Genomic DNA, 72,089 nt, shown 5'->3' on the forward strand with positions numbered 1-72,089 from the left:
ATCATATCCAATCATCGTGTAGGTGGTATATTGGCGGTGCTGGAGCTACATGGCACCGAGTATCATTTTTACTTGCCATTACCGGGTGAAGTAGCGCCAAGTTCATCTGAAACGGCAACCCATTGTACTGCAGGCTGAAGTTGTCTACCTCCCGCAGTCCACCATTATTTCTTCAGGGGTTAGGGAGGGATCTGAGGAACGTTTGTATAATCGGGCAGTGGCGTGGCACGGTTATATCGGTGCCACTACATGAAGGCGTCCCTCTCCAGCACCAGGTGATTGAAAAAAGTTTATACAAGTAAGCATATCGAAGGCCTTCAAGAACGTAAACGCAATGTATCACATAAATCAGGCTAGCAGTGAAATCAGGCTAAACCAAAAGTGAAACGAAAGGAAGGTCAGTCTAACAGGACGTGTGCTTCAGAGGGAGGTAATAAGACAGGAGGAGAACAAGAAGAAGGTTACTTGCAGGGCTTGTGTTTCAGTGTGGTAATGGAGGAGGGGAAAGGGCAAGACCTATTAACCTTAATTTACTGACAGTGAGAGACATACTCACTGTCCAAAAATGTGAGGGCTGATGTTTATGCAAGACCTCATATCTTTACGTCGGTTTTGGGACATATGGGGAGGGATGAAAAGAGTTTTTCGTCCACGTTTTGCTTTTGACTGCTTAATGTAAGGTGGAATACAAGGTGTATGAAATGGAAAAAAGGGCAACTTGATGGCAAAGGACAGGGTGACATGGAGGCGATTCGTTTCTGGCGTCTGTTTAGATAAGAATAAAGATTAGCGACTTAACCTCATCGCGTTCGAGGTCACACATGCTCTCCTTCGTGATTAGCACCCCGTCACCCCCACACAGCTGTTTGGTTAGATGGGTAACTGGGTGGCTTATGGACTGGTTGACTGCCCTTCTGACTGGCTTGCAGCTTGCATGGAGGGGCGGCCACCACACTCACACCCACAGCCACACACGCAAACCCAATCTGTCTGACGCACTGTGACGCAGGCTCTGTCGCTGCGTCACACTTTCTTGTTTCACGATCCCTCCTCAATTGCACGGGGAGTTTCACAGATATGGAAATTCGGTGCTGGAGATTCGTGTGTCCCCTGTATCTCATTTTTCTTTTCTCCTTGGCACTCTCTCTCTCTCTCTCTCTCTCTCTCTCTTTCATTTACGTCATTACGACACACCTCTTATTTACCTCATCTCTGTGATTAATAATAATAATAATATAAACAGTGTATTTATATGCGTAAATTTTTCCATACATCTGATTGTGTTTCTTACTGTCCTGTATGTAACGATAAAATACAGGTTACAGTGCATTGCCCTTGTCATGCTCTCACACCAAAAATAAAGTTGGATGAACATATAGTCCTTAAGTGGCCTGGTAATACTTTGTCTGATAGATAGGTAGATTGCTAGACAGACAGAGACAGACACAGACAGACAGAGGGATAAAAATAAGGACAGCGGAAAAATGTCACTAAATAACTTGGGCAATTCTTCTGTAATTCTTTTCTTCTTTCTTCCTCAGTGACTCCGACCTTTTCCCCAACTCCCACCAAGGTCCCTCTCCCGTTTTCTCTTGAGTGTATGTCTGTCACGTCACGGTAATTGCTACAGAATTTACGACAAGGGTAACTAATGGTAAACGAGATAACCAAAGTAATAGCGATTTATAAGTAATTATCCGTAAATGTGAGTTTGAAAAATTATATGTATAGATTCTGTGTGTGTGTGTGTGTGTGTGTGTGTGTGTGTGTGTGTGTGTGTGTGTGTGTGTGTGTGTGTGTGTGTGTGTGTGTGTGTGTCTGTGTGTGTGTGTGTTGCCAGAGTTAAGGATCAAGAAAACATTTATTGGTAATTCATGAAGCACAGCTCGTCAAAGAACCTTGCAATTTAATCTTATAGTTCAATATGTCCCATTATTTTTTAGAAAAATTATACTTATGTAAGAAAAGTATGCCTGGAGGAAGAGTAAAATCGTTCGACCCCCCCCCAAAAAAAATATATATATATATATACATTCCGCTTCATTTCGTCCATTTACGGCTTATTAGAATCAAGAAAAAACAAAGATTTAATATGTCCCTCTCATACCAGAAGAGTGACATCACCAGCGACACAAATAACACCCACAAATCACCCACTAACCTTCATCCTGGGCGCGGTAACAATTGTGAAGAGTATAGTGGCCGAGTGTTACGTGATTGGAGGAGGAGGAGGCAGGCAGAGTAACGCGTAATTGGAGTAGGAGACAGGCATAGTAACGCGTAATTGGAGGAGGAGGCAGGCAAAGTAATTGTTATAGGTGTCCAACAGTGACTGCCAATTAGAGCAACGAGACAGCAAAATGGTACGTGAAATGAGGTGCCTATATGTTTTCTATTTTCTTATGTAAAATTAGAGTTCTTCAGTTTTAGGATTCTGTTAGTTTAAAATGAGATGCCTTTTATTTCAGGATTCTGTTACGTATGAGATTCTTTCAGCTTCAAGGCTCTTACGTTAAATGAGCGTCCGCTTCTTTCAGTGTACTCATGTAGCGTACTGTGCAGGCTCACTGTACTCATATAGCACAACCCACACACCCCAGCATGATGACTGGAATGTTTCATACTTTACTTAGCCTTAGTGTATTCATGTAGTGTAATGTACTCATGCAAACGTAGTGTACTGTCTCACTGTTCTCATGTATCATACTGTACTCATGTAGCGCAATGTACTAACTTTGTGTACTTCGGTAACACCCCAACTCGTCCGCGTGACAGTGCTGGGTGAGGCGTGACACATTATGCTAACCCAGGGTGTGTCATGGCCTGTCACACCCTGCCCATTGTTCCTTTGTTGCCTGTTGGGTCCTACACACACACACACACACACACACACACACACACACACACACACACACACACACACACACAGACTCAGTGTGTGTGTGTGTGTGTGTGTGTGTGTGTGTGTGTGTGTGTGTGTGTGTGTGTGACGTTATCTTGAGCATGAGTGAGCGTATATTTGGGTGTGCGGGATTGTTTGTTTGGATGTACATGACTGTTTGTTTGTGTGCAATCAATACTTGGTGGCGAGTGTGTCACCAGAATGACCATTACACTGTCAGCACCACACCGACACTCCATCACACACACACACACACACACACACACACACACACACACACACACACACACACACACACACACACACACATACACACACGCACGCACGCACGCACGCACGCACGCACGCACGGAAAATAGAGTTACAAAGAATTCCCACATAAAATTCTATACATTGGAGCGATAGAGCGGCCATTTTACCGCCTAGGAGCTGGGAGGATGGGTGGGGGTGGGGGCCGTGGGAAAGAGTGGTGGGCTGGTGGGAAGAGTGTCATGTGGCACAGAATGGCGGTGGTAGTGGTGGCAGGGAATGGTGGAAGCAGTGTGGAGGGATGGTGGTTGTGGTGGTAGTGGTGTGGCAGGATGGTGGTGGTAGGGGTGTGGCAGAATGGTGGTGGTGTTTATGGTTGAGATGGGATGGTGGTAAAGTATGCTGGTGGTGGTAGAGAATCGTTATAGTGGTGGTGCTAGAGGGTGGTAGTGGCGGTAGAGAATGATAACAGTAATGAAAAAGCATGGTGATGGTGGGGGCAGAAGTAGTGGTGTGGAAGATGGCACAGAATGGTAGTAGTGTGGAAGGATGGTGGTGACACAAGGCAGAGGCACTGGTGAAGGTGGCACATGATGTTTGTAGAGCTTGTCATGGTGGAGGTGGGGACGACAGAGAATGATGGTAATGATGAATGGTGGTGATGGTAGTGGCAGAAGATGATGGTACTGGCTGTGAAACAGAATAGTGATGGTGGCGTTGGGTGATACGGTGATAGTAGCGCTGGTTGTTGTGGTTGGTGGTGGTCAAGAGGCGTTGGTTTATCAATATCCTTTTTTTTTCTTTTTTTTCTTTGATGTATTGGTAACTTACTATAAACGAATCTGTCTGTCTGTCTGTCTGTCTGTCTGTCTGTCTCTCTCTCTCTCTCTCTCTCTCTCTCTCTCTCTCTCTCTGTCTAAGTAATTTCCCCCCTAACTGCCACCCACCTGACAATGAATAATAACCTAAGCTGTTCATTACCCTCATCGCTGCATACACTGAAGCGGTCATTAGGAAGGGTGTTGAGTGTGGTGGTCTGGCGTGCGGTCGGTGCGGTCTGGGTGGGGTGACCGCAGCGGCAGGTGGTGTGCGGCCACGAACGCAGACCGCAGGGGGCGCGCTGAACACTGGGTACATGGGTTCGAGGTCTGGGTCCCCGCTTATTCCCCTTTTTCATTTCCGAGACCCTTTTTCCCCGTTTTCCTTCATTACTCCTTCATTTATCAGCTCCTCTTCCTCATTTCCCTTCCCCCCCTTTAACCTTTCCCCTTCTCCCCCATCCCTCCTTTCTCCCTTCATTTTCCAGACCCTCTTTCCCCTTCCCCTTCATTGCCCCTTCATTCCCTGGACCCTTTCTCCTTTCCCTGTCATGATGTAAAAAAAAAAAAAATGGAAGAAGGCACAAAACGAAGTCATTCATTGAACACTGCCATATCATGCTGAAGAGGTAAATATGCAAAAATAATAATAATAAAAATAAAGATAATAATAATAATCACTAGTTTTAAGAAGTTGCTAAAGAAGACGTGCTAGGAAAGGTGCTATGCCATCTAAAATTAGGGTTCATTGTGCCATCGTCCAGCACAGCACACCACAACACAGCATAACACAGTAGGCTCATTAGTCCTGTGTTGTGCAGCGACGACCATTACAAGTCTCAGGCTATTTTTACGTGCCTCATTCATTTACTTGCTTTTCTTAGCGGACATTGTAGAGTGAGGCTTTTTTTTTTACACGCTCCGTTCACTTTACTTGGCTTTTCTTTCATCGGTTTTCTTGGTTCTTTAGGAGCGGCACATGACTTAGAGTTTAATAGATCACTACCCTACGAAGCCTCCCGTACCACCTAACTTATCATACTTTTTCACCTCGAATTACCTACAATTGGAAAATGTGAGTACGTTTAAGTATTTGGGTAGTGTGATGAGTAAGGATGGAGGTTTGGAGGGTGAAGTGCTTGAAAGGGTACAGCAGGGAAGAAAGGTTGCTGGTTCCTTGAAAGCAGTGATAAGAAACAGGGAAGTGAGCATGGAAGTAAAAAAGTTACTACATGACAGTATTGTGATACCAACTCTAACGTACGGAAGTGAAGCTTGGACATTGTTGGAAGGACACAAGTCAAGAGTGAGAGCAGTGGAAATGAGTTATTTAAGAGGAGCCTGTGGAGTCACGTGGAGAGACAGGCTGACGAATGAGGATATAAAGGAGCGTTGTGGTGTGGATGTGGATATGATAGGGAGCGTTGTGAGGAACACACTGAGGTGGTTTGGCCATGTGGAGAGGATGGAGGGTGAAAGACTGACGAAGAGAGTGTATGTGAGTGAGGTGGAGGGTGGAAGAGGGAGGGGGAGACCGAGGATGAGATGGAGGGATGGGGTGGAGAGGTATATGAGAGAGGGGGGTGTGAGTTGGGAGCAGGGCAGTGAGATGGCGGGGGACAGGGCGACTTGGAGGCGATTTGTTTGTGGCCACCCCAAACGGGATTGAGGCGTCTGGCAATAGATAGAGAGATAGAGACCATCTTTTGACTGGGAGCATCGTCAGACTGTCGCGCTTCCTCCTGGCTTCAGAATTTTTTATATAAGTACTCCTGGCTCTTTGACTGACAGAAGTTTCCCTTTTTGGGTAATATCGTCTTTCGTTGGACGGAATATATTACGTAAGTGTAACAGAATATATTACCTGAGCGTGACAAACTCGGTGGAAGGATTAGCAGTCTTATATATTTTTCTGATTTTTTTCTGTGTGTTATTGCATCAAAATATACTGCTTTTTCGCTAGCCCTTTGACTTCTGCTGTAGGCACATTTCACAATCATAAATATCGGTTTTGATTTTAGTACAGCATTACACTCTCACTTTCCACATAATATTCCTTTTAGCACTTTTCACCTAGTATTCTTTTTAGCTCACACTTAAATACACAGTCGCTCACCATAATATTTTAAAATTTTCCGTTACTCGGCATATCTTTCTGAGTATTGCCAACATATACATATTGTCACATTTATTATCATTATTGTCAGCCCACGTTTGACTTTACGAAGCTACCGCGACCCGTCCTCCTTGCCAGGCAGTTTCGGTGGCTAAGTTGGAAGAGCTTTTGTTTCGTTTTTAAAGTTTAATATTCCAGTCTGTGCAGGTGTCAAGTCGTGGGGGTCTTCCAGTCTTTTCCAGCTTGCCCTAATGAACAGAGGACACCTGTAATCTGGTGTATGGATTTTCTTTTTATTTCATTTTCTTTTCCTTCCTCTGTTCATCTTCTGTAAAAAAATAATAACCTGGTGACTATGGTGTTGCTGTAGGTCGTTTGTGATAGAGATGTATTTAATTCACTCATTACTCTAAATGTGCTCTGAGGCTCCACAGTCCTCGTAAGCACCACAGTTGATCCCCTCACACGTTACCACTTGGACACTGATGTCTGACCAGCGATATTATAAAGCTGTCTTGGTTAACAGTTCACGGCTTAATTATTTCTTAGTTATTACCAGATGACTTTGTTCTGATTTATGACGTTTAGTCTGTATTTATGTCGTTTAGGTATAGATCGTATTGAAAAGCTGTGAAAACTCTGAAAACTCTTAGAACGAAATGCAGCTCCTTACCATAGTCTCTCTGTTGTATCTTGTATAATTATTGTTACCCAGCTTACCTTCCACGTTCTGGCTTCTCCATACCTGTACTTATAATCTGATAAAATGAGTCACGTCTTCCATTTCCTTTCATATCTCGCCTTTCCTCCTTTCTTATTTCCTCTTTCCTTGTTCTCTCCTCCTTCTCCTCTAGTGTTGTTTGATCTTGCACCTTTTCATTTTGCTCTTCTTCCTTCCTTTTCTATCTTCCAGTTTATCCGTTCCCTATCGATTTCTTCTTTTCTTTTCCTCAGCCCACCTCTTCATTCTTCATGTCGCTCAATCTTCCACTTTTCATCTTCCTCCTGCAATGGTCAATACAGACATCAGGGAGCCTCCTAGGGGGCGCACCAGGCCCCTCCCTCACACCCGGGGGGGCACGGCCTTCCCCTGGTGACGGTAATGGTGCGTTCAGAGTTACTGCAGGAGACAGTACATTTTGACACCCCCTCCCATGCAGCCCCCCATTTACTTCGTCCCCCAACTCACTTCCCCCGCCCCCCACTCACTCTGCCCCACTCACTTTGCCCCCGCTCGCTTTGCCCCCGCTCGCTTTGCCCCCATTCACTTTGTCCTCACTCCTTTTGCCCCCATTCACTTTGTCCCCACTCCTTTTGCCCCCACTCATTTTGCTTCCCCACTCAGTCCACTCTGCCCACTCACCCCTCCCTCTCCACTCACACCGCCTCCCCATTCACTTCGACCTCCCGCTTCCTTATCCCCAGTCGTACTCGCGCACATGCGTACGTACATACATGCATACATTCGTACATAATCTCGTGTACACACACGTCTGTGTATGTGTATGTGCATATTTATTTAATTATATGTCTTTTTTTTTTCTTCTTTTTTTTATGTGTCCGACTCTGGGCATAGGCTTCACAGCCTGCACTCAAGGCCCAGTAGTCCTCCTACATACCATACACCTCTCTACATGTCTATGTCTATCTTTCTGTCTGTTTGTCTGAGTCTGTGTTTCTCTGTCAGTACTTCTGTCTGTCTCTCAGTCTAGCTAGTTACCTATCTCTATAACTGTATGTATCTGTCTACCACTGCATTTCTCTGCGTCAGAACTCACGGCAAACCCCCATTAGCCCTATTTATGGTACACGTCCATAGAACAGTCATCATCATCCTTCAGTCTCATTCCTTCCTTACGATAATCTGCCTTAGGGCGCCACCAGCCACCACTCACTGGGTAATAAAGGTGGTGCAACAACGCCAGGAATTCCGTGCAAAGACTTAACCAGACACGATGGTTTTCACAGCTAATGGCGCAATGATCCGAACGTGATGTGATGGCATGCGATTGACTCTCTGTTATGCCACACTTAGGTTTTCTGATGTGTGTGTGTGTGTGAGAGAGAGAGAGAGAGAGAGAGAGAGAGAGAGAGAGAGAGAGAGAGAGAGAGAGAGCAAATTTAAACCTGAACTCCTGCTACTATAAATTTGAATACGCTCATATTTCGGTAACCACAGCAACTACAGGAGTTACTAGATTTCCAAAACCATTTTAAGTATCTATAAGGTACAAATGTAAAGAAAATTATGAAAACATGTCTAGAAATCCTAAATTATTGATAAAAACTAGAATTATAAAAAAAAAAAAAAATGCAGTGGAGTTCAGAATTAATGGTAAATGCACAAAATCAGGAATAGTAGCCAAGGGAGTGTGATTGTTAAATTCGGCACACCCGCTATAAGACACCGCACTAGATCGATTAGGTCCGTAGGTGGCTATGGTGAGAGGGAGGGGGTCGAATAGGTTGGTGGCAGGGGGTGTGGTATGGGGGGAGAATTGTGGTGGACGATGTGGTGGTGGTAGAGGGTGGTAGTGGTGAGGGGAATGATGACTGTGATGAAGAGATGTGTTTGGTGGTATAGGCTGTGGTGTTGAAGTGTGGTACATTGTGGTGGTGGTTGTGAGGAGAATGTGGTGGGGGTTGTGGTGAGGAAGAATGTTAAAATTGGTTGTGGTGGAGGGGGTGGTGAGGGCGATTTGAGTATTGTGGTGCAATGTGGTGGTGATAGTAGTGGTGGAAGGGTGTTGAATGTGGTGGGGGTTGTGGTTGTGGTGGGAGTTCTGCTGGGGAAGAGGCTACGGAGAGTGGTGGAAGGGCCGTAGTAGTAGTGGTGGTGGGGTCGTAGTGGTAGTGATGGGGCCATAATGGTAGTGGGGTGTCGTGGTGGTATTGGTAGAGGTCGTAATGGTAGTGATGAGTGGTCGTAATGGTAGTGGTAGGGTTGTGATGGTAGTGGTGGGAATCGTAGTGGTAGTAATGAGCGTTTGTCGTGAGGTCGTATTGATAGTAGTGTAGGTCGTAGTGGTATTGATAGTGTTAGAAGTGGTAGTGTTGGTAGTTGTGGTAGTATTGTTGGTCGGTCTGGTAGATATGGTGGTCGTAGTGGTGTCGGGGGAGGGGGGTAGGAGAGGTTTGGTAATTGTTGTGATGTTGAAAATGATGGCAACAGTAGGGGGGACTGCGTGATTGTGGCGTAGCGGTGATCGTGTACTTTTTAAAAACCACCATTATTGATGGTGTCTGCCTGTGATTGCAAGCTCTTTAGGAAACGATCATATAGTATTTAGGTTCAAGAGACGGTGTCAAAATGGATGGTGTTGGTAGATGGTAATTTGAATAGCATAAATAATAATCGTGCACTTGAAAGACAGACAGAGACAGAAAAAAATGACAAAGAAAGAAAAAGAAAGGGATACTGTTTACATTTACCTGTGATTTGAAGCTCAATAGGGAAATATTTTATATATCTTGAGGAGAATATGATATAGAGTTTGATGGGGTTATGGGGTTTGAGGGGATTAAGATGTATGAATTAACTTATATCCACATTTTGAAATTACAGTCCCAAGATCCAATGTACGTATACCTTTGCCCCCGAGATAATGGAAATTATTTGTTTTGAGGAGCGAGAAGGGAAAGGGACTACTGTGGGTGATTGTGGTGTTGTTATGATGGGTACTCTAAAGAATCCATTTCCAGTGATGGATTGCTAACGGTGTGTGTTTTTACCTACACCTGCAAGCTGTTTAAGGTATATTTTTGGTGCGTTTTGAGGAGGGAAGGAGGCTACTGTGGGTGATTGTAGAGTACGAGTAGATATACTGGCGTACTCTAAGAAATCCGTTTGCACTGATTGATTGCTGACGGCGTGCGTGTTTACTGATGCCTGCAGGCTGTTAAGGTAACGTTTTTGGTTTAAGAAAGGTTAAGGAGGGAGAGGGGCTTGTGTATTGTAGATGGTTGTGGTGAAGAGGTGATTGATCGTGAACCAAAACCACTGCCGGTGATTGATTGCTGTCGGTGTGTGTATTTACCTTTGCCTGCAACCCGTTTTGGGTTATTTCAAAAAGAATTATGGAGGGATAGAGGCTAAGTTGTTGTGGTGTCGTGATAGCAATGTACATGTCAAAATTAATTCACACTGATTGATTTCTGATGGAGTGTTATGTTTACTTCTTCGTCCGGGCTGTGTAGGGAACATAAGTCCACTCTAACCTGACAAAAAACTGCTAAATCTCCATGTCGAATGTTGGGCTGTAATAGATGGGTAACGAAATAGTTGCTAGTTATGAAGCAATGTTGAGCAAATGATGTGTGGATGCGGTAGTATCTTATCCTGCCAAAATAACATGCAATCAGCGAAAAGGGGACACAAATCTCAGTCAGGTACGATCGACTAGACTATAATTTTTAACCATTAGAGGATAATAAACAACTGGTTACCTGAATGAAATCGTCAGAGAATTAAAGAACAATTTTTTGGTCAGTTGCTCTCGGCTGTTAAGGTCTTCCGTGATTGTAAACTCTTCTGGCAAAGTGTTTATATATCGCGAGGTTGGATGATGTGCCAAATAAAATGGTGAGTTTCAAAACCATTTTCTAGTGAATTTCTCGTATATTTAAGTATTCCTGAGCGTTCATGCTCTTTTGCAGAAGTTTTTTTTTTTTTTTTTTTTTTTAATGTACGTTTAGACTATTGTTGTTTCATGTATGGTGGTAAACGCTCTCAGGCTCCCATGAAACTCTGTCAGCTGAATAATATCGTTTGGTGTTAGTTGGAATGAATTATCATTGTGATCTTGATTTTGAGCGAGTTAGGGGTAATAAGATTCGTTCACTTTGACTTGGCCCAGATTTTCGTCCTTTTGCAGCTTATTTAATGTAGCTTAGTGGCAGAAAAAGACAATACAGCGGTTCTACATCCTTTCCGCGCCACTTATTCGTGACTAGCATTATATCCTAGTGTTAATCTTTTGTTACAGCTCAGCACTCAAGATAGAGGGATGGCAGTTTTAGGCCAAGTTAAAGTGAATCGAGTATAGTACAGGTATTCAAAGGGTTATGTGAACTCGTAGCTAAAAAAGAAAAAGCGTTTAATGATTGGTGGAATTCAGTAATAGTTTTTATTATTGTTATTAGTTTTATTATTATTATTATTGTTATTATTATTATTATTATAATATCATTATTATTATTATTATTATTATTATTATTATTATCGAGTACTATACTGTATATATTTTTTTATCGTACCAGTAGTAACACTCTCGGGCTTCAGTAGTAACTCTTAGCTGTGAATAAAACTAGCCTAAGGTGGAATTTAATACTAGGGTTGGTCTGACCGTGAGAGGGGTAAGGGGAAGTCTGAGGGATTGCGGTGGGGTGTTGATTGTAAACTGCTTAAAACCATTTGCAGTGATTTATTGCTTCGTGCGTTTAAGTTTCTCCCAGTTTCATAAATCACCTTCTTTTTCTTCTTCCTTTCTTCTTTTCTCCTCCTCCTCCTCCTCCTCCTCCACTTCTGTATGTCTGGAAGTTATATATATTGTCAGGTGGTTAGGGGGTCGTGGGGAGGATTGTGGTGTGGTGGTGAACGCGAACTCTTCTAAAACCATTTCCTCTGATTGATAGCTTTAATTGGTCTGTTTTCACCTGACATAATTGGGCCACTCCCGTAAAATATGTCGTGGTTGAATGAAAATCGATGAGTATTTCTTATGAGTTAGAAGTGAATCTCCTTGGTTACTAGTCAAAAATCACCCCTCCAGTTCGACTACATATGGATTGAGCTTTTGTTATTAGGTAGGAATGAGTCTCCTTAGTTACTAGTCAAATCAACCCTCCAGTCTGACTACACTTGGAATGAGGCTGTATCACGAGGTAGTACTGAATCTCCTTGGTTGCAAGTCAAATAAACCCCCCTTTCTGACTACACTTGGCCAATAATTGAGCTGAAAGGGGTCAGCGATATTTGTCAGGGTAGGAAAACGTGATACACTAAATTTTTGTGGTTTCCTAGAGGTCTGTAGGGAAAGACTGATTTATTTAGGGATGTGAACGGTATGGGAGATGATTATAGTGTAGTGGTGACTGTGTACGTCTCAAATTAATTTCCACTACTCGGCCTTCTATGTCTCATTCTGTTTGATAATCTAGAGCTGGCTAGTATAAAAAACTAGAATTAAGGGTTATAATCAGACTACTCTGTTCAGCTATTTAAATCGTCTGGCGTTTGATGGAATAAATACCAAGAGTTTTCCCGACCATGAGAGCGTTAAGATTTTTTTATGTATATACCATGATGAAGGGTGTTATTTTGGAGTATAGAGGGTGGTTTGGGGGAGGGGGAAACGAGGTGGTGGTGGTGATGGTGGTGGTGGTGGTGTCGCCTTTTCAAAACTCTTGCCACTGATGGATTGCTGGCAGCGTTTAACCCCTGCTGTGTGTGGAATGGGTGAAAAGAAAGAGAGAGAGAGAGAGAGAGAGAGAGAGAGAGAGAGAGAGAGAGAAACTATCAAATTAAACGCCCTAGAAATACCTCCCACCAACTTTATCAATAATGTAAGGTCATATTTCTTCCATTAAAGCCACCAAACAGTCGATTATATTCAACAGTGGGAAGTCATCTCATAATTAAAGGGCTGCACACCTGTATATTAACCCTTTCACTACAATGGGGTCGTGTATCTATTATTTCCTCCACAGAACAAGGGATTATAGGTCGTGCAAAAGTGTCGTAGAGCAAAAAAGGAAGAGACGCTGGGAAAGTTCATTAGCTGGCGACAATACGAACCCTAAACAGAGAAATATAAGCCTGTAGGGGATTCTGGTGGTATGGTGGCAGAATGTACTATTTCAAAAGCCAAAAAAGAAAAAAAATGAAAAAAACAAAATCAAAACAAACCCAAAACAATCAAACTAGCCAAAATTAAAACAAACCAAAAAAAATAAAAAAAACAAAAATAAAGAAAATCAAAACAAACCAAAGTTTAAACAAAGCAAACCAAAAACAAAAACAAAAGACAAGACAACCTACAGTTTGGCTGACGACGTGGGAGTCCAAATTCATATGCATTTTTTTTTTTTTATCGACGTGGTTTGCATAAATAGCATTATAGAAAATATTACCTTGTGCATAAAAGAAGGAAAAAGGGTAAGAAGGAGATGTTAGGAATACTCACAGTCTCTTAAGTATGATTGCTACGTGTGGATTTTTTTGTTGTTGTTGCCACACCAGATTATTTTATTTAGCTAATCAGAGACCCCTCGTAGTGAAGGGGTAGAGTCATAGGCTTTCCTGCAAAATAAATCTTTAGTTACGACAGAAAATCATTCTAATCCTCCCTAGAAAACATATCTTAAGTTGCGACAGCCAATCGATCGCAAATATCTTCAGGAACTCCATCCCCTCCAGCTGATTGTGGTGTAATAGTGATATCATGTACTCTTTCCAAACGCCTTCCTTCACTGATAGATTGGCTGAAGGCGCTGGGGTTCCTTCGTGACTCCAGGCCGCCTAGGGATTTCTTTTTTATTTGTCTTTTTCTGTTTGCTTGCTTGGTGTTTCAGTGGCCAGTGTGCTTGGGAAATCGTGACAGAATTTCGTGTTTGTTTCCGTGGGCGTGTTAACAGGACTGACGAGTTTAGCTGGTGATATTTTCTTTTACGTGTGTGTGTTGGACTTGGGAATTGTCGGACATTATGTGTATATTGTTACATTGAACCTTATAAATGAAACTGTTGTTGGACTGATTTTGTGTGTGTGTGTGTGTGTGTGTGTGTGTGTGTGTGTGTGTGTGTGTGTGTGTGTGTGTGTGTGTGTGTGTGTGTGTGTGTGTGTGTGTGTGTGTGTGTGTGTGTGTTGACATGTAAGTAAAAATATTTGTGTAAACTTGTACTTGCGTAGCTAGTACAGTTTTGTCCCAGTGTAGCCTTTTGATATTCTAAAGCACATCTTATCCATTTACCCCGACAGTCTCATCAAATATGTGTGTACAGAATCATTCCATTATTCTTTATGCTTTTTTCATTATGTTCTCTCACAATATTCTGAACTGCCTCTTGGTTAATCAGTAAAACAGTAGCTTCCGACAAGTACATACAGTGTCCACTAGGTTATTTACAAACTCGTACATATTAGTTCATAAATTTTCCTCAGTGTACAATCCGATCATATTGTCCTGTACATTTCTAGGGTCCGGCACCAATAAAGCAAAAGTACTACTGTGTTCTTGTTAATTAGCTCGGAAGTATCAATCGTTTACCCGAGGATGTAATTTTAGGGGGATTCTTGCCGCCACCAGACGATTTTATTCACCGATGGGGAGACTTTTCGAATTGGAGGGATTAGATGTAGCCTTGCTTAACCCCTTCATTATTCAAGAATACAGTTGTTGAATGAAATAATGCTTTTGTAACTTGATTTAAAAAATAACAGTTATCGAAGTGAAATGATCAAAGGAAATGTTATTTTCATTTATACGTGTTGACAAAGAACCATGAGCTTTAAGTATAAGTGTTTACAAAGACCCATTAATGTCAACCATACATATTTACAACCATTAACAGCAATGCGCATTTACAAAGAAACATTCGCCCCAAGCATAAGTGTTTACAAAAATTTTGCCCCCGTACTCTCTCGTTTTCTCTTCGGCGTTTATTCAGGTATTACTTCGCTGTTTTGACGAGGTTTGATTACCCAAGTGAACGCACGAGTGACTCACCATGCGCACATTAGTTCCTTGTTCCCCGACTTTTTAAATATATACTCGTGCCATTTTTTGCGCTGGCCATTGGTTGAAATAATGCGACGCCAACATTTTCGCGTACTGGATATTTTGTGGAGGGTTTGAGGCTGCTCTGTCACCACACACACGCTGACAGCTCCATGTCCTCACCACACACACAGAAAGCTTCATCACTGTAGCGATGTTTGGGGCTACACATCTTCACTGCACCTTTTGACATGCATGTTTTGATTACACTTTTGAAACTAGACTGACTGCAACTCACCACACCTCACCACACTTCACCACACCTCACTTCACCACACCACACATACACAGTCTGATTCACACTTACACTAGATAGATGTATTTGTTATATCACACACACACACACACACACACACACACACACACACACACACACACACACACACACACACACACACACACACACACACACACACACACACAGTATTAACAGTAGTAGTAATATAATAATAATAATAATAATAATAATAATAATAATAATCTATTTTATAATGATCCTATTTCTGTATGTATATTGGTTTGTTTGTTATCGTAACACAGCAAAAACGTCGCAACATGGCGCAATTTTTGTTAGGGCCAGGTACCGTTAAAATGCTCTAACTTGAAGAACAAAATCATTTCCAGTCCAATCGGGGCAACGATTCCCGAGTTATGACTTATTTCTGGTCTTTTGGCATCGAGCGGAGGCCGCCGAATGCTGCCTTTAAGCAAGTGATATTACTTCTACTAATACTACTAGTAAATCGTCAGTAACAAGTATTATTAAAATTAAGAAGACTGGTAGTACCAAATGATCAATACCCTATTCTATATTACGACCACGAACGTTGATAAATATATATATATATATATATTGACACACGAGAATATTAAGGTATCATATACAATATAAATGGCTAAAGAAGCGGTGGTAGGAAGCCTCTTTTTGTTCATGAGAATACGGCATTATGAGTTTTGCAGCTCCCGTGTCAGGCAGTAAAAATGTCTAATGTTTTGTTTTGCTGTTGTTGTGCTTGTGTTGCTGAGAGGGAAAAAATTTATGGCTTCATTTAGGATCAAAAGCAGGTTTCTGTCACGTATATTTCTTCATTTGTAATTACTCTTGTAGAGTATATTAATAATGAAAGTATCTAATTTTTTTTATATGTAGCCAGACGCCTTAATGCGGGGAGGGGTGGCCCAAACGAATCACTTCTATTTGACCCTGTCCATCGCCATCAGGCTGCCCTTGCTCCAACTTACACACCAAAATTCACCACCCTGTCCCTCCATCTGTTAATCTTTCAGTACCAGAGGCATCTCCTACAATGAGCAAAAGCCACTGGAGGCAGCGTGAATGAAATCTGGGTTTAAAAAAAAAAATTGTCCTCGTCTGGAAAAGGTTAATGCCTGAATATATGCACGTTCCGTTTGCTTTACTTTGTCTCTGTCCTTTTTTTTTTTTTTAATAACGTGAAAAAAGACACTGTGAAATTAAAAAAAAAAGTCTTGGGCATATTTATAGTGAATATATGTGGGAAAATATGTTGGTTGGACCATACATGTATAAGAAAGATAGGTGGACACATATAAAGGGAAACACACCTTGATTATATTAATAGGATGCAGGTGGAAGTATGTCTTACTTGCCGGATACACGAAAAAGACAGGTGGACACATAAGAGAAATACATCTTGAATATATTGATGGCAGAATAAGTGTGGAAAAATATTGATAGTTTTATAACTGTGGAGGAATATTGATTGGGTGGATACACGAGGAAGATTGTATTTACTTCAGGATTCACGTAGAGGAAGGTGGACCCGGAATTATGTGTTATTTGGTGGACACATGAAGGAAAAACACATCATGGAGACCAATATTAATAGCAGGACACATGTGGAGAAATGTGTGTGGCCAGATCATGTCTTGGAAAGCGTTTAAAGCAGTTGTTTTTGTGATCTTTGTCTCAGAGGCGTGTCGTTTGTGGCATAGAGCTGTGTGCAGGATATGTTTGTTGCAGAGTTCTGGCGGGGTGTTGTAGAGGGTTTTTGCGCCGTTGAACGTGCAATTGCGTGCGCACCTGTCCGTATCTTAAACGACTCTGTGCGTGTGCCTCCGTGTGCGTGTGTGTTTTGACAACGCAGAAAGATCGGTACTTGAGTGTATAATTATGCATTTTTGTTATTTTGTGTAATTATTTGTAAGATTTGTTCATAATTAGCTAGTGATCTTATCCATCAGTGTGTGTGTGTGTGTGTGTGTGTGTGTGTGTGTGTGTGTGTGTGTGTGTGTGTGTGTGTGTGTGTGTGTGTGTGTGTGTGTGTGTGTGTGTGTGTGTGTGTGTGTGTGTGCGCGCGCGCGTGTTTGTTTTAGCAGAACGCACGAGATCGGCTCTTGAATATCTGTTATGCATTTTTATAAAGTTGTATCGTAATATTTAATAATTTGATAATATTTACTTGTGCTAGAATTCTGTGTGTGTGTGTGTGTGTGTGTGTGTGTGTGTGTGTGTGTGTGTGTCCATTTGCCAGGGTTTTCATATCGATTTCTTAAAAAAAAAAAAGTTGGTGGTCGGAACATTTTTTGAAAAGTAAAGCGAAATTGTTGACATTTTTCTTTGTATTGCACGGTCCTTCATGAAATTTATATGTATTCGGGGACGAGGGAGTCGGACATTTCAGTGGACATTATATAATTTTTTTGCAGGATTAACCGTTTCAGTCAGAGAACTTCATTTTACTCGTATTTCATTCTTGCTGTCTTCTTCAGTTATGGATCTGGAGGAATTCTTAGTAGGATGCTCTCTTGAGGTGATACTATACGTCGTTCACTTTAACTAGGCGTAAATTTCCTTTTCTCCATCTTAAATACTAAGTTGGAGCAGGAGGTTAACACTAGAATATGGTGCTAGTCACGAAGAGGTGCTATGGGAATGATGTAGAGCCACAGTATTGTCTTACTTTGCTACTAAGTTACGTGAAATAAGCTGCATAAGTAAAAAACAAAAATCTGTGCCAAGTTAAGGTGAAATGACTATAGGGTACTCTTTCAACCTCAATAAAATAGTCTAGTAGGAGCAAGACTAGAAATAAAGATGAAGTACTGACAGATGGTATTAGAGGGTTGGTCTGATACAAGGCTGACTGTCATTACGCTGATTAAGACGGAACTAACATGATGAGCAAAACACATTAGTATCAGGTCATATTAGTATCACACCGGTATATTGTGTTTGCAGGCCAGGTGGAGGATGTTGGCTATTGAGAACACTCTGCGGCCCCAAGAACAACATAGCCTGATATGATGATGCGGCACTGAACACATGTATGCCAAACTTGTCCAGGTCCAGAGAATATGCGTGATGGAAATGAAGGTCCCTAGTCGCAGAAATGAGCTGGCAGTTTGGCTCATCTTTCAAGGCTTCACATTCAGACTGCAAACTGAAGGTGAGTGGCTGATTCAGAACACACAGATTTACAGAAGCCTTGATCTTGTAATACAGTCATTCTGTGGAGTTAGTTTGAGCCTTGAATGTAACAGGTGGGTTATTACAGTATACGTCTTTTCTCTCTCTCTCTTTTTTTTTTTTTTTTTCACTTGATGCTGTACATGGCAGAAAGGAAGCTGGGATTGGGCTTTTATCAGGCCAGGGGAAAACAGAATGAGGTGAATGGCTTGATGAACACAAATCTTTATAAGGCCTGTATTCTCGGCGGCATCAGAGGCTTCCTAGCACATTTTCCGACACGATTAATTTGCAGATTACGCCTCAGTATCCCAGTGCATATTATTGATGCAAATTATGTCCATACTGCAAAGGATGAGAGTAACATACAGGAGAACTTAAGGCGTAATATGCACACTAAATCGCAGAGGAGGAGTTTCTACTAAGCCTCCAGTGGCACTGAAATGACGACCGTAAGCCTTTAAAAATCGCAGACGTCAAAACTCCACCAACAATGGCCATCTCAAGCAGGAACTAAAGCTTTGTTGCTAAGAATAGGCGCTAGGGTGAGTCAGAAATGAGAGTCTGGGTGGTAGGAGTGGCCATAAACTCGTCCGGTATGTGGGAAGGAACCTGCAGAAGCACAAGGTGAATGGAAGAAGTGGAGGAAGGAAAGGGTGTGGGATTAAATTATGTGTTTTTAAGTGTGTGTGTGGTGTCTGAATTGGCAAGCGTCTATTTTCCAACGCCAATAATATCTGTCTGTCCGTCTGTTTGTCTGTGTCTATCTGTTTATGTCTGGCCATCTATTCATGTATCCATCCATCCATCTATCAGTCTTATCATGTATCTTTATATCTGTCAGTCCGTCTATCCAGCCATTCATCCATCCGTCCATCCATCAGTCAGTCTATCTATCTATCTAACTGTCAATCTGTCTGTCTATCTGTATTTATGTATCTGTGTATCTATGTCTATCCGTCGGTTTATATATATATATATATATATATATATATATATATATATATATATATATATATATATATATATATATATATATATATATATATATATATATATATATATAATTTATCTGCATGATCTTCCTAGCAACTCTTCTCTCTCTCAACCAACACATCACTCTCGTCTTACCGTCGATTATTTTCCCCTCATTGCCCTCACCACTAATATCCTCCTTGCTCCTCCATCGATCCCCCCTCCCTTCCCTCTCCCTCTTCCTCTCCATTCATCGCCTGTCCTCACCACTTCCTCCCTCTAACCTCAGCCCTTCCCCTCCCCTTTCCCCACCCTCTCAGTCATCTTCATCATCACCACCATCATCATCTCCCCCTTATTCCCCACTAAACCCCAATACTTCGTTCTGCTTCCCATTCTTGACCCTCCCTCTCTCCTACTATCTATGCGTCTATCACTTTCTCCTCTTCTTCACCCCGTTCTTCATCTTTCTTTTAATTCTCCCTTTTCCATACTTACTTTTTTGTTCTTTTCTTCATCTTTCTCTTATTTTCCCTTTCGCACACTCATTTTCTTCGTATGCTGGTCATCTTCCTCATCTTAATCTTAGTTCCCCCTTCATCACATACTTGCCAAGTTCCTCATGTCTCCCTTAATTCTTCTTTCCACGCACTTCGCTTTTTCTTACACTGTTCCTCGTCCTTCTCTTAATATTACCTCTCTCGCACACACACACACACACACACACACACACACACACACACACACACACACACACACACACACACACACACACACACACACACACACACACACACACACACACACACACACACACACACACATTCTCTCTCTCTCTTTCTCTCACCATTACATCATTATCACATTGAGACACTGCACAAACGACCATAAATACCACTCAGCAATTCTATATCACTACACCAGTGCAGTCCAGTATACAGTATATGCAATTTCTCCTCGAAGGTATGACACTAGAATTGGCTGGTAAATGATTGCAAAAAAGAGCAGTAAACACCAATTGTGAAACGTGGTGATGGTTGGGGACGTGTCAGACTTCTCTCTCTCTCTCTCTCTCTCTCTCTCTCTCTCTCTCTCTCTCCCTCTCTCTCTATCATTTTTAGTATGGATTATGTAATTTCCATTGTTGCTAGATTGCTCTTTACTGAATCACGTTGAAGAGAGAGAGAGAGAGAGAGAGAGAGAGAGAATTTCTGTCGTAAGACCTGTGGAGAGACTTAAACAGGACAGTAAATAAAGATCCTATGAAAACATGGAATTTCTGCCATAAGGCCTTCAGTAAGATATCGACAGGACAGTAATTAGTGATCCTAGGCGTTGATAGTACTGTGTATGGAATTTCTACCATAAGGCCTGTAGAGAGATTTCATTGGGACAGTAAGTAAAAATCCTGTATATGTAAATACTGTGTGTGGAATTCCTATCAACAGACCTGCAGTGTGTGTGTGTGTGTGTGTGTGTGTGTGTGTGTGTGTGTGTGTGTGTGTGTGTGTGTGTGTGTGTGTGTGTGTGTGATTTGAATACTGGAAGGGAAAAGTGGTCGGGATAAAGGAGAGATGAAATGGAAGGGGAAGGAGAAGAGAAGAAAGGGGAGCCAAAGATATGGAGAAAGGGAATGAGGGGGAGGAGGGAAAGTTATAGGGTACTGGAAGGGTAAGGGAAGAAAGAGATATAAGGAAGGGGAAGAAAGAGGGGGAAGAAGCGGCAGAGAGAGAGAGAGAGAGAGGAGTCTGAGGCTAGTATTGATGGCTTTGTGGAGTGGAGAGCTTTAAGTGTGAAATTTGCCTCTGGGTGATAGTCAGTTCCCTAGCCTATACTTACTGGTTAGCTTTGCACGTCATGGTTAGTGGTGTGTGTGTGTGTGTGTGTGTGTGTGTGTGTGTGTGTGTGTGTGTGTGTGTGTGTGTGTTTTCAGTGATAGGGAAAGTATTGACCATTACTTGCGTTACTAATGCAAGGCCAGTAAATGAAACTTGTGTAACCTACTTTTTATATTGACACTTTTCTTGTGCTCTTGGTCGTAGTCATTCCCCGGATAAGGGTGAATTTCTTTTTAATTTTATCTTAGGCATATTTATTTTTTGCATTTGTTTTTATCTACCAGTTTCACTCGTATTGGAGGGTTTGAAATCTACCCATTACGATCTCCTTTCGTGTGTCCCTACTCATGTATTCTTCTTATATTACTGTTCATGTCTTTTTGGTTATTTGTTACTGCACATGGTTGCTGTGTGTCACCTGGTCATTTCTTATCTATGTAACACTGCACGTATTTGTTACTTAAGTGCACTGCTCCTGTACTTTTCACTTCACACACAGCACTTGAGGGTTGGTGTGAATAGTGGGAGAATAAGTGGCTGAAGTCCCTTATCTGCTCCATTATTCTCCCACCAACACACACACCTGCAGCAGTGACGAGAGCATCTTTAACCCATGAAGAATAAGAACATTCTGTGCATAATCAGTTTGGGATGTGTGGGTAGCTGTACGCCTTAACATGTCCTCCGAACTGCATTGTTAGGTTAAAAGTTGGGTTTAAATGGGCACTTTACTCTGGATCTGCTGAGCTCCACGTTTCTTTCACGATCCAACCAACCCCATTCACAGTAATAGCAAATAATATGGCCAGAGAACCCTAAAATCATCCCAAACACTGCCGATTAACAGAACTATAACAGATGTGGTAAAACGCACTGTAGTGGTAGTGATCACGATGAGGGCCATTTTTTTTTCTTCACTCCAGTAATTACTCACTGCTTAGAATTAACGCTTGAGGTTGCTGGTGGAGGAGGGACTTGTGGTTGTTCTGGTCAGTTGAAGTGTGAACTGTGTCTATTTCACCGTGATTTAGCTCAGGGCTGTGACCAGGTTACCGCCATTGGCTCTGCTGGTAAGGCAAGGACGCTGCCGGTGGGGGGTGGGGGGCCAGGGAGGGGGCTGGCGGGGGACGGGGTTGCTGGAGATTAATAGATATCGTGTCGTAATGTGCTAGACGCGCGTCTAGCTTTTTACAGGCGACTTAGGCAATGTTGTACACTCACTGCTGAACGACAGTACTGCTATGTCGTCACCCGTTTGTTCACGCTTATTTTTATTATTTCCACGAGTGATGAAACAGTAGAAGGTAAAGCAAGGTTTTGGAAGAAGAATCTGTGCAAATTATCTGCAAACGGGAAATTGTTCCAGAAAGAGGTAGGCAAGTGTAAGAATGAATATGGGAAATGGAAGGGAAGAAAATGGAGGGATGCTAACAAATAGAAGTTGAATAAGGATGAGAAGGAAAGACTATTTTGAAAAACTGATGAATGAGAATGATGATTATAGACAAGACTGGATTAGGGAGGGCAGGAAACTCGAATATGATGCATGGAAATTTCATAATGCCAGGAGGAAAGATTCGCTGTGGGAAAAAAAAATGAATTGGAAGGCAGCAGGTGGTGGTGAGATATATGCATAGATGATAAAATATAGTTAAGAGAGGACAGAATACTGTTGGGGGAAAAAATATAAAATGCCTGGACGTGTGGAGTAGTACCAGTAACGTGGAAGAAGGTAGTGGATGTGCCCTCGAGGGAGTATACAAAAATGACTGGAGCAAGCCTGTTGAGTGCTATGGATGAGGTATATGGAAGATTAGTGATATAATACACAAACACACACACACACACACACACACACACACACACACACACACACACACACACACACACACACACACACACACACACACACACACACACACACACACACACACACACACACACACGAGAATGATGAACGGGGTCGTATGTATAGCCTTTTTTTAACTTTAAGTGTGATGGACAAAACGGTCTAGAGGTTGGTAGGAGAAGCATAGCACGTCCATCACTGCGGGGGAGGCAAGGTGAAAGTGTCGCTAGATTACCTGAGGAGTATATAGCCAATGTACAGTGTATGACATCGTGTTTTCATCAGTCATTTTCATTGTACGATATTTTAGGATGTAGTTGATCCACACTACATGTATATAGATAAGTAGATAGGTAGGTAGGTAGATAAAAGAAACATTAGCCTGCAGTCCACTGGGTTCCCGTTCAGAGGAGCCTGGGGCCACGACATCAATAACAACAATATCAACAACAAAGTATTATTTTTCCTGATTCTGGCGATAACGAGATTAGAATACCGAAGAAAATTTGCCTTTTGAGGTGTTTTGCATTTTGGAGTTCTGCCCGAATACTCAGCAAAATTTTAACGTAGGTGTATATTGTATTCTCGGTGTTGTGTTAGTGTTTCTCTGAGTAACTAAACCTCCCCTTACTCCCCATCCCTCCCTCCCTCACTCCCCCTCCCCTCTTTCACTCCCGTTCCCCTCTTTCACTCCCGTTCCCCTCCCTTACTTCCCTTTCTCCCCCATTTCTCCCCTTTTCTCCTCTCCATTCTCTTTCTTTCAAGCCTGCCGTCGCTTACTCCCCCCTCCCCTCCCTCTCTTCCTATCTCTTCTCACGAATCCCCCACCCTTCCTTCCTCCATCACCTTCCCTTCAACACCTTCCATTCACTTCTTCCTCCGCTCATTCCCTCCTCCTTTCTCCTTCCCGCTTCCCCTCTTTTACCCTCACTCCCCTCCCTCAATCCAATCCCCTCTCACAAATTCCCACTCTCTGCCCCCCCATTACCCCCTCTTTCAGCCCCTTCCTCACCCCCCACCCCCCGTCACGTGCCTGCCCGGGCCTGAGCGACAAGTGAGGGATGGCGGCCATTTTAGGTGCGCGGCGCGTGAGGTGGCGGAGCTGTAATGAGTTTTGCCAGGCTTGGTCGATGATCCGCATGGTAGGGGAGAGGCAGGGTTAGGCAGAGATGGCGGCGAGGCAGGGTTAGGCAGAGATGGTAGCGAGGCAGGGTTAGGTAGAGATGGTAGCGAGGCAGGGTTAGGCAGAGATGGTGGCTGGAGGGGAAGGAAGTAAACAGACCTATGAATGAGGGTGTGGGTAGAGGCAGGGATGGTGATTAGGTAGGAATGGTGGTGAAACAGAGAGGATGATGATGATGATGATGATGAGGGAGAGAAAGTGGTAAGGCAGGGATGCTGATGAAGAAGGGTAAGGAAGGCAGGGAAGAGATAGAGGCGGTGGTGAGGCAGGGTGAGGCAGAAGTGGGGGTGAGGCAGGGTGAGACAGGGGTGGTGGTGGGGCAGGGTGAGGGAGAGATGGTGGTGAGACAGAGGTGATGGTGAGGCAGGGTGAGTCAGAGGTGGTGGTGAGGCAGGAGAGAGACTGAGGTGGTGGTGATGAGGCAGGGTGAGGCAAAGTTGATGCTGAGAAAGGGTGAGACATAGTTGGTGGTGAGGCAGCAGGGAGACAGATGTGGTGGTGAGGCAGGAGAGAGACTGAGGTGGCGGTGAGGCAGGGTGAGGCAGAGGTGGTGGTGAGGCAGGAGGGTGAGCCATTTTGCTGTAGGTGCGCGGCGCGTGAGGTGGCGGAGCTGTAATGAGTTTTGCTATGCTTGGTCGATGGTCCGGGAGGTAGGCAGGGGTGTTTGGGATGGGAGAGGGGAGGCAGAAATGGTGGTGCGGCGTGGAGGGAGGGAGAGATAAGAGGGAGGTGAGGTAGAGAGAGGGAGATGGAGAAAGAGGCGAGGCAGAGAGAGAGAGGTAAGGCAGGTGGAGGGAGGTGGAGGTAGAGATGAGTCAGGCAGGGAAGTATAGATAAAAACAGCGATGGAGACAAGATAGAGACAACGATGGAAATTAGGCAGATGGTTTAGTCAGTGATGGTGCAGGGTGAAGCAAGGGAGGCGAGACAGTAGGGTGATACTAATAGGGGTGCGGTTGGGGGAGGAGTTAGGCAGTAGGGTGAGGGAGAGGGGTAAGGCAGGGGAAGGGGTAAGGCAGTAGAGTGAGGCAGAGGGAGGTGAGGCAGAGATGTAGATGGTGGCACAGGAGATTCAGATAATGAGTTCTGTTGTGCTTGATCGATGGTCCGGCAGGCAGGGGAGGGGTGGCGGTAGGGAAAGGCAGGGATGAGGAGGAGAGTGAGGCAGGGATTAGATGAGGCAAGGAAGGAGGGAGGGAGGGAGGGAAGAGAGGCAGTGAAAGAGATGGAGGGAGGAAGGAGAGGAGAGGAGAAGGGAGGCAGGGCAGGCACAGGAAGATAGAAAAAGAGATAAATAAGGATTGGAGAAGTAGAGAGGTGGTGAGAGGGAGTTGGAGTGAACATGGATGGGGGAGGAAGAAGGAGGGGAGAGGAATTGAAGTTCTGGTATGAGAGAGGGAGGGAAGGAGGGAGGGGAAAACAATGATAACATGGTGAGTTAAAGAAAATAGGGAAGGGTTGAGCGAATAAGGGGAAAGAGGAAGTGGAGCATAGATGAAAGGGAGATGAAGGTGGGGTAAGAGGGGAAGAAAAATTAGGGAATACATGAGAGGAAGATGGAGAGGGAGGAGGAAGTTGAAGGAGAGACGTAAGAAAGAGCTGGAGAGTTAGAGAGATGGAATGAGAAATGGTGGGTGGGAGAAGGGGGGAAGGAGTGAGAGGAAGATCGAGGAGGAGTGAGTGGGCGAAGAGGGAGGTGGAGTAGACGAGTGGAAGGAGTAGGGGTGAGAGTAGAAGAGAAGAGGTGAGGGAGTTAGAGAGGGAGGCAGGAGGAAGAAGTAGAAGAAAGGTGGAGAGAGATAAGAGAGGGAATGGATGATTGTGCATTAGAAAGATTTGTGAGGAGATGAAACTGGGGAAGGGGAAGTAAAGAAGAGGTGAGGGGGAGCTTGAGTGGGAGTAGGAGTGAGGGGAGGTGGAGCAGGGGAGAGAGGAGAGTGGGGGTGAGTAAGGGAGAGGAGAGAATGGAAAGGGGAGGGGGGAGAGGGAGAGAGTCGATGGAGCAAGACGGTCTCACTCACTCCTGGGCTGCCATCCACCATCACAGCACTGAGATTACTTTGGTGTTTAGCCCTCTTTATTTGCCTTTATTGGTGGTTCCTCCTCTCTTTACATTCATTTTCGGGTTTATATTGCTTTATTAATTGTTCTTCCTTTTCCTATTCTCATATTCATTTTTATTTTTATTTAAGTAGTTGCCATTATTATTTATTTCACTTTAGATGCGATATTTCCTTTCCATTCTATAATTTTCAAATTTGTCTCCCTTTCTCAGTGATTTTTTTCCTTTTCCAGTGGTTATTTATTTGTGTTTATTAATATTTCTTCATTTCATCATCTTTTTCGAGTTTATTGAGCATTGTCTGTGGCTATTTTGCTTCCATGTCATACAATTATCCTCTGCTTTACAAAAATACTTAAGTTTCTCCCCTAAATGAAGCATCACTCAAACAGTTAGTCTTTGTCGTAAACTTGATCTTTAATTAGAGCTACGGTGCAAAAAGGACTCCACACTGCTAAACATTAATATCACGGTGACTTGCTTCCGGGTCCAGTAAACACACACACACACACACACACACACACACACACACACACACACACACACACACACACACACACACACACACACACACACACACACACACACACACACACACACACACACACACACACACACACACTGATTATTTAACTGAGTAACCATATGTGTACTGTGAATTAATGAGAAAAACATTTATAAATAAGCCAAAAATCCTTTATTGCTCACGAAACTGCACCGCTTCGCCGAGAATTGAGAGAGAGAGAGAGAGAGCACGGGCATATATCCACACTTCGCATCACCTTACCTTTCAACTAGAGGCGGTCCGATCACATTACCCCCCCAAAAAAAAAAAAAAATCGAAAATAAAATGTTTGCAAATAGATGGATTGTAACAAAATAAACAATGGGGTGGCGTTGGGTGGCTGTGTATCTGGGTTTTGGGAATTTGAGTGTTTTCCAAGCTGAGGCTCGTGAGGCGTGAACGTTTGGAGCGATTGTTTTTTTTGGTTGAGAGAGAGAGAGAGAGAGAGAGAGCAGTATTAAGTCCAGTGAACTCCTTTGATACATTTCCCAAGCCCCCTACTAATTTACGATCTCTCTCTCTCTCTCTCTCTCTCTCTCTCTCTCTCTTATAATGAAGGATACGTCATACAGGGGTGTCTTTTGCGGTAGGTGACAGCTTAGTATTAGATGGAGCTGGAGGAGAGGGAGAGAGGAAGGAAGGAAAGAAGGAAGGAAAGATGAAGGGATGGATTGATGGGTGGACTGAGTTAAGGAGGGAGGGAGAAAGGAAGGAAGGAAGGGTGGGAGGGAAGAAGGAAGGAAGGGATGGAAGATAAGCAGGCGGAAAGAATGAATGAAGGAAGAAAGGAAGGTTGGGTCGGAAGGGAGGGAGGAAGGGAAGATGAGAAGATGAATGAGATGCTTGTGATGAGGTGTGTGGCCGGGAACGTGACTTACAATGCAGTAATTTCCAGTAAATTTCGAGAGGGGTGAACGAGAAGATGAGATGGCAAAAATAGCGCGCAAGCAACAAGCATTTAAAGTTGATATCTTATTCACTGTTTTATTCCCTCTAGTTGTCCTTGTTATAAATAAAAATAAAGTCAGGGATATGGGCCGGGTCGTGAGAATGGCGGGCGGATGCAAGTGTTTAAAGGAGATAATATCCAGTTCATTTATGCCAAATCGATCGTTGAGGAAGACGTGCGAAGTTCTCTGTGTCACCTAAATTACGGCCTATTTCACCATATCTACCGCTCGTACCGCCATTTACAAATACCTGATCTCGTTAGGTTCAGATTTTGCAATATTTTTCGCGCCGATGGTGGTGAACTTCGTTGACATAAGCAAAATCGGCAAAATAAAGATGCACTCGGAATATAAAGGTTAACTTCTGCACCCCCTCTTCATCTCTGTATGTTTTTGAAATCCCCTATGTCTGTTGCTTGCCTTTGGACCATGACCGTAGACCTATCGGCAGACCACACACCAGCGTCCAGTACTCCCCTCCGTAAATTTATCGCCCTGAAGAACGCCATACTCACATCCAGAGACCCCATCGTACAAAGATGGTTGAACTGAGTGAGAAAATGCAGGGATGTGTGTCATTGTGGTAGCGATGGTGATGTGGCGTGTGTGTATTTTAGATTCTGGTGGTTATGTAAAGTCCGAATGCTTCTCTTTAACTCAGATCTACAAGGCCCATCGTTCGGATAAAGATGGTTGAACTAACCGAGAGAATGCAAGTGGTGTGTCATTGTGGGAGAGATGTTGATTTGGCGTGTGTGTGTGTGTGTGTGTGTGTGTGTGTGTGTGTGTGTGTGTGTGTGTATGTGTGTTTTGATTTTGGTGTGTAGTACAGCTAGTGTAATTGTAGGGTCCAGACGCAACTGTAACTTAAATCAAAAGGCCTATCGTTCAGGAAGAGAAGGTCTAGCAAAGCAAGAGAATGCGAGCCGTGTGTGATTATGGTAGGGATGTTGATATATTGCTTGTTTTTAGATGATGCTGTGTAGTGCAGTTAGTAGTATTATAGGATCCAAAATCTGCTCTTGGCTAGATGCGAATTCAGTGATGGTAAAACTGGACGAGAGAAAATGAAAGGCGTTTGGATGTAGCACGTCTGGTGTAGTTGGAAGGATTGTTAATGGTTAGAGTCCAAATGCCATTTTTACCTGGACCTGCAAGACCTGTAGTTCACGCAGAGATGGTTGAACTAAACGAGAAATTGTTAGGTGTGTGTCACTGTGGTAGAGATATTGATGTATTATGTCTGCAGTTTAGATTTTGTGTGCAGTGAGGTATGGTATTAATGTTCTGTGGTTGTATTTAAGGTTAGAGTCTACTTGGAGATGAGGGTAAGGCAGCGGGAGGTCATTAGCGGTGAGTTTGATTTCCGCTGATGGTGATCTTCCCTTTAGTTGCTGTAATTTGATGGACAGACCGAGAGACAGACAGACAAGGGTGAAAACATGCAGTATCTTCTGTCTGCCATCACAGCCTAAAATAACAATCGTACCACACACATACTCGTACATCTCATGACACATATGGTCTAGGGTCTAATTCATCTCGCCTCAAAGCTCACATTTGTTTAGACATGACCCCCCCCCCTTTAGTTTTCATCAATTCCCTGGACAGACTGACAGACAAGGATGAAAACAAAACTTTCGCCCACCTTCACCGCCCAACCTAATAATCCTACCACATGCATACATCTCATGATACGTATGGTTGGACTCATCTTGCCTCTAAGCACACATATTTTTGTTATAAACATCCCTCTACTTTTGTGTAGTTCGTTGGACAGAGTAATAGTTGTTGTAGCACCAAGTTCATCTGAAATGTAATCCCGGCAGAAGGCAGGCTGAAATTGCCCTCCTTCAGTAGTCCATCATTACTGACGTTAACGGTGGACAGTACTTTTGCATCTTATAATTTTTTCCTAAGCACATGAAAATCAACAAAACAAGGGTAGTTGTGGGACGACTGTATAACCGAGCAGTGGAGCCGCGTGGTTATATCAGTGCCACCACATGAAGGCCTCCCTCTCCAGCACTGAGAAACAGACAAACACACAGACAAGCAGGAGATGACTTCCGTCCACCTTCACTGCCCGAGGTAATAATGCTGCCACTCTCTGACATCTCACGACACTTATGGTCTGATTCACCTCGCCTCCTGACATGCTCCCTCATCTTTCATAACTGTGCCTCATCTCAGTTCCAAGCCCTCTCAGTAATTTTGCATGCTTTCTTTCAGCTTTACCCTCTAATAACTTCTTTTCCCTATGTCTGATTTTCGTATTGCTAATTTTCTATCTTTATACCCGTATTTATCATTTCATTGCATATTTCCCCCTTCCACCTACCACCCCCGTCCCTCCTACCCATCCCACTCCCTTGCCTATCATACTATCTCCAGCACCCATACCACATATTCTCCTGCCTCTCTTTTGCCCTTATTCCCTCCCCCTTCCTCCTTCGCTGCCTCATCGTCATCATCTTACCACCACCATTATCATCATCATTTTTTTTTCACTTGTTTAAATAATGGCCAGTTCGTCGTCTGTTATCTTATCTGTACAAGAAGTGTTTTTGTGGTGAGAAAAGCGACAGTGTTTTTGGTGCTCATGCAGAAACGTTATCGCAAAAACACCGCAACGGGCTTTATTTGAGTGTGTCTTGTGAAAGCTGACTGGATATTTTACGCTTTGTTAGACTGTGTGTGTGTATGTGTGTGTGTGTGTGTGTGTGTGTGTGTGTGTGTGTGTGTGTGTGTGTGTGTGTGTGTGTGTGTGTGTTTTATTTTCTTGGCCTTAGGAAAGAGAAGCAAATTTTCTGTCCACAGATAAGGACCACAATTTCGTGACTTTTTTTTTTTTTTTTTAATGAGGAAAGGGGAAGGAAGTGTGTCATTCCCTGCTACTCTGATACAAAGCCTCGGAATCGCAGAGTAAGCACATTTTTCCCCCTGTTGCCCTGAATAAGACTGAACAGTGTAATGCTTAATGGGAAGCAGAGGGATGTGTATTATTCCTCGATATACGATAATGGGGTTTCAGGAGTCGCCCAGTATGCGTTTTCTTATGTAAAAGTAAATAAATGAATAAATCCGCGAATTACTATACTGACCAGTGCTGGATAGGGTCCCCTTCACGTGATGACATCGATATATATGGGAGGTGGAGCAGGCCAGTTATGCAAACGTCCCTTAACTCCCTCCCTCTCCCTTATAACCAGGGTCAATAAACCTCAACCATCCCTCAAACCTAAACCTTTATGAACCCTGTTATTAGCAGTTTTAATTGAGAGAGAGAGAGAGAGAGAGAGAGAGAGAGAGAGAGAGAGAGAGAGAGAGAGAGAGAACATGTTTAGCCCTGGTCCATAAGAGCATACTTTCGAGGAGGCGAAGTATGTGATGCCGCCCCGTGCCCCACGCACACATAAACGTTCACATACATACTCGTACGTGCACATATACATACATACACCCACTGGTATATACACGTGGTCATCATTCAGAAACTTATACCTGTACATACACATACATATATACATACATACATAGAGAATGGAAGAGTAGGCCTAGCGCAGTGTGAGGGTCAAGGGACGATAGGGTGGTTGAATATGGTGGAAGTAGTTGTGGTGGTTGTAATGGTAATTGTGGTGGTTAGGGTAGCGGTAGTTGGTCGTGATGGTAGGTGGCTTAGTATAAATGGTAGCAGGTTAATATACGCTCAGGCTCCTGTGACTCACTCCCAGCTGAATAAAATCGTCTGGCATGAGCTAGAAGTTGCATATATTTTTTGGGGGGATAGTAATAATAGTAATAGTTCAGTTAGTATCGGTGGTAGCAGGATCACCTCTTTCAATATGATTTCTATGCAGTAATGCAGTATCCAGAAGAGAGAGAGAGAGAGAGAGAGAGAGAGAGAGGTACTTATAATGGCATAGCCAATTTGTTCTTATTTGACGGGACTGGGCCAATCCCTTAGCTCAAATACTAAGTCAGTGGTGCATGAATCTCCTTGGTTACTGTACTCCTTTCACCTTAGCTTGGCCCAGATTTTCGCCTTTTTGCAACACACCTCACGTAGCTCAGTGACAGAAAAAGACAGTACTACGGCTATATATTATTTCCATAGCACCTCTTCGTGATTAGGTTTACATATTACTGTTAGTCTATTGTTACAACTCAGCATTGAAGGTGGCGAGACGGGAATTTTAGGCCAAGTTAGAGTGAAATGAGTATAGTCAAATCAGCCCTCCAATCTGACAACACCTGGCCATCAACTGAGCTGAAAGGGAATAGGGACCTCTTAGAGTAGAAGGGCCTCACTCTAGGAATATTTCGGCTTACGGTATCGATAATGATGGTAGTTGAGGCAGTGGTAAGCTTTGGCCTGTTATTAAGACATCTGTTATAGCGGCAATGGCGGTAATAGTGATAAAGTCTACCTTGCAATCCAGTAGACTTAAGGTTATTGTAACATCATTTATCGGGAAGTTAGTTACATCTCCGTATTATCATGTCGTGGGCTGAACCAAACTAAGGGCAGGCCTTGTAAGAAGAGATTTGATTAAAAACTCACATCTACTGAAAATTGTTGAACTGGCACATCAGTTTCATAAGTCGTAATGGAGCTTCAGTAAGCTTTTATTGTTTAATTCGCTGTGGAGTTAAGAAAAAAATCTCAGAGAGCGCATACCTCCACTGAAACCAGTAAAATGTATTATTTATTCCAGGATCAGTATTCGGATCCACCCGAAAATTTATTCAGTGCTATTCCATGACGCACAACCCATAAATCAGATTTCATTGAAATCCTTTCACACTATTTTGAGACGTACTGTACAGAGACAGAAAAACAGACATATCAACAAACAGACACGGGTGAATGCATAACCTCTGTCCAACTTCGTTGGCGGAGATAAAAATATAAATAGGATTGCCTTTATAAGGACTGGTGGACACATATATAATGGGTGAATGGGCATTGGAACTGAACTTACCTCTAGGCTCGAAAACTAAGCTCAGTAGAGAGTGTAGATTCTAATGTAGCTAGGAATAAAGCACATAAGTTTATGATAGATCCTGCTGTGGCAAGGAACAAACACATATCTTATAACAATGGCCCCAGATGGCATTTTCCTTCTCTTTCTACCTGACAGATGGCACGAAATCACATCTCCCCGACCACTCCCAGTTACACGCGTAGTTACCTCGAGTTATTAGTAACCAAGGAGGCCGCAGGTGACGTCTGGGAGAAGTTATTAGATGTGATCTGCAGGACGGGCTCAGTATTTTATTTTCCTGGGCCAACATGCACAGAATAAAGCGCCACAATTTTCCCCATGTTGCTGAAATTTATTTTAGCAGGACGGAGGAAGAACACGAGTATATTATGCACTATCCTTCCTTTTACTTTCCTGTAAAATGAATGTCATAATTTTCTTCTTCTTACTGAGATTTATTTTAACAGGAAGGAGGAGGAACACAAATAGTTTATACACTGTTCTTCCTCTGGCTTACCTTCAAAATTTATGCTGTCGAGGAAACCTGAATAAACAGACATTTTATATCTACCTATCTATCTATCTATCGGTCTATCTATTTGTCTGTCTACACACACACACACACACACACACACACACACACACACACACACACACACACACACACACACACACACACACACACACACACACACACACACACACACACACACACACACACACACACACACACACACACACACACAGTCCCTATCATTTATCTTCCAAAAGCGAGCAACAAATCCACTAGTTGCAGCCTTAGATACAAAAAAGTAGAGGCATTACAGCGAAGCAGTATACAGAGCTAAAATACAGATATCCTAAATCCCCTACGTCGAGCAGATAGCCAATAATTACAGCCTTAAATACAGAACACAGAGGCCTTAAAACAGCAGTGAGCAAATAGCGAATAATTACAGCCTACAAAACAACGCAGGAGCATCACCACGAAGCGATATAACAAAAATCACTTGCCTAAAACGGAGCCACGGAACCACGTTAAACCCTCTCGCCATCGGTCAAGTTCCCGCCTTATTATGATGGTCCCTCTATGGCAACACCGTGAGCACTCGCGGGATGCCTGAGTGACTTCGGCTTCGGCGTGTAATGGAACTGTGACCGCAGACAGACCGAATGTGTGTGTGTGTGTGTGTGTGTGTGTGTGTGTGTGTGTGTGTGTGTGTGTGTGTGTGTGTGTGTGTGTGTTGTAATAATATCGGATGGATAGGTTATTAACACCTTCAGTACAATGACATGCTTTAATATTTTGTGCTTTGATATTTTCGGGCGTATGTATCATGTGTAGAATATTAATTTGGGAGGCTTGATATTGCCACTTCTGACTCCTTCACCACTAGACGTCTCTTCTGAAATAAATAAAATTGTCTGATTATATTAAAAATAAAATATACTGTACGTTTATCTTACTGAAAATTGTAAAATCTCACAGAACTGAAGTTTGGACAAGCCTACATTTTCTTTTGTCATTTCTGAAGCAATATGACGATGATGATAGAACATGTTTGACCTCCCTGTATCGTTGCTGAGTAAATCAACACACATACACACACACACACACACACACACACACACACACACACACACACACACACACACACACACACACACACACACACACACACACACACACACACACACACACACACACACATGAATTTGTCGTCTTGCAGCAGTTAGTACTTCATGTAAGAAATCTGGGTTTCAGTCGTAAAGAGTTAATGCAGATGAAGAGTTGTGGCCAAAAGTTGTTATAAGATGAAAAATAGAATATGTAAGTTGTTGTTGTTCTTATGCCTAAGTGTCAAAGAGCCTGGAAGTATTAGCTAGTGTAGTGAGGGTGAGGAGCGGTCAGCCTGAGGTGCGGTTGTGCGGGTAAGGTGCGGACAGCAATGATGACGCACCGCAAATTACACCTCTACACGCCCCACCACACCATGTAGGGGAGGCGGGGGCGAAGGGACAAAGGGGAAGGAGGGGAGGGGAGGGAAGGGGGGTTCGGAAGTAGAGGTGGGTGTGCGGAAGTAGGGGTTTAGAGGAGGAAGATGGAGGAATGGAATGAGGGAAACGAGTGAAGAGAATATTGGAAGGAAGAAACTGTAAAGGGAAGGAGGAAATAGCGGTAATAAGGAGACAGAGTGGAAGAGTGTGGTGGTGTTATAAAAGCAGAAATTTATTTTACCGTAAGGCATGTCAGTACTGCCTGTTTTTTCTTTCCCCAGGCTTGTCGCTTTATCTTATTTACCGGTAACCCAACTTAAACCTCACACAACCTAACTTATCCTTACTTGTTCTATCCCGTCTCATCCCTAACAGATTATTTAACCCTAGACTAACCGAACCTAACCTACAGTACATCTAACAGACTAAACTGACTCAATTTAACCTACCCTATCGTTACTTATCCCGTCCTATCCCTAACACTCTGCCTAACCCAATACTAACCTAACCTAAACTACGATACGCCTAAGACTAAACTAACCTAATCTAACCGAAAGAACAAAGCAGACTAAAGACCAAAGAGCAGAGCAAAGCAGGAAGACAGACTCACTTTGCCGTTCCTTATAAGTGGAGTGGAGCATGCGATTCTGCCGTCACCCTTCCTCCTTCCTGTGTTACGTTACGCTTTCCAGGTGATACGCAGGCAGGTAGGACTTTCTTAAGGTGGTGCAGTGGTTAGCACATACGCCTAGCGTTGAAAGAGCTTGAGTGTGATTCGTGGACCGGTCAGACTGTTGGGTAATGTCTGTTTCCATTCCCATGTCCCTGTTAAGCAAGCAGGGAAGTTAGAGTTTTCTGGTATCCAAGCGGTGCCATGGGTAGTTACATTTAAAAACTTAGAAAAATTGCTAAACGTGAGGGAGCGGATTATATAGTCTAAAACCCATGAGAGAGAGAGAGAGAGAGAGAGAGAGAGGGGGAGTATTTTGCACATCGCGCCATATAATCCTCTTGTACGCCACTGATGCAATTTATGTTGATATTCGGCCGATATCAGTAACACACAGGAGAATGCTAAGTTGTAATATACAGAATAAATCGCTAAGGAAGAGATGCTACTAACCCGTGATGCAACGCCACGACAGAGGAGTGAGAGGGGTGGCCAAGGCTGAGCGGAGACGAATGAATGTTGATTGCCTGAAGTCATTGTCGGTTCGTCTTTCATTAAATTCTTTATGTCAAGCTTTTTTATTCACTCCATTTGACCTGGTATGGCGATAAAAACACTAAATTTTGTGCTCTGTATCTTGTGCATGAGTCTGAATTTCCATGAACTGTATTTTGTGTGTACTCGCGAATCTAATGCTGTAAAGTCGTTTAATATTGTATGAGACATCGAACAACTGAAAAGAGATCTGGATGATGATGATGATGATGGTGGTGGTGGTGGTGGTGGTGGTGATTGATGATGATGATGATGATGATGATGATAATGATGAAAATGATGATTGTGCCGGTGATAGTCATGGTGATGATGATGATGATGATGGTATATTTCTTGACTTCTGTTCTATGAAATTGTAATCTAATCTGTACATATGTAATATATGATCGTGACTACAACATTCATATATTTGATTTTTTCCAGCCAAATGTGAAGAGGATATGGAGAAGTCACCTTATTTAGTCAGTCTTGGAGCCATTCACCCTTAGTTTTCTGAAATCAGGGTTACATCTGGGTTGGCGTAGGATGCTCTTGCCAGGAAATCAGACTGCCCTCGCCCTTCAAGGTAAGAGAAGATTTAGCACTTGATTCTTGATTGATTTGCTTGTATTTCCACAGAGTAAAATCAGGATAATATCTACAAAAACAGAAATATATGTCTATTTGTGAGGAAGGGGAGTTTACTGAATAGGATAAGAAATTAATGCCCCAGTCACGAGAAAACTACTAATATCTCAAGTTAGTGTCTCACGAGATTATGCTCCTTTTTAAAGTCCAGACCCTAACTTAGTACCTCAGCCCTGGAGAAAACGTTCTTAAGTTAGTATCTCAGCCAGCGAGAATGCGTCGTAACTTGTATCTCATCCCACGAGAATACGACACACGGTGCTGTCCAGATCGTAACTCAGCTTTCCAGAATGCGGTCGTAAGTTAGTGCCTCATTCCTTGATAATACGCTCGTAACTTAATACCACATCCCACCAGAGTACAGGCCTTTCGTGATGTCCAGATCGTAACTTACAGTGTGGGTCAGTACTGGCCTGGATTTCCCATAATGGTGTGTGTGTGGTGTGGGTGTGAGTGTGGGTGTGGGTGTGGGGTGTGTGTGGGGAGGTGGATGGTGTGTGGGTGTGGGGGGGTGTATGGGTGTGGGTGTGTGGGGGGGGGCAAAGAAAGTTTCCTGAAGCAATCTAAAGTGAAACTCCCTTGATTTAGCTCATCCCCATCGCTGTTCTATATTCACTTGGCCGGGAAGGAGTTTCTCTGTATGCTGATGTGAACTCCCTCGCCGCAATTACACCGAATATCCACACTTTCCCAGCACGACAGAACCGTAAGCCGTAAAATTCAGCACCTTCACTGTGAAGAGCCTGAATACTCTCGCCAAACAGTACCAGCAGTGACATAAATCGCAATTATAGTTCAAATCAAAAAGGTAACGCGTTTTTCTGTCATTTAAAACACTAAGGAGTATTTTCCTAAGTTAAGAAATATTTTCCTGAGTCAAGAAGCATTTTCATAATTTTTTTCCCTAGTTAACAAGTACTCGTATTTTCCTAAGTTAAGTATTTTCGTAAGTCAAGAAGTATTTTCCTAAGTTAAGAAGTATTTTCGTAAGTTAAGTTCATTTCTTTCATATTCATTTATTTATGCATTGTCACCCCAGATTGAAAGTTCGTCAGATTGAAATTACATATATTCAATTTGAGTAATAAAACACACCCATGACAATAGCCTCCCGTCATCATTTTTGCATTTTAAGTTTAGATTTTACTATGCATTATAATAATAATAATGATAATAATAATAATAATAATAATAATAATAATAATAATTATTATTATTATTATTATTATTATTATTAATTGTGTGTGTGTGTGTGGGTGGGTGGGTGAGTCAAATTTTTTCCGTGTCACGTTCTTTTAAATTTGTTAGATCCTTCATACAGCTGTCTCCATTAAAAGTGCTAAGTATAATTTTAGTATATCAGAATGCCTATTAGGGGCGGCATATACTATAATGTTGTTTTGTATTTTCTTTGTTGAATATGTATGAAAAATATATACAACTTACCAGGGAAGATTTTGATGTCCAGTTTCTAAGGACAGAATTCAAAAAAGATGTAATATGCAAAAAAAAAAAAAGAAAAAAAGAAAAAGAAAAGAAAAGAAAAGAAAGAAATAAAAAAGAAAGAAAAATCACTAAGGGAAAGTTGTTAGGAAGATTTGATGTCCATAATATTGAGGAGGTGATAAAATGGTTTAGTAAGGAAATAAGTTGCTAAGGAAACGGTGTAAAGAAATGTTGATATGGAGAGAGAGAGAGAGAGAGAGAGAGTGCTTCCGGCTTAATACTCAGAATAAATCGCTAAGGCACAGGTGTTAAGAAGGCCTCTGTAACCCCTCCCCCCACTCACCAGAATACACCCCCATCTTAAAGGTCCTTCCCCCCTACTCCTTCCCTCATTCTTAAAGCGGGAGAAAGTGTCACATGATGGAGTAAGAGAATTTCACCTGATAGCGTTGAAGATGAGTCGGGGAGGGTGTGAAGGGGGGAAGGTGGGGGTTTAGGAGGGGAAGAGGTGTGGGGGAGGGATGAGGAAGCGGGGAGAGGGATGGTGGGGGTGAGGGAGGGATAGAGAACGGGGCAAAAGGGAGGGGGAAGGAGAGGGATGTAAATGTTAGTGAGGTAGTGTAAGGGAGAGAGAGAGAGAGAGAGAGAGAGAGAGAGAGAGAGGGCTAAATCAGACGTCATTTGTGAGAGTAAAATCAGTAGAAGGATCGGGGTGTGCAGAGGAGCAGCGGGAATGGTGGCCACGCACGCCACTGCGACTCAGGGGCGCTGGCCTGGAACTGATAGGGTGCGGATTATTATTAGATGTTGCAGGGAGGTGCAGTGGCAGAGACATAAGACAGAGACCTAGATAAAGCTATGGGACTATGCAGAGACGGAAGACAGAGCTAGAGACAAAGATAATACAGAGACAGGCCTAACAGGTTTATTATTACGTGAGGCAGAGAAGGCGTAGTGGCAGAGACGGGGATAAGAGACAGGAGACAGAGGCGGAGATAGAGATAAGAGATTATGTAGAGACAGAAGACAGCTAGAGACAGAGACAATACAGATAAAGACTTAAAAGTTTTATTAGATTTGGTAGTGGCAGGAGACAAAGAGACGAAGATAGGAGACTACAGAGGCAGACAGGCAGACAAAAAAGTGACAGGCAGACAGACACATAGGAAAAAAAAAAACTAAGAAAATTAATGAATGGACCAAAAGCAGAAAGGAATAAAGTGAAAGAAGAAAGAAGGGAGGAAGGAAAGAAAAAGAAGTTAAGAAAGAGAATGAATGAATAAATAACTGTAAACATGAATGAGGTAAAAAAGTACAAGAAAATATTAGGTGAGAAAGTAAAATGAGAAAGAATGATTGAAAACAGGAGGCACCAGCCATTAAGAGAAAGGTAGGTAGATTGATAGGCAAAGAGACAGAGGGACAGGTAAATAGGTAGATAGTCAGGTACGTAGACAAACATAGATACAGATAGACAGGTAGACGGATAACTAGCCACAAACACAAAGATAGTACTTGAGAGAAAATGAATGAATAAGACCGATAAACATAGCTAAGTGGGGAATGAAGGAAGGACGAGAGAGCTACTTAAGCCACTGAAAATGTAATGCGGCTTTAACCTAGAGACGGAAATGAAAGGGAATGAGAGGAAATTGGAGCGGTAGTGGTCATTGAGGGAGAGGGAATGAGTGGGGAAGGAAGGTAAAGAGAAGGAAGAGAGGGGGAGGGAAGGTGTGAAAAAGGAAGGAAAATCAGTGGGGAGGAAATGGATGAGAGAGAGAGAGAGAGAGAGGAAAAGAAAGAGGAGGAGGGGGAAAATAAAAGAGAAGGCAGGATGGAGGAGGGGGAGGAGGAGGAGTGACAAATTGGTGAGTGACGTGGGTGCTTCCGTCTCTTACTCCTTACCCCCTCTTCCCCTCCTTCTCCTCTGCCTCTTCTCTTATCCCCCCCTTTCTTCTCTTCCCCTTCTTCCTTCCCTTCCCTTCCGTCTTCTCTCCTCCTCTTTCACCTTCACCTTTCCACTTCATCCTCTTCCTTGCTCTTTCTCTTTCCATTCTCTCTCCTCCTTCCCGACACACACACACACACACACACACACACACACACACACACACACACACACACACACACACACACACACACACACACACACACACACACACACACACACACACACACACACACACACACACCGCTCGCTGGTGCAGTGGTAACGCTCTCGCTTGCCAACTGGTGGACGGGAGTTCGCGCCTCGCTCAGGTTGAGAAAAGTTTCACTGACGAAGTGGGTGGTTACTGTCCCCCTTGAGCAAGGGGATGGGTGTGTGCGTGTGTGAAGGTCACAGCCTTGCCCTTAGATCGGACTATATGAGCTCTCAGCTCCCTTCCTGGAGGGTAAAAGCTGACGATCACGACCATCAAGTGATCCTGACCGACCCGGTGAATTACACACACACACACCAGTCCTTACATCCATACTCATTCTGCTCACTCCCTTTATCCTCGTTGAAATCTCCCCAACTCCAACTCTAAAGGGTCCTGAATTATTTGTTGTGATTGTGAGGTTTTGCTCAGAGGTTGAAACTGTTAGGCCATATACCAGAATTTTGACGTAGGTGTTTTCTTTAAGCTAACAGTAGGCCTTTTTTTGTCTACAGAAATTTCCCGTTACTCAGAAAAAGGTCAGGTTGGAATTTAGAAAGTACTGTATATTTTGAGGTGGTGCATTGAGGTGGGTATTTTTGAGATTGAGATGATGCTATGAGAAGGGACTGAGATTAGGTAAGGAGACTGAGGTAAATTGCTTGAGGTGGATTATGAAGTAAGGTAGAAAGTATGAGACGAAACAGAGAGGATGAGGAAAGGAATATGAGGTGAAGGATGGAGTATGAGGGAAGGAATATGAGGTGAAGGATGGAGTATGAGGGAAGGAATATGAGGTGAGGTTAGGAGTATGAGATGAGGCAATGACCGTGAAGTAGGAAGTGTGAGAGAGGATAATGAAGTATAATCTTGTGAATATTCAGTCACAGAACTTCTCCTGCATCCCAGTCTTTCGTGATGATTCTCTCTCTCTCTCTCTCTCTCTCTCTCTCTCTCTCTCTCTCTCTCTCTCTCTCTCTCTCTCTCTCTCTCTCTCTCTCTCTCGTGGATCATAAATGAAAAACAATTGTCATAGTAAGTGTACAGAAGTGTTAGTATGGAGTCCCTAGCCCGCCATATTGCCCGGTCAGGGGAGGAGGAGGGAGGGAGGGAGGGAAAGGAAGGAGTGAAGGAGGAATGGAGGGAAAGGAGGGAGAAGAGGAGGAAGGGAAGGAAAGGAGGGAGAAGAGGTGGAAGGGACGGAAAGGAGGAAAACAAGGAGGAGGAAAAGAGGGGGCAGAATTGGGGAGGGGTTGATAAAAGAAGGAAGACAAGAAGGAAAAGAGAGGATAGAAGGAAAATGAGGAAGAGTAGGGAGAGAGGGAGAGAAAGAAGGAGGCGGAGTAGGAGGGAGGGGAAGAGGTTGAGGGAATAAGAGGAGGGAGGAGAGGAAGGGGAAGCGAGTCAGTGGATGAGGAAGGAGAGAGGGAGGGAAAAGAGAAAAGGTGGAAGAGAAAATAGAAGGGAAAAAGGATAAAAGGAAAGGATGAAGAGACAAGGATGACTGTAGAGAAGCGAAAATGAATCTGTGAGCGGGGAAAGAGGGAAGGAGGGAAGGAGGGAAGGAAAGGGGGAAGAGAAATGAGGAGAGGAAATAAGGGAAGAGGATGGGAAGGGGAGAGGAAGGGAGAGGTAGAATATGAGCAGGAGTGCAAGTGGAAGGAGAAAAAAAGGAAGATGGGATAGGATGAGAGGAAGGGAGAGGAGGGAAAGGAGGAGGAAGGAGGAGATGAAGGGAAGGAGGGAGAGGGGAGAGGGGCTGGAGAGATGCAGGAAGGGGAAGTGGGTGTGGAGAGGAGAGGAGGGAAGATGAGAAGCAACGGAGGCTGTGGAACTGAAAGGATGAGAAGAAAGAGAAAGGGATAGGAGCGAGAGATAGAGGAGTAGGAGGAAGGAGAAGAGGAGCTGAGGAGCCACCAGGAAAGGGAGGGGAGGAAGTGGGGGCGAGGAGGGGGACAGGGGGAGTGGGGGAGGGGGAGGGGAAGTGAGACGGTGGTGAGCGAGGAAGGAAGGAAAAACCGCCTCCGCACGCGAACGCCATTACCCGCTTCACCGCAAACCTCCCACACTCCCAAAAACCTTCGCTCACTCCCTCTTAAACCCTCCCAGTCAATCCTCAATCCAACCCCAATCCCTCTCAGAAACCGCCTAAATAGCACCCAATCCCCTATCCAACCCCTCCGATCGGATTTAGAAGAGTGACGAAAGCAAGGTTAAAATACAAAAACTGGGCTGGATACATAGCCTCTAGTAACGCCGGCTCCCCGTATGAAGGTCTTTGGAAGGTGGCTTAGTGGTTTCGGGAGCTGCGTGGAACGTGGCGGGGTCAGGGTTCGTACACTTCCAACGTAATCAGTTTTCCTCAGTTATTTCCTGGAACTCCACCACCACCACCACCACCACCACCACGTTTCATCGGTAAGGTGCTGTGTCGTGGTGCTATGCTGGGTTGTGTGTGTGTGTGTGTGTGTGTGTGTGTGTGTGTGTGTGTGTGTGTGTGTTGTGGCGTTGTGATGTGCTGATGTATAGTGAACTGTGGTGCTATGGAGAGATGTGGTGGTATTGTGTGGTGTGTGGTGCTGTGCTGTTGTGGATAGTTGTGGTGGTGTGATGCCTTGTGTAATGGATAGTTGTTGTGATGTGTTGTGGTCACTGAATGGTTGTGGTAGTGTGGTGTGGGATGTGGAGGGTTGTAATGTGTTTTTCTCTATGTATGGTATTCCTTGGTGTAGATAATTTACTGTGGTAGGTTGCACTGTTTTGTACTGTACTGTGATGTGGTTTTATTTACTAGGCTGTGTAGTGTTGGAGTGTTGTGCTGTGTTGCGGTATGTGTGATGTTATATTGTGCTGTGAAGTCTTGTGGTGCTGTGCAAGGTTCCGCGGTTTTATTTATTATGTTCGACGTTTTGCTGTGTTAGTCGCTGTTGAGATGCTTTGTTAAGTCTCTGTTTTATTTCTCGTGCTGTTTGACTTTGGTGCTGTGTTAATCGTTGTTGAGGTGCTGTGTTACGTTTCGCTGCCTCATTCTCGTGCTGTTCTGTGTTGTGCTGTGTTGGTTGCTGTTTCTGGTCTTGTCTGTGGCCAGTTACTGTTGATGCGTTGTGTTTCCACCGCGTTATTGCGATTGTGTGGATGTGCCGGCATGAGAGAGAGAGAGAGAGAGAGAGAGAGAGAAAGAGATGGAGGAGTATGTGTGTATATGTGTTTATGCAAGTGTGTGCGTATGCGTGTGTGTGCGTGTGTTATTGCGTGTCCCCCGTATTCACCCTCACGTAGCTAGTTTCTCTTCCCCACCCACACACACAGTAGTTTCCTGGTTCTGTTACTGTCTTCACTAATCCAACGCCTGTGCTTCTTCCCCTGTTTTTACTGCCTCTCCCCCTCCTCCTTAAGTAACTGGAGGTGCTGTTCCGTTGCCGCTCCGTATATCACCATCTTGCACCGCTACTTTTTTGCTACCTTTTGTGCTACTTGAGATGGGAGATTGGCTGGTTCTTGTGTTTATTTATGTCTATTTATTCTCTCTCTCTCTCTCTCTCTCTCTCGCCATTTTTTCCTTGTATCCGCATCACTGTTAAAGAATGTTCTATTATTGTTATTACCTCCATTATCACGATCAGGTCGATTTTGCGGTAATGTTAATAGACGAACCGGACAAAATTTAATGGTTTCCCCTCCCACCCCTTCTCTAAAAAACGAAAATGAAATAAAGAAAATGGAACCCGATGTCCGAACGTAATATTCGTGTAATTTTATTCGTGAAATTTAATCTTTGGACAAAAAATCGATTCATGTGTTTTAACGAAATAGGAAAATGAGTTTGAGTTGGAGTTCACGATTCATCCGTGTTCACATGTTCTTGTTTCTCTCTCTCTCTCTCGTTTCTGCCTCCCTTCCCTAATTTCCTCCCCTCCCCCTCGTCTTAATTATTTCCTCCCTAATTTTCTCGACTCTTCCTCTACCCTCCTTCTCCCTCTTCCTCTCTTCCTGTCCTCGCTCCTTAATCTCTTTTTATTCTTTTCTTCCTTTCTTTCTGCCTACTTTCCTATCTCTTTACTCCTTCTCTTTCTTCCCTTTCTTCTTCCTCCCTTCCTTCTACTTCTTGTTTCTTTATGTCTTTCTCTTCTTCTTCCATTTCTTCCCCACCTTCTTCCTTTCCTATTTTCTTGAAGGACTAGTAAGTTTATTTTTGTTTGGCCTCTTTTCCATTCTCTTCTCCTTTATATTCACTCATTTCCTCTTCAACCACTCCTTCCCCCCCTCTCTTCCTCCCTTCCCCCCCTTATCTCCTCTCTCCTCCCCTCACCCTTTTTCTCTTCTCCTCCCTTCCCTCCTTTTCTCTTTACCTCCCGTACCCACTTTTCTCTTCTCCCTCTCTCGTCTTTTCCTTCCTTTCGTATTTCCTCTCCCTATTTCAGTCAGATTTTCTCTTTCCATCCTTTTTCTCCCTTCTCTGTCTCTCCAGCTCTTTCCCCTCCCCTTCCTTTCCCTCTGTCTCTCTCCCTTCTACTCCTCTCCATTTCGCCCTAGTCTTTCCCTCTTTGCTTCCCTCACTCTTCCCCTTCTCTCCATCCCCCTTCCTTCTTTCCGTCTTTTCTCCCACTCTCCTCCTCCCCAATCCTCCTCTCCATCTTCCTCTTCCACTCTCCTCTCCACCTCTCTTCCTCCTTTCTCAAACTTACCCTCCTCTCCTTCTCCTTCCCCCTCTTTCTCACTTTCACTCCTTTCCCCCTTCCTTTTCCCTCACCCTCTCTGTCATCCCCCTCACTCTCTCACATACTCTCCTCTCCCCTCACCCTTTCTCCCCTCCCACACACTCTTACTGACCCTTCTCTCCCCCTTCCTCTTCCCTCTCCCTTTCCTCCTTCTCCCTTCCCCCTGCCTCTCCCCCGTCTCCCTTCCCTCTCTCCTCCGTGGTCATGTCCGCTCAACCGTCGTATTGAACAAGTGCAACAAAAAGCGAGATGTTGCGGACACACGAGACGCCTGCAGCCTCACACACACTGATAAATACAGCAACGTGTGGGCAGGGCAACGACAGGATATTACAAGCGGAATAAAAAGGAAGGAAAAGGAGGAAATTTTGATATTAAAAGACGAAAGAGACTGTCGAAAAGGAAGAAGTGGTGAGAATGAGAGACTGTGAATCTGACATGCTGAATTAAAAAGGTGATATTTTTATAATAGTAGATAAAAAGGACTATAGAAGGGAAGAAGTAGTTAGAATGAGTGACTGAGCAGCTGACAGATTGAATTAAAAAGGAAGAAATTTTGATGATAATAGATGAAAAGGACTGTCGAAGGGTAGCAGTAGTGAGAATTAGAGAGTGAGAATTTGACATGCGTCATAAAAGAGTGAACATTTTTATAATAGTAGTTCAAAAGGACTGTCGAAGGGAATTAGTAGTGAGAATGAGAACTGAGAATTTATAACCATCTGTCTGGGCATTTACCATATACACCATTACGAAAAATAAATAGTTTCCCCGAAAAATAAATAGTTTCCTCCTGACTCTAATTCTAATCTTTCCAAATACATGATTCTCGAGTGACCTAGCTTGCCCTCACGTTCAGAGACACCGTGACGCACAATGACGTACTCAAATCATGACGTGTGTTTAAAGAAATTGGCCTCGATGGGAAATGTTAGTATGAACATTTTAAATTTAATTCTTTGGGGAAAAAAATTTGATCCGCATTGATTTCTTGATTTCAGGTGGGAACAGAGAGAAAAATTTGATGTGTAGAGAGCCTGATAGATGTAAAGAAAGCTGTGGAAACGAAAGCTTTGTAGATAGATACGATTCTGTGTAATATAAATGTATTTCTGTATTTATTGTAAGGTAGAGCTGTCAGTGAAAACCTCTCTCTCTCTCTCTCTCTCTCTCTCTCTCATCAAGCCTGGTGGTAGAGTTCGCGAGAGTGGTGTGTTACCCAGAGGTCAAAGGTCACGTAGGTCAGAGGGTCAGGCCGCTACCACTAACTTCCCTTCCTTCCCCCCACCCCCTGTCTCCCTATCCTTCCCTCTTTCTTCTATCATTTCCTTCCTCCTTTCTTCCTTCCCTCCCTGCCTCTCTCTAGGCCTTCCTCCTTACTTCCTTCTCTCCCTTGTTCCCTCCCTCCCTGTCTCTGTCTCCTTTCCTCCCGTCTCTCCCTCCCTCCTTCCCTATCTCCCACTTTCTTTCCATTCCTCACTCCGCTTCTAGCTCCCCCTCCCTCTTTCCCTTCCTTCCCTACCCCTCTCTTTAAAATCCTCCCCATGTCTCCGTTTCTCCCACTCCCTCCCTCCCTCTCCCTCCTTTTCTATCTCCCTTTCTCCTTCCACCCATCCTTATCTATATGTCTTTCCGTCTTCTCTAACCTGTGTCTCTCTCTCTCATTCTCTCCCTCCTTTCCCCTATCTTATTCTCCTTCCATCCCTCTCTCTCTTTCTACATCTTCCTTTCCTCCATCCCCCTCGTTCTCTCCCTCTCTCCCTCGTTTCCCCTCTCCTATCCTCCTTCCATCACTCCTTTGCTTTCTACCTCTCCCTCCCTACATGCATCCCTCTCTACCCCTCTCTCTTTCTCTCTTCCTCCCATCCTTCTCCCTTCCTCGTCCTTTCTTTCTCCCTTCTTCCCTTCCTCTCTCCCTTTTTCCCTCCCTCCCTTCCCCTGACCTCACCACGACCCTCCACAGCAGATTTTTACGAGGGGAGTGTTTTAGCGCATGATTCCTTCGTCATTAGTTCTTACTCGACCTGTTTGGGAGCTGTCGACAGAGGTAGCATTATTGATGGCTGGGGTGTGGGGTTGGGGTGGGGTTGGCTAGGGGTTTTTGGAGGGGAAGGGGTGGGGTTGTGGTGGTGCCGGGTTGGGGAGGGGAAGGGGTGGGGTTGTGGTGGGGTTGGGTTTGGGGAAGGAGTGGGGTTGTGGTGGTGCTGGATTGGGGAGGGGACGGGGTGGGGCTGTGCTGGTGTAGGGTTGAGGAGGGGTAGGAGTTGGGTTGGTAGGGTTTGGGGTAGGGTTGGGTTGTGAATGGATTGGGGTTGGGCGAGGGTGGGGTGGGCTTGGTGAGGAGTTGGGATAGAGTTTGGGAAGTGGGGTTCGATGTTGCGGATATATATATATATTTTTTCGTTCTCATTCTAATTAGTTCTCATTGTCTTTTTTTTTTTTCACTTGCTCATTTGACCCTACCTCGCCCCATCCATAGGTGGGAAATGAAGTCTGGATGATGATGATGATGATGATGATGATGATGATGATGATGATGATGATGATGATGATGATGATGATGATGATGATGATGATGATGATGATGATGATGATGATGATGATAATAATAATGATGATGATGATAATGATGATGATGATGATGATAACCATATCTTTGCATGATTTGGATATAGCATTGCTGAGCGTTAATTGCTTTGTTAATTTTATGTTTCTCACACACACACACACACACACACCCTGAAAACGGGCGGGGCTATATGCAAAAATAACCCCATCCACTGCAACCTTGTTTGTTAATGGAGTCTTTCACCTCACTTAGCCACTTAATGACGCAGGTAAGTGGCCCCAGGTAAGTGGCCCCGGGGAAGCTTGAAATGACCCGGAATTGCGGTTCGTGATTTTGGCCCGCACAGGTAAAGCGCCTGAAGGAGGGAAGGGAAGGGACGGTGAGAGTAGACGGGTTTTATTAATGACAAAAACGCTGAGGGCGCCATGAAAGTTGAGAGCTGGGGAGACTCCTGGTGGAGTGGGGAGGAGTGGGGAGACGGGGAGATAAAGGGGTGAAGGGAGTAGAAGAGGGGGAGGTGGAGAGGAGGGTGGGGGTAAGGTGGGGGGTGATGAAGGGGCGAGGAGAGTAAGGTGGGGGATGGGGGTTCTTGAGGTGGGGGGACGTCGGGAGTGCTCACCTGTATTCTGTTAATCCTCTTCACTACGAGGACAGTGGTGTGTGTGTGTGTGTGTGTGTGTGTGTGTGTGTGTGTGTGTGTGTGTGTGTGTGTGTGTGTGTGTGTGTGTGTGTGTGTGTGTGTGTGTTTCAAGAGCAACGGAAGAACTCATTTAGTGTGTGATATAAATGACTACTAAATGAGTTTAAAGCTTGTATTATCTTATAAATCTCCTCTTCGCGTGTATAAAGGAAGGGAGGGGAAGAAGAGGAGGGAAGGGGAAGAAGAGGAGGGTAGGGGAAGAGGAGGAGGGAAGGGGAAGAAGAAGAGGGAAGGGGAAGATCTAGGGTCAACAGATTGGGATAGAGACAAAGTGAACTGCCAGTAAGAAATGTGAAGCAGGTTTTTGCCATCAATTCACAAGCACTTGCAGGGAAATTGAACCCGCGTGCATACACCACGTCTGGCTCCTTGACTACCTGGCTTGAAATGTGTTAACGTGGATTTTGAACATTATTTCTGTGTCTTCGTTTCTGCGAGAGGTTTCCCGTACCTGTTTCTAGATTCGACCCACCTCTTTTGTTGGCGGAATTAGGGTGACGATGATGATACTGAGGATGGGGATGATGATGTGGATGGTGGTGGTGATGGTGGTGGTGTGGGTGGTGGTGGTGGTGATGTGGGCGGTGGTGATAGTAGTGGTGGTGGTGGTGATGATACGGGTGGTGGTGGTGGTGGTGGTGATGTGGGCGGTGGTTATACAGGTGGTGGTGGTGGTGATAGTGGTGGTGGGGATGTGGGTGGTGATGATGATGGTGATGTGGGTGGTGCTGGTGATGTGGATGGTGATGATGCTGGTGGTGATGGATGAGTCTGGGATGCCGAAAAGAAATCATGTCCAATTTGTTCCAAACCCCTCTTAATCGCCTCAGCCAAAGATGTCATTCAGGTCTCATTCTCGCTGCCTCCAGACGATTTTATTCAGCTGAGGAGAGACTTTTCGAGCTGTAGGTGTTTTATATATACCCTTTATCAACCCCTCCACCACCAGACGTCTTCAAACTGGGAAAATAATCGTCCGTAGATATCAGAAAAAAAAAAAATCTCAGCAATGATTGAGGTCAGGGCAATAAAAGGAAAATTCCGCCTTGTTTTTATGCACCGTAGCTCTTCTGTGCTAAATAAAATCGTCTGGAAATAGCAGGAATAAAGAATGAAAGAAAAAAGTACTAAAAATAATTGGCGATAAGAAGAATAAATAATAATAAAATACCTTGGACTGAAAGGGTTAAGGGAGTAAAGTGAAAATGTTGCTTTATTTTCGCGAACCACCTGTGCTTGGTCATTTCACCCCCAGAGAGTAGTGATTCATGCAGGTAACAGGTAAATCGCGCCACCATCAACATTTCTGTGCATATTATTGCCATTGCGAGCAATAAAAATGACTGCCACTATCATCATCAACCACCACTACCGGCACAACCACCAACGCCACACCATCAGTAACAACTACCACTATCAATACCACTATCACGACCACCAGCAACACAACCACTCACACTGTCACCAACACCACTACCACTACGGTCAGCACTAACACCACTGTCACTACCATCGCAAGCACAGTCTTCAAGAGCAGTAACAACACTATCACAACTACCAACAACATTAATAACTACACCTCTACCACTTTCACCACCACCGACAACTTTCCTGCTACTGTCATCATCATCATTATTATCATCGTCATCATCATCATCATCATCATTATCAGTTTTATTACCACCATCAACACCTGTAAAAACACCACTGCTGTCCTGTCACCGCGAACAACAAAAACAACAACACTGTCATTTCTACCACCATCACTACCACAACAGCCACCACTATTACCACCATCAACCAGTACCACAACCACCACCACAGTCAGTAAGATCAGCAGCCATAAAAAACGCCACCACAACCACCACCACCACAACCACCACCACCACAACCACCACAACCACCACCACCACAACCACTATTACCAACACCATTGCTACCATCACTATCACTACTACTCCCATCATTACCACCATTACCACCACCACCATTCACCACACCCCAGCGGTAAATCCAGACGACTGCTTGAGGGTAAATCACTCTGTTTTTTGGGTTAGATTAACACACATCAGGGAAAATTGGAGGGGCTGGGGGAAGGGAACGGGGAGGGGAGAGAGGGGAAGGGGAGTTGGGGAAGGAGGGGAGCGTCTTACTGTTAGGGGAAGGGAATGAATGAATGAAGGAACGAAGGAAGTGTTAGTGAGGAAGCAGGGGGCAGCGATGAAAAGATGGGAAGGGAGAAATGAAGGTGAGAGGCGAGGGGGATTGGAGAAAAAAGGGAGGGAGGGGAGTGAAAATGAAGTACATTGGGGAAAATAAGAAGTACAGATAACAGGAGGCCCATTGTCCTTTTGAGTGGGAAATCGATAGAGGAAGGACAAGAAAGAAACAGAATGAGTTAGAAAAATAAAGTGGATGTGGAAGGAGGACCATGAAAAAAATAGGGAAACATGGAGGGACTGGGAGTGGAATGAGGAGGAGGAAGGGGTGTGGAGGGGGAAGAGGAGCAAAAAGGGGGTGGAGGAAGGATGGAGAGAGCAGGAAGAAGAAGCAGGAAGGAGATGGAGAGTTGACGGATGGCTGTGTGAAGTAACAATGGAAGGGAGGAACTGAGATTGAAATAATGAGAGGGGTGTGAGGGAATGAGAGAGAGGAAATTAGACGAAGGAAGAATTAAGAAGAGGGAAGGTGTAGGAAGAGGAAGGAGAAGGGAAGCAAAGAAGGGAGGGAGGGGGTAGAGAGAGGGAATAAGGGTCTTTACGAAGCAAGAATGAGGGGAAGAGAGTGAGAGAGGAGTGAGGAGGAGGAAATTGGGAAGAAAGGAGAGGAGGAAAGTAGAGGGAGGAGGGGGGGGAGGAAAATAAAGGCAGAAGGGGGAAGGAGGGGATCGGTATGGAGCAAGAATGGAGAGGGGGAGGAGTAGAGGGAGTAAGAAGGGGTTGGATGTAATTTGGTTGGTGTGTAATCTACCCTGAGGGACTGTGTGTGTGTGTGTGTGTGTGTGTGTGTGTGTGTGTGTGTGTGTGTGTGTGTGTGTGTGTGTGTGTGTGTGTGTGTGTGCTAGCATAGTTTTGTCACGTCATCTGTAATCACTCTAAATGCCGCATCTTGCTCTTTGCACTACTGCTACTACTAGTATTGCCACTACTACTACTACTGCTACTACTACTACTACTGCTGCTGCTGTTACTACTACTACTGCTGCTGCTGCTACTACTACTACTACTACTACTACTACTACTACTACTACTACTGCTACTACTACTACTACTACGTCTTATTTCATTGGGCACTCTGATGATTTTGTTTTCCTCATCTTGTATCTGGAGCTCATTTGCAGTTGTGAGGAATATGACGAGGTATAACTATTATTGTAACTAAATCCTCCACTACTTACTACCAACACTACCACACCTAATGACAGATGCTGCTACCTTTCCCACTATTACTACCACATCCACCACAACATATATATCATCCCCATTACCACCGTCCCATCCACCATCATCACTGCTACATCCACTAACCACCACATCTGTCCCCACCACCACATCCAGAACCATCATAACCTTGCCACCCACCACCACCACAACAACACTGCCTACCACCCTCACCACCACCGCTACCTTAACTACCACACCTGCCATTCCACTGCTACCACTACCTACCATCCCAACCACCACACCACCACCATTACAGCTAAGTGTTATCCAAATAGAGGAGACCCCGGCAATGGTTCCTTACGTCACCCGCTTACCTGTGTTCCATTTTACGAGGGTGCCGCAACACCTTTCCGGAAAAAAATGTAATCAGTGGAAATTGTCTAGTAGTGTGTGTGTGGGGAGGGTGTGCGTGGGGAGTTTGTGTGTGTTGTGTGTGTGTGTGTGAGAGAGAGAGAGAGTAAATGAGAGTATATGTCTGTCTGGTAGTCGTGTAATATTGCGGTACAGAATATTGATGATACATGACGTTATCCTTTCCATGTATTTCGTAAGTCCGTCAGTTAACATATTTATACATCGACAGACACTCTTCACAGTCCTGTAATTCATTCACCATAAGGAGGCGGAGATTTTCGTCCTTTTGCAACTTATTTCCTGTAGCTTAGTGTCAGAAAGGGATATACTAGGATTCTATCATTTTCATAACACTTCTTCCTGACTAGCGCCATATTCAAGTGTTAATCTCTTGTTAAAACTCTGAATTATTATAAGATAGATCAGTTTTTTGTCTAGATAAAGAGAACTGAGTATAGCCAACAGTGAGTAATTTTTCGTGCCATTTAGGACACTGGCACTGGCACTACTTCCCTTGACACTATGTGGCACCTTTTGCACTTTCACCAGTAAATAGGACACCATTACTTCCATTATCACCGGTAAATCAGACATCATTACGGCTATTATGAGGCGTGGATACCTTGTTAGCGTGGTGCAAGCGTGGTGAGGCAAGGGAGGGTCGTTTGCCTGTGACATATGGTTGCCCCGGGTGGGAGGATGGAATTACAGGTGATGCAGGTGTGAGGGTAGGCAGGGAAGGCACGTACATCTGTATTAATGGAACTGAAGAGCTTTATTAGTAGAAAATATTGATCGTTTGCCACACAGCCTTTATTGTTATTTCCTCCTCAGTGGCAGTATTTCGTCATTTTCACGGGTATATAATTTGTGATAATTTTGCTGCAGATGCCTATTATTTCAGATATATTTATTTAATTCTGAGAACGTAATTATCTCTTTATTTTTATTACCGTCAGACGATTTTATTTAGCGATACTTTCTGGTATGGAGGAGACTTTTAAGATGAATCGGATGATGATGATGATGATGATGATGATGATGATGATGAAAGCAAGGATATAATAGTGTAAAAAGGACTGAAGAGGTTAAGGGGCCTAAAAGTAACGGAACTCAAATAATTTCTCCCCTTTCATTCACCCCCCTCCCCTTCATTCATTCCCTCCCCCTCCCTTTCCCCCTCAATTCCTCCCCCTCCCCCTCAATTCCTCCCCCTCCCCCCATCTTTTATGTCGGAGATTTGTGTTGACTTGCACAAAAAAATCACGTCGCCCATAGATTCATTTTCCCCGCCTCGACCGCCATAGGGCAATTTTCATGTCACCCAGAGACCATACACGGGCGACGCAAGGTGACGCGTATTGGAGGTGCCAGACAGAAAAAGAAGGAAGTGTGTGTGTGTGTGTGTGTGAAGGCCTCCACTCTGCGTCAGCTACAGGGACCAATTTCTGACGGTGTGTTATTCCTGTGCCTTTTCGTTCGGCCACCGTCCTCTGCCCTTCATCGATCATATTTACACCTAACAAGTCCACCCCTCCCCCCTCAGCTCCCTCTCCCACCTTCTGTTCGACTTCCCCCTCTCCTTTCCTCTCCCCCCCTCCCTTCAGTTTCTCTTTCATTCCTCTTCTCTCACCCCTCACACACACATTCTTCTTAGCCCTCTCTTATTTTACTCCTGTTGCTCTTCATTCCTTCCTCTAACCCCTCAATCTTTCCTTCCTCCTCCATCTCTTTATTCCCATCTTCATCCCCTTCCCCTTTCCTTCCCTTGACCCTTTCCTGTCCCTCTCCTTCCCCAAACCTCCTCCTCCTTTTCCTTTCCTATCTTACTCTTTTCGCTTTTCCTTCTCCCCTTCCCACTCCTTCGTCCCCTTCTCCCATCCCCCCTTTTCCCCCTCATCTTTCCCCCCCTCTCCCTACACTGACTGTATTTATGAGCAGGCCACCCAACATTTATAACTCTTACCTCGCGTGGTGGACTGTGAAATGACTGTGATTTATGCTAAGAAATTGCGTTTGTTGTGGCTAGACGGAAGAATGGGACCCTGCTTTTTGTTTTTAGCTTATTTCTATACTTTTCCTTTGGTGTATTTTGGCTGGAATTTAGGGGTGGGTGCTGTATTTTGCTGGGAACCTGTGTATTTGTTTATGTGATGGTTTTATACTTTTGTACACACACACACACACACACACACACACACACACACACACACACACACACACACACACACACACACACACACACACACACACACACACACACACACACACACACACACACACACACACACACACACACACACACACACACACACACACACACACACACACACACACACACACACACACACACACATTTCTACTCTGTGACAAAATGACACAAAAAATATCAGAACTCCACTTTTTGAAGACTACCAGACCTCGATTAGCATTTTTTCTGTTCCATTCGTTTTTCTTTATTTTTAATGGATATAAACCCCTGAGAAGACAGTCTAACCTGGGCAGACAGACAGGCTAGACAGACATTATGGACAGTCAGCGTTGATGGTAGCCAGTCTATGTGTGTGTGTGTGTGTGTGTGTGTGTGTGTGTGTGTGTGTGTGTGTGTGTGTGTGTAGGTTTAGTGCTGAAATTTACGAGCCTAAAAGATGGACTCCCATGTCATAAATTCTGAATTATGGAGAATTTTCAGTTGATGATGTTGATTTTTGAGGCTTAAGCAAATGCAGAACTTTTATGGTACAAAAAATATAGTGCAAGATTTTTTTTTACGTACTGTGTGTGTGTGTGTGTGTGTGTGTGTGTGTGTGTGTGTGTGTGTGTGTTTTATAATTATACTTATGGTACACAGATCACACACACAATACGGTTTCTACGAAGTGATAAGACCCGAATGCAAACAGAATGTAGCGAAGCATGAGAGAGAGAGAGAGAGAGAGAGAGAGAGAGAGAGAGAGAGAGAGAGAGGGTTGTGTTTTTTTGTTTTTTTTTCTCGCCAGTGCCATCGCCCTGGTCTTTGTTCCCTTCTTTGTCTAACAGAGGATTTACTTTGGTCCGGGGGTCGGTGGTCCCGGGTGGAGGGTAATTGCGGTCTGTGCTCATTTCCAGGTCAGGGTGGGGGCGGAGGGGGCGCTGATGGGGGCAGTGGTAGGGTCTGGTTCCTCCTTTGTAGTCAAGAAGGTTAAGGAATTAGGAAGGAGGAAGGCTTCGTCTGTACATCTTTGGCTGAGTACTGAATGCACATATTGTACTTATATATAATTTTTGGAGACAGTCTTAAGTAATATATAAACATGTATAATTATAGAACACATTTAAGACTAGATAAACCCGTGTATATTTTAAAAATTTCTAAGTACTTTATAAAACCATGAATCATTCGACTTTATATATTTTTTTACGAGTGCTGAGTAAACATTAGTATCAGTTTTTGTGCCGATTTGGGTAAGTACAGTAGGACTACCAACCACAACACAGTATGGTAACCAGTGGAGGTATTGTTTTTATTTTGTTATTTTTATTTTTTACTTTATTTACTTATTTTTTTGTCTACGGGGTTACAGATGGTGGAGTAGGAGAAGAGAGGGATAGGGGAGGCAATAAAATTTTCTGTGAGCACTAAAAAAAAAAAGAAAAAAAAAACACATTATGATAGCAGATATACAATTATTTTTATTTTACCTGACGGAATGGTTTGGTGAAAATAATGTACAGTTTCAGATGTAAATAGCTGATGGAGCACCACTTTGTACATTTCTTGGTAAGTACTGTACACATATGGCCACCGGTGTACAATTTGTTTCCTTTGAGGGGGGTTGAGGGTTGTGGCTAGGGAAGGTAGGGGGGAGGGGGAGGGAGGTGCCACGGTCTTTTTCTTTCTTTCTTTCTTTCTCTTTTTTGTTCTTTTTTTTTTTTTTTTTACACTTCTTGGTGATTACTGTCCACAACACAATATGACCGTTGGGTAAGACTAATATATATTTGTCTTGGGGAGGGGGGAGAGGTATCGGTAGGTGGAGTAGGAGAGAGAGAGAGAGAGAGAGAGAGAGAGAGAAGCAACACAGTACATTTTTTACCTTAAGCACTTGGTCATAAACTTTTTTTTACATTCTTGTTATATACGCAACGCAATATGGCAGCCAGTAGGAGTAGCAATTATTTTCCCGTGTGGAGGAGTGGGGAGGGGAGAGGTCTGGCGAAGGAAGGAGGGGGGAGGTTGGGGGTGGAAGGAAGGAGCGGGGAGGTTCGGGGGTTGGAAGGAAGGAGAGAGCGAGGAGGAAGAAGGAAGAAGGGAAGGTACTATTCGATAAATTCTAGGTAGATGGTAAAAAGGAGCCTTAAGTACTGTTATATAAAAATGCTTATACATAACAGAAGTAGCATTTATTCGTTTTATGGGGGGGGGAGGGATGTTTACGTTTGGCTAGGAGAGAGAGAGAGAGAGAGAGAGAGAGAAGGGGGAGGTAGGGAAGAAGGCACCATTCCATACAAATCTTAATTACTACTGAACACTATATGGTAAACAAAAGTGGCATTTTGCTCTCCTGACGATCTTATTCAGATTTAGCGTACAGTTTTCGAAATGAATTAGTTACATAGAACCTTCATTATCCTCTTCATCATGTAGGGGTGTTCAGGCTAATATTCATCGGTTTTCGGATAACAGAAAAACCCAATCACAAACAGGCTGAGACGATATATCATGGTTGTGTGTTAAGGGGGAGGGGGATGGAGAGGGAGTATGGATTTCCTGGCGAAAGTAGGAAGTGACTTGAAAAATGCTGGGAACCTTTGCTCTGAGGGTTTCTTAAATATTAGGACCATTTTTTTTGTAATTGGATGGCTTTACTCGTCACGTATCATAAGCCGGCTCTCTAAAGACGCCTTATGTAACTTTGTATATACTTACCAAACAAGCAGGTCTGATTTCCGTCTTATTTTGTGATTCCAGTCTGACTATCCCGACTGGCAATGGGAAGGGTATTCGGGGGACAGCAGAGTGAAATGTGGTTTGAGTGGCCCGTAGAGTTTCATACCCATACCCATACGTAATGTAGGTAGGCAGTTCACAGTTGTGTATGTTTGTGAAAATATGTGTATCGGTATATATACAGTAAAACATATTTATGAATTTGTTAATAGCTACATTTGATTTAGCCTCATCATTGCGCTACTTTAACTTCTCCTTGTAAGTCGTCCCTCATGTGTATTATCGAAGCTTTCACTCATCGTCACATTATCAAGATCACCCCACGTTCACCCTGCAGGCAAGCTTCCTCACAGACTTTACCCTCGTATCTGGAACACTACTAAACACGACTTTCATTGGGCGACTCTTCACCTCCCTCCCCACATTTCAGCACTACTCAAACCGCCGTGGGTGCTACTGACACTTCATAACTGGCAGCAATCTTTCCTCAGCCTTCGTTTATGCCTCGCAACCCGATTCTTGGTTACAGTTTCAAGCAATAGCGTAGCCAGAGGGAGGGGAAGGGTCAAAGGGTCGGTCGAGATTCCTGTAGGAAAGCAAGTACAACAGTTCCAACACTTACAACTCCCCCTTTCATCAGGTTTGCTTCTCTTCCCTTTGTTTCTCACATTTGCTTCCCTTTGGAGTTAAGACACAAATAATTTAACTCTTGCACATCTCTTCCTTAATCCATATGCTCTTTGTTCAGAATAATCTTTCAGTTCATCATTTAATTTACCTCCTTAGATCCCTCATACGTAGTTTAAGTTCCTGTTAAGGGTGTACCTTATAATATGGTAGAGATGTGCGATTCAGGACTTGTGTAAAGGTACCACTGGGGCTGTTTCAGTGACATGTCGATGGGTTTTATAGCACCTGCCTCTTGTAATTTTCAGTCTTATACCTCTCCTGCTTTTCATCATCATCATCATCTTTTTTTGTCAGTTCATACAGCCCTCTTTATACCTTCTTAAATACGATGACGTGCGCGTATTTTTCCCCCTTTTTACACTTATATTTAGCTCCCTGAGAGAGAGAGAGAGAGAGAGAGAGAGAGAGAGAGAGAGAGAGAGAGAGAGAAACCAGGCTGGGAAGGAGTTAATGGATGGAAACTGTAACAAATCCCGTCACTGTAACTGGTTTCTTCAGAACTGACAAACGCGTGTGAAGGTTGCAGGGATAAAGTCTCATGGGATTTGGGAGTAAAATTTATGTATAAGGATGAAGTAAGTAGCATAGCATACGATGGTTGGGGCTGGAGGAACATAGGGTGAAGCATAGCATAACAGAATACCAGGATTGCATTACACGCCATTCATCCTCTAACCTCGAATCACCTCAGCTTCTCTACCTACATTGCTCAAAAAAAAAAACAAAAAAAAAACATGGTATTTCTCTTCTTTCATCCACTTAGATAGTTTCAGAGTGATTAGTTTTGACTACCTTCTGTGCTTCTTAATTTCCCTTCTTGTAAATTACCTTCTTTTACTGTTGCCCTCCCTTCCTTCTTTTATTCCTCGTCTCTCTTACTGTGTGATTTTCTTCTTTAGTCTCTCTTATTATAGGATTTCTTGCTTTTAGCCCTTCTTACTGTAGGAATATTTTATTGTACTCTTTGTTTTTCTTACAGTAGCGTCATTCTTTTCTTTATGGTTTGTGTGTGTGTGTGTGTGTGTGTGTGTGTGTGTGTGTGTGTGTGTGTGTGTGTGTGTGTGTGTGTGTGTGTGTGTGTGTGTGTGTGTGCGCTTGGTGGTGAAAATCCCTGCGCATGGAAAAAGTTTAACAAATGAACACTTAAATATTTAAAGACAAGCATTAGTGAATATTAAAATCACAGTAAAAAGCGAGTGCATGACTGAAAGGTGTGTGTGTGTGTGTGTGTGTGTGTGTGTGTGTGTGTGTGTGTGTGTGTGTGTGTGTGTGTGTGTGTGTGTGTGTGTGTGTGTGTGTGTGTGGTGTGAGTGTGTGTGTGTGTGTGTGTGTGTGTGTGTGTGTGTGTGTGTGTGTGTGTGTGTGTGTGTGTGTGTATCTAGGCGTGGGGAAAATCGTTTTACTCAGCTGACGAGGTTGTTAGAGATAAAAAAAAAGATAAAATAATAAAAAAAAGGTATATGACTCCACGCCCGCCCCACCAACCCCATCTCCACTTCTTGTCTCCTTCTCTTTCCACATTCCCCACACACTTCATCGTCTCATCTTATTTATTCTCTCTCTCTCTCTCTCTCTCTCTCTCTCTCTCTCTCTCTCTGAGTTGAAGAAAATCGTCTGTAGGTAGCAGAATGAAGGAGTAACATTTTTCTTTCCATTCCTTCTTTAATCCTCTGCCTTTTCCCCCTTTCGTTTTCCCTTACTTTTGTTTTCCCTATCAGGTTTTCTTTTTCCCCCTTTTCCCCACCTCCCCTTAGGGTCCACTTACATATCAAGGACTCCAACTTTGTCTGTTCACTTAAGTCACTGGAAAACATGGTGCCGTAAAAGTGTAAGTTGTAATTACTATGGTTTAAGTGTTTTTGTTGTGATAATTGCGTGCGCGTGGTATTTATGTGTGTGTGTGTGTGTGTGTGTGTGTGTGTGTGCAGTTATCAGTATCTTTCAGCCCCATCCCTTATTGACTCCCGTTTTCTCTCCTGTTCTTTCTGTTTTTCGATCTCTTCCCTCAGTAACTCCTTTTTCGCCTGTCTCTGTCCGTCTCCGTTCGTCTCTATCAGTATACGTCCCACCCTTTCGTAGCCCCGTCCGCGTCCGTCCTAGTCCGTCTTCTGCAGTACATATCCGTCTCCTTCAACCCCCGTTCGTGCCCTATGCCGTCGGTCTCCATCAATATCCGTCCGTCTCCTCCCAGCCTTCTCATCTTCCGTCCCTCTCCATCTCTGTCCGTCATCATTATCCATTTCTCTCCTCCTGGCCCGGTCCGCTTCCGTCCCTAGCCGTCTCCGTCCGTCCAGCACGTTCTCAGCACACGACCACAAGTGGATCTCGCGACCCGACGTGGTGAAATGATAAATCCGGTTTTTAAGCACATCTCGACCCGGTGATTGTGGCTGTTCGTCGCGGGCGAGTGGGCTTAAGTGCCTGGTGACTCGCCATGACGGGGCCGATTTCTGACGGAGGGAGGGAGGGAGGAGTAGGTAGAGAGAGGTGAGGGAGGGAGGAGTAGGTAGGGAGAGGTGAGGGAGGGAGGAGTATGTGGGGAGAGGTGAGAGAGGGAAGAGTAGGTAGGGAGAGGTGCGGGCTGGAGGGATGTGTTTCATACACGCAGCCCCTGGGATGCAGCACACACATGGAAGGGTTATGGTTACATTTCCATAGCTTTATCATTCATGTACTCCGTCATTCAGCTCCCTACTCCCCGGTTCGCTCCCCTTCAATGGCCACCCTTCACCTCCCAGAAACCAGGATTTCACTTTTGACATACACCATCACTGCACCCTTCACTAATCCTCCGTTTCCTCGTGTTTGGGTTTGGCATTGCACTGTACTGTATAGGCAGCGTGAGGGAAGGGTAAACGAAACTTCTATGATTTTTTTCCTGATGCATCGACAACGGTAGTCAGTAGGCTTTTTTGTGCATCTGTTATTAACCTCTTTGTTGATGTTTCCCCTGTGAAGTCTTAGTTGATTGGCAGCTTCTTGCACTGAAAATCCATGAACATTTTTAGTATGATGACGTCTTTATTTCATTTCTCTTCATGTTTTCAAGCTCCAGATGATTTTGTTCCACTCAGGGAAGACCTCTCGTAGTGAAAAGGTTAAAATAAGCATTATATAACTCTTCCACTTTGAAAGAAACTAAAGCTGCGTAAAATTGACTGGCAAAAAAAAAAAAAAAAGAATAAAATAAAAGAGGGATCGTTGGGCTGAAAGGGTTAGAGGGATGATGAACAGGAAGCGGAAGCAGAGACAAATCAATATTCGGCCGTAACATCATAAGTGAATACTCGAAGGTGTGATGAAGCACCTAATATATTTCTGGTTGGTTATAGAACACCTACACACACACACACACACACACACACACACACACACACACACACACACACACACACACACACACACACACACACACACACACACACACACACACCTTCACTCAGTTTTGATAATAGACCTAGAATATTACACCTTTACAAGTCTAAATAAGCATCCTGTGTAAAAAAAAAAAAAATATGAAAAAAGCAGAAGAATCTCTTGCCAGGTCTCCATTCTCCTCCTTTCCTGTTATTGTCTCTTCTTTCTTCTTTTCTGAGCTGGCAGTGAACAGCAGCTTAGCAACAAGTGTACAAGGAACATAAGGCGGACTGAGAGTTTTTTTATTCTAATGAAACTCCATTTAGTACCATGTTTTTTTTTTTTTTTCTTGCATCTTGACTGAATTTGTAGTGACTGAATTGATAAAGTCTCCGCTTCCTTTAATTCAGTTACGTCTTATATTCGTTAGTCCTGCTGCCGCCAGATGATTTTATGAAGCTAACGAATTCATAAATTGGACAGTGTACACAAACGCCTTTACGGAAACTACACTGTGTTGCCATTATTATTATTATTATTATTATTATTATTATTATTATTATTAGCGGAATTATTCTTATCTAGGCAATTCAGTCCTAGCTTCATCTCCCCCAAAGACTTCTAGACAAAAATGAAAGAGCACAATTTAAGCATCAATCACTAAGAGGTAATTTTTGCGATACGTTTACGTCTCTCTTTTATGTCTTCAGTTTCCAATCTCTTATATCGTCACTTCATTACTCTTGCGACGATAGTTAGTATAGATGACGACCGAATTAATAGCGGTACTCGTATTCGATCAAAAAAACAAAGCCATTTAGGACTTCATAAAATAACAGTTGTACTCCATTTGAACTCCATAAAAGGCCTCATTGTACTCCCGCTTAAGCCACGCACGTAACGGCACTTGAGCTGAAAGAATGCGAGCCTCATCTTAATCAAAAGAATTTAGTGGATTTGCTCAGTTTTTTTTTTTTTTTTTTTTTCCAGGCCGCGTTTATTGGAAGAAACTGTCGCGTGCTGCCCGTGAGAGATTCAGAACTTTCTAATTTTCTTTCCAGGGATCGTATGTATAAAGAATCCTAACCAATAAACAGGATTTATAAAGGATTCGAATGAAATCAGAGGATAAATACAAGTCTCCCTGTTATTTACATGATATTAAAGACAGTTTCTGTGATTTTTTTCTCTTTCTTTTTGGCTTTAATATTCGCTCATATTTGTGAAATGTATGGTAGGCGTAAGAGTGAACACCAAGGCATAAACTATACTCTTTTCACCTTAACATGGCCCAGATTTTCGTTCTTTGACAGCTTATTTTACATAGTTCAGTGGCAGAAAAAGACAATGCTATGGCTCTACATACTTTCCATTGTAGTTCATGACTAGCATCGATTTCCATTGTTGATTGATTATTGTAACTCAGCATTCAAAGTAGAGAGATGAGCATTTTTCGATCAAGATATAATGAAAATACTATAGATATATACAACTAAATGGTGAGTGTTCATGAATACAGCGTCAATTATCACCGCCATAGCACTTCTTCGTGACAAACAGAATTTTAGTATTAATCTGCTGTTGGATTGTTGGAACTCAGGATTCAAGATGGAGAGATGGTAATTTTAAGTCAAGTTAGCGTAAGAAGAGGATAGTAGTAGTCGGAGTAGTTGCAAACCCAGGCTTATCTGAACGTAAACCCAGTGGACTGCAGGTCGGAGCTACCACTCTTGTACAGTGCAGTCCATCCTCCCGTCAGAGAATAGGGAGGGGATTGAGGGATGTTTGTATAACCGGGCAACTCCACCGTCCAGTCATATCCGATGCCACCACATGAAGGCGTCCCTCTCAACCTTTAACACAGGCACAGGAGGGTTGATAAATATGGATTCAGATTTCGCCATTTTTTTATTTTTATTTTTACGCGCCATGTAACAGGATTTGCACTGTATTAATAGACGGCCTAGCGGATTCTCTCTCGTAAATTTTTGTGTCGTGAACTAATTTATTTTTTCCTTGCGGTGTTACGATGATATGCTTGGCTGGGCAGATATAATGAAGTTTTAGTGATTTATATATTTCTGCATGTGAACGAAGCTGTTGGGGTCTCTCTCTCTCTCTCTCTCTCTCTCTCTCTCTCTCTCTCTCTCTCTCTCTCTCTCTCTCTCTCTCTCTCTCTCTCTCTCTCTCTCTCTCAACTCTTGATGTGATCGAGGCTGCTTTACTCCTTTTACTTCAGCTTGGTCTAAAATTCCTTCTCCCCGTCTTGAATGTCGAGTTGCAGCAATGGAAGAAGTACTAGGGAAAGAATTTTGAGCCGTAGCATTATCTTATTCAGGTATTGGAGTACGTGAAACACACACACACACACACACACACACACACACACACACACACACACACACACACACACACACACACACACACACACACACACACACACACACACACACACACACCATATTCGTGTAGTATTGGGGTCTCCGTTATTAGAGTGACACCTACATCCACCCACACCCACACCATCCACATACATCCACCCACACCATCCACATACACCCCCACCCCCACCCTCTGCTCTGGCAGTACTGGTGTCCCCGTTATTATATCGTGGCTGTAAATAACAAGAGGACCCGACCTGGATTCCGGAGGTGGAGAGAGATGGAGTGCGTGTAAATTGTGTGTGTGTGTGTGTGTGTGTGTTTGAGAGAGAGAGAGAGAGAGAGAGAGAGAGAGAGAGAGAGAGAGAGAGAGAGAGAGAGAGAGAGAGAATATTGATAAAAATTAGTAAATTCTGTAGACGTGTGGAAAGACTTCAATAGGATAGTAAATAAAGACCCTATGCAGGATTGTGGAATTTCTGCCACAAGACCTTCAGTTAGATCTCGACAGGACAGCAAGTAGTGATCTTATGCAGGTACAGTTCTGTGTATGGAATTATCACCGTAAGACCTGTGAAGAAATCTAAACAGGACAGTAAGTAAAGATCTTATATAAGGTGTAAAAAGAAAAAGAATGAGGGGGTAGCGAAGAGGATGAAAGTATACAGGTGTGTGAAAGGATGGATGGTTTGGAAGAAGGGGAGAAGGCAAATTTAGGAGGGAGTTTTATCGAGAAACTTGAGGAATGGAAAAGGGGGAAGGGAGATGAGGAAGGAGTGAGAGACAAAGGAAGACGTCGAGGTGGAGGAGGAGGACAGAATGAAAGATGGCGAAGAAAGAGATAAAAGATGGAGAAGAGGAAAGTGAGGAAAAAATCATTAGAAGAGAGAATATCATACCGACTGGGAGAGGGAGAGATCAGATAGAGATGGAGGAGAGTTCTGGTGAATGGAGATAAAGTGGATGTTATTATAGGGTGCTAGAGAGACAGAGAGAGACAGACAGACAGAGAGAATCACACCTATTTGAACTCATTGTCTATCAGAGTTTGTGTGTGTGTGTGTGTGTGTGTGTGTGTGTGTGTGTGTGTGTGTGTGTGTGTGGTTTTTATTTTTGGAGTTGAATGTTTATGGCTGCGGTTCAGCGTAAATGAATGTTTACTTATGTGTGTATGAATAATGTTTTTGTGTGCGTATGTGTTGCTAGTTTGTGTGCGTGTGTATTTACGTGTGCGTGTGCCTCGTCGTAACACTGCCTGCGGACTTAGTGAACTCTATTCCTCAAGAACTCTCGAGGAATTCAGAGAAGCGACGTGGTATCCGGAAAGACATTGGCCAGTAGTCTTCCTGCGCGCAACAGATGGCCTCACACATCTTAACCTCTCGGGGGGGCCCTCTCAGATTAGTCTTCTCCAGAGACAACTTACTCCGCCTGTTTTTTTTTTGTTTTTTTTATTCCCTCAGTCCGATTCTTTTACCACTTCATTTTGTTACGATTTTATTCAACTTTTCGAACTAGAAGGTTGTTGTTGTTGTTGTTGTTGTTGTTGTTGTTGTTGTAGCCCCAGGTTCCTCTGAAATGGGGACCCGGTGGACTGCATGCCTAAGTTCCCCCTTTCCTACGCTCCACCATCCTTCCTTCAGGGGATAGGGACGTAGGTGAGGGACGCTTGAAAAACCTGGCACTTGAGTCGCCCCAATATATCGGTGAATTCGCCTCCTCCAGCGCCTCTAGAAAGGGTTAGATACAGCATTCATTAACCTCTTCACAACCTAGAGTCCCTAAATAAGCTGAATAAAATCGTCTGGTAGCAGAAAGAATAAAGAAAATAATAATAATTATGATAATGATAATAATAATAATAATAATAATAATAATAATAATAATAATAAACATATATAGCCATAAGCAAAAGTTTGTCGGCAGTCCTAAGCCAGTATTGTGTCCTACCTGCCATGTTTCTCACTCCAACCCAAACAAGAGAGTATCCTTCCTTATACTTTTTTTCCCCCCTTCCTACAGCTGTCGCAAAAATAGATCATGTAACACCTTCCTTGTGCCACGCCCGCTGGAGAGGTGTTAGGGAACTTTTGCGCATGCCTGTACGTCGCCGGATTCAAGGGGGTTAAATTGTCACTTCAGGCAACACTCATAATTCTAGACTCACTTTCACTCGGAATAGAAAGCTGTCGAAAGAGTTCCCCCCGTCTCGTCGCGGTGTAAAGAGCTCAAGTACAGGTGGAGTTTACCGTGAAGCACCCGTCGTCGGTGGGAAGGGGGGAGGATGGGGAGAGGAGGAGGTTGGGGGAGGTGAAGGAAGAGGAGGTAGAATACGTATAGTTGTCTGGAGGTAGCAAGAAAAAAAAAAGTGTGAGTTAGGAGTTTGGGGGTGAGGGGAGAAGAGGAGTTTTGAGGGGAGTTGGAGGAATGGAAGAAGAATGAAATCGTCAACAGGTATTAGGAATTAAGAAAAAAAACAGTAACATGTGAGTGAGGGATATTGGGGGAGAAGAAGTGATTGGGGAACGAGGAAGAGGAGGTGGAATAAAATCGTCCGGAGATAGCATGCAAAAACTAAAAAATAAAAAATAAAATCAAAGTGAAGAGTTTACCCTATTCAGTACCGTATGGTTGTGTTCAGTTTGTGATGGACGCCTAGTACTATAGGATAATAGTTGTAAAAGCAGTAGTAGCAGTAGTAGTAGTAGTAGTAGTAGAAGTAGTATTGTAACCCTAGCTTTATATGAAGCGTGAACACTAGACTTCTGGTTGAAGAGGGGGATAGGGAAGTAATTGAAGGACGTTTGTATAACCAGGCTGTTGACCCACTCATTCTATCGGTGCCACTACATGAAGGTATCCCTCTCCAGCGCCATCTGGAGGTAGAAAAAAGTAGAAAAAAAGACCACTGTACTGAAAGGGTTAAGAGAATTTCACTTTAATGGTCCCCCAGGTGAAGGTCGAGAAGCCAGAGGGGTTAGTGAAGGGACCAGCTTTCTACCTAAATGGATAGGAAAAAGAAATGGAGGGAAAATGCGAGGTGGTGGAGTGCTGACAAAACTGTACTGTCGTGTGGCTGTTGTTAACTCTAATGGAAGCACCAGAACTGGGGGGATAGGTTAGAGTATGATGTTTTGCGTTAACCTGTGGCCTGTTGAGTACATTCCAGCTTATACATAGCTTCCTTTCTACCTCTAGACGATTTTATTCCAGCTTTTGGGAGGGTGTTTGGTGCTGAAGGGGTTAGACACAAGCTACATTAATCCCTTTAGTACCACGACGATTATTATACTTCATTCATGCTACCTCCAGACGATTTTATTCAGCGTAGGAGACACCTCGTAGGGAAGGGATTAACTGATACCAGAAATGGGGGTTAAGGTGTCATGTTTTATGCTAACTATCATCTTTTTAGCCTGACGGAGTTCGAAACTAAAGAAAATAGTCTGTCATTAGTTGAAGCTAAATTTTAAAAGACGTCTTCGGTTTTCAGGGGTTAACGGAGGTTTATTTTAACCCCATCCACTATAAGAGTCTTTCGTAAGTTGAAAAAAAAAGTGTCTGCCATAATTCAGAATAAAATAGAAAAGATATCATTGAGCAACAGATGTTAAACTTAATTGGCATCACCTAATAACCCCTCCTCAGCACCCCCCCACACGCCCCCTCCCGCTTCGCCCCCTCTCATTTGCCCCCATTCATTTCTCCCTGCCCATTTACCCCCTCACAGCCCTCACTACCTACCCCTTCCCTCACATCCCACCTACCCCTCCTCCCGTCACCTCCCACATACCCCTCCCTTCACCTTCCTGCTGCCTCTCTCTTCAACCCACCCCCTGCCTTTCCCTTCACCTTCCCTCCTTTTCCTCTCCCCTTCCCTCCCATTTCCTCTCCTCTCACCTTGCCCCTCCCTTTACCACTCCCCCTTCTCCCCTCACCCACATTCCCAAGTCAACAGCACAGTGGCAAAAAAAAAAAAAAAAGGACGAAAGAAAGTCGCCTGCTACGGCAAATTATTACTTCCTACAAATTGCTTACCTGCTTTTTATCCAAGGTATTTAGCGGTGGTGCAAGGTGGTGTCGGTGGGTGTTTGTGTGTTTGTTTGTTTGTTGCTCTGTTTGTTGGGGTTTTTGTGTGCTTGTTTGATGGTGAGTGTTTTGGGGGCCATGGGTGTAATTGTCTGAATCTTGTATGTGTGTGTGTGTGTGTGTGTGTGTGTGTGTGTGTGTGTGTGTGTGTGTGTGTGTGTGTGTGTGTGTGTGTGTAATATAGTTGGGGTGTGGCAGAAGCAATATACCCCCTCCAGTGCAGTTCAACCCAGCCACTTGTGTGTAATAGATCACTTTTAAACCACACCTATCTCTCCCCCTCCTCTCCCCTCTCCCCACTTCTCTCCTCCCTTTCTCTCTCCCTCTTTCCTTTTCTCTCCCCAAGCCCCTTCCTATCCCCTCCAGCTTCCACTTCCTGCTGCTCTTCCCATATCTCCTTCTCTCACAGTCTCTTTTGATCTCCTTCCTTCCTTCCTTCCCTCAATTCTTCCCTCTGTCCTTCGCCCTGACCCTATTCCGTCTTCAGTTTTTTTCCCTACCTCTCCTCCCATTTGACTCACCTTCTCTCTCCCTCTTCTTTCGATCTCCTCACTTCCTCATACCCTTCCTCTCTCACCATTTCCTGTGTATTCTCAACTCTTCCGCCCTGACCCTTTCCTGCCCCTTCCCCTTCCCTCCCGCTCCCGCACTTCCCCTCATCATGAACCTATTTCCAGGCTAAGAGCAGTTAAGGTTCACGTATTGGTTTTGCGGGTCTTTGTGTGCGAAGAGGAAGTAAGTCTTTGTGATGGGGAGGGGCGTGGCTGGTTCCTGGAGGGGGGAGGGGGACGGGGAGTGAGGGGAGAAGGGAAGAGGGAAAAGGAGAGGGAGACGGAGAGTGAGGGGAGAAGGGAAGAGGGAAAAAGAGAAGAGAGAGTGACTTTGAGAGAAAGGAGGGAGTTGGGGTGGGAAGGAGAATTGTTGGAGGGGAGAAATAAGCGGAGCGAGAGAGGGAGGAGAGTTAGAAGGAGGAGAGTTAGACGGGGAGAGCTGGCGGAGGGAGGAGGGAGAGAGGAAAGGGGGAGACTAAGAAGGGGAGGGGGAGAGAGTTTTAGCGGGTTCTTGAGTAGGGATAAATTAGGGAGCTTATGGGTTGCAACGGGGAGGCTGTTTTTAGGGGGTGTGGGGTTGGGGGGGTCGAGGAGGAAGAAGGGGATTAGTGTGATGGGCGGGAGGAATAGAGGAGGAGGAGGAGGAGGAGGAAGAAGAGGAAGAGGAGGAGGAGGTCTGTACTATAATTATAATAGGGGTCAAGGGGCTCTGTTCTCCAGGTTTAGGGACCTTCTTGAGATCTTTTTAGTCTCTTGTGTATCCATTACATCTATAGTTCGTTTACCTTAACTTGGCAGAGATTTTTGTCCTTTAGTAGCTTATTTCCCGTTACTCAGTGGCTGTGACAGTGCTACGGCGTTACGTCCTTTCCATAGCACTTCTTCGTGACTAGTTTCGTATTCTAGTGTCTGTTTAATATTACGACTCAGCATGTAAGATAGAGAGACGGCAGGTTTAGGCCAAGTCAGAGTCTGTCAGGTTCTGAATTGAGAGAGAGAGAGAGAGAGAGAGAGAGAGAGAGAGAGGGGGGGGGAAAGGAGATGTAAGGAAGTAAGGAGGGAAGGAGAAAGGAAGCTAAGCAAGTAAGGGCCAAGAAAGGAGAGTGCAATTCCCTCTGACCTCTTTGTGTAGCGCTGGGCTGAGGGGTGAGGGGTGAGGTGGAGGGGTGAGGGGTGGGGTGGAGAGGTGAGGGGTGGGGTGGAGAGGTGAGGGGTGGGGTGGAGGGGTGAGGGGTGAGGTGGAGGGGTGAGAGGTTAGATGGAGGGGTGAGGCCAGGTAAAAGTGGGGGAGCGTGCCACTGTCTAACCCCTAATAACATAGACCACCATTACTTCCACCCTTTGTCATACGCCCTTTACCTCCTTCCCCCCCTTCCCCTTTCCCCGTCCCCCCTGCCCCTCTTATACCTTCTCTCTCTCTCTCTCTCTCTCTCTCTCTCGTTCGCTCGCTCGCTCTCGCTCTCTGCCACCACCTGAAGGCGCCCCTCTTCAGCATCTTAGTCCTTTTGTACAGTTGTCTGCAGAAATTCCGTTCCTCCCCCTGCCCTACAGTAACTCTCTGTCTATAGCCCTGTGTGTGTGTGTGTGTGTGTGTGTGTGTGTGTGTGTGTGTGTGAGAGAGAGAGAGAGAGAGAGAGAGAGAGAGAGAGAGAGAGAATATTATTTGAGAGGTAGGTGACAAATCCATTCTAATTAAGGTCACAACGCACAAATAACGTAACAGCTAACAATAACCGACTTAGCCAATCCCTAATGCCGGCACCAACCACAGCACCGTTGAAACTGCACCAACAATAAAGAAAATAATAAAACACTGGAATATTAATGTGTTTGATAATTATTTTTATTTTATTTATCTTTCGTTATCATTATTCAGTTTGATGATTTGTTTTCCATTGTTAATGTTATTGTATTTTTTTTAATTTCATTGATTTCGTTACGTTTTTCTGTGTTTGTTCTTTATATTCTGTTCCTCTGAGGTTTGTTACGTATTTTCTGTACGTTTGTTATTGTTGTATGTCTATTTATCATTATGTATCTGTCTATCTGCTTATATTTATCTGTCTGTCTGTCTGTTTGTCTGTCCGTCTGTCTCTCCGTCTGTCTACCTACCTGTCTGTCTACCTGTCTATTTATGTATCTCTCTATCTGTCTATCAGTACTCTATTTTTATTCATTACTTCTCATTTTTATTTCATTTTGTTTAATTATTCTGAAGTATTTATTCTTATTTTTCCCGTCTGAGAGCACTATGAACACCTGTACAGAATTAAAGTGCGTTTGTACAGAATTTGAGTGTGTTTGTTGTACAGGTATTAACATGAACAGCACTTATCGGTAGAATGCAACAACAACAACAACAACAACAGTAACAACAACAACAATAACAACAACAACAAAAATATTAACAGCAGCAGGGAAAAAACAGGAAAGGAGAAGAGAAGAGGGAAAGTGCACGTCGAAGGAGGAAAAAATAGAAGAGGAGGAGGAGGCGGAGAAGGAAGAGGAATCAGAAGAGATAGAGGAAAACGAGGAAGAAGAGGATGATGATGATGATGATGATGATGATGATGATGAGGAGGAGGAGGAGGAGGAGGAGGAAGCGGAAGAGATAGAGGAAGGTGATGATGATGATGATGATGATGATGATGATGATGAGGAGGAGGAGGAGGAGGAGGAGGAAATATTAGCTGGATGGATAAAAAGAGGAAAGGAAAGAGAGGGGAGGGAAAGCTGGAGGAGGAAGGAAAAAATCGTGAGATGAGGTGGGGAAGGATAATGTGCGAAAGAGGAAGGAAGGACGAAGGAGCCAAAGACGGGAATTTAAAGGAGGAGGAGAGAGAAATGATATATATTAAAAGAGAGAGAGAGAGAAAGAGAGAGAAGAATCCAGCATCAGTAACAGTACTATGCTATTAAGAGCCCACATCAGGTAGCGCAGGTCAGGGAAAAACACGAAGAGGAGGAGCAGGAGGAGGAGGAGGAGGAGGAGGAGGAGGAGGAGCAAGAGGAGGAGACCAAGAAGAATTGTTACCGAAATGGACGTTTAAATTTAAGGATATCCGAACGTGCGTTGCGAACCGAAATCACTCGTCGAAGATACACTGACAATACGAAATGACCACACTCCATTGAACCCTGAGGATGTGTGTGTGTGTGTGTGTGTGTGTGAGAGAGAGAGAGAGAGAGAGAGAGAGAGAGAGAGAGAGAGAGAGAGAGAGAGAGAGATATCAACAACAATAACCAGACATCATCCTGTAGCTCCTGGGAAGAAAATACTAAATGTGTGTGTGTGTGTGTGTGTGTGTGTGTGTGTGTGTGTGTGTGTGTGTGTGTGTGTGTGAGCGTAAATTCTAAGGGTTAATTTTCGGAGAGTGTGCGCATGATAACGTTGCTCACCTGACCACATCGCGACACCATAACCCGTATTTATAAGCCATCCTAAACCTGGGTCGTGTAAAATATTGCTTGAGTTTTACTTTTGCCTTCACTTGCACTGCTCCCATACACCTCACAATCGTAGTATAGTGAATATTGCCCTCCTTGCATCTCGGGACGTGTGTGTGTGTGTGTGTGTGTGTGTGTGTGTGTGTGTGTGTGTGTGTGTGTGTGTGTGTGTGTGTGTGTGTGTGTGTGTGTGTGTGTGTGTGTGTGTGTGTGTGTGTGTGTTTATGTTGCTACCAGACGATTTTATTCAGCTGCAAGAAGGCCTCTCGTGAAGTGGTGTGATGTGGCTATATATTAAAAACCACTACAATTTTGAAAAGTCTCTCCTAGAATGGCCAGAAGAAAACGGAAAATCGACTCTGGGTCCAGTGCTTTTAGGTGAAAAAAAATACAACTAAAATATTGGAAAATTAAACTGAAAATTAAAAGTAAAAAAAAAAAGGTCTTGGAAGGTTATACAAAGAAATGCTACGAAATAACTATAATATACTACAAAATACTACAAAATTACGACTAAATACTACTGATTACTACTAAATACTTCTAAATACTACTATATAACTCTAACAATGGCTACGGAGGGTCATTTATCGTGGAAGTCTGCTCAGCTCTTTTATAAATAGGAGGAGAGGGCAGCACGCGCGGCACGTTGAGCAGAACCAGCAGAGCAGAACAATAATGTTTGTGGTCGCTTCTATCCACC

The sequence above is a fragment of the Coenobita brevimanus genome, chromosome 6 (assembly GCF_032717465.1).
Source record: "Coenobita brevimanus isolate Jiangsu-jjx chromosome 6, ASM3271746v2, whole genome shotgun sequence".
NCBI classification, from domain to species: Eukaryota; Metazoa; Arthropoda; class Malacostraca; order Decapoda; family Coenobitidae; genus Coenobita; species Coenobita brevimanus.